Source organism: Rutidosis leptorrhynchoides, chromosome 11 (assembly GCF_046630445.1).
Source record: "Rutidosis leptorrhynchoides isolate AG116_Rl617_1_P2 chromosome 11, CSIRO_AGI_Rlap_v1, whole genome shotgun sequence".
NCBI classification, from domain to species: domain Eukaryota; kingdom Viridiplantae; phylum Streptophyta; class Magnoliopsida; order Asterales; family Asteraceae; genus Rutidosis; species Rutidosis leptorrhynchoides.
Window position 1 is genome coordinate 300,907,925 of NC_092343.1, and position 72,089 is coordinate 300,980,013.

At 34.8% G+C, this 72,089-nt stretch overlaps 2 protein-coding genes across 2 annotated transcripts; both read right to left on the minus strand.

Annotated features, from left to right (window-relative positions):
- Positions 1-12,894: 12,894 nt before the first annotated feature.
- LOC139875610 (uncharacterized) lies at positions 12,895-40,876 on the minus strand. The gene is made up of 9 exons (XM_071862936.1): positions 40,772-40,876; positions 39,515-40,522; positions 38,223-39,110; positions 37,857-38,117; positions 15,118-15,224; positions 14,088-14,498; positions 13,686-13,797; positions 13,462-13,574; positions 12,895-13,300 (listed from the first exon to the last, which is right to left on the minus strand). Exons 2-9 carry the CDS (start codon positions 40,511-40,513, stop codon positions 12,895-12,897), a joined length of 3,297 nt encoding a protein of 1,098 aa, XP_071719037.1. The 5' UTR covers positions 40,514-40,522; positions 40,772-40,876.
- Positions 40,877-41,640: 764 nt separating this feature from the next.
- On the minus strand, positions 41,641-54,822 carry LOC139877133 (uncharacterized). Its single transcript, XM_071864552.1, has 9 exons — positions 54,729-54,822; positions 53,657-53,782; positions 53,445-53,560; positions 53,199-53,287; positions 52,960-53,005; positions 43,846-44,676; positions 43,695-43,742; positions 41,875-42,417; positions 41,641-41,818 (listed from the first exon to the last, which is right to left on the minus strand). Exons 1-9 carry the CDS (start codon positions 54,736-54,738, stop codon positions 41,777-41,779), a joined length of 1,851 nt encoding a protein of 616 aa, XP_071720653.1. The 5' UTR covers positions 54,739-54,822; the 3' UTR covers positions 41,641-41,776.
- Positions 54,823-72,089: the final 17,267 nt, after the last annotated feature.

The window sequence follows — 72,089 nt, forward strand, 5'->3', positions numbered from 1 at the left end:
GCATGAGTTAGTATAATATAATGACGTCAGGCTAACGTGATTATATTACAGTAAGTCATGCTAAATTTTTAATGGAAGATGATGATTCATAGACTTTATAATCATGATTTGCCATGTTACACGACTCTTACATTCTATTTAAACTCTAAACATATCAAGAAAATATTTTTCTTGATGATTCGGTCTTTTTCGGATATTCTGGTAATTTGACAAATCAAATCGTGTTATTACCTTTCCTTCTGCTTTGTATATTATGTTCATTCGAAACTTCACACCTACGAATTCTGGACCGTTACTTGGTTTACAAAAGCATGAAGCTCCGACATATAAGAAAAAATATAAAGCCCGATAATGACACCGAAATTACAAATCGTGTATATCAATGCGTATAGCAATATAAAGACACGGGAGAACTAAAAACACAATAAATCCTAGAGCATAATAGAAGTAAACAGACTCCTCTGGTGGGAGTTGGAAAAGAAGGATGATTGTGGCGATAACCAATATAAGGTGAAGAACAAGAACTGGATTGAGCATATTAACAAAACTTTTGGAAGTATGAATTGAGAAAGAAAGTATAGAAGTGGTGAAGATAATGAAACGGAAGAAGCTAATTTATAGCAAAATTCCAGACACAGCAATCGAGGCAATTCACCGCATTTAATTAAAGAAAATCCTAATTTCCGTAATTACCGGAGAATCAAATCTTATAAAGATTTCGAAGATTTCTTTAATTCCTTGAAATCCGGAAATCAACTTTAACTATGTCAAAAAAAAAAAAGTTAAGGCAAACTGATATTTCCTTATTTCAACCTTTTACGATAGCTTCGTTTATACTCTTCCTATAATCGAAATATTTTATCCATATTACCCAATGTTGGTAAAACTCTATTTTTCAACTCATATTCATCATTCTTGTTGTAAAGAATGACGATCTCTATCAAATTTCATGATTATGATTTTCATGAACTCCTCTCTATTTTGTCTACCCTAATATTGTGGCATAAACACTCAAGGTTTAGATAAGCTCATTCATAACACATTTCATGTATATTGAAATGCCTACATAGTGTCATCATCTCTTTCTGAGAAAACCTAATCAATGACACTTTTGTTAAATCCTTTAGATAACCTCAGCATTAATAATAAAATGCACTTCATAAAATTTATGGATTCATATGATTTAAACTCTTGAAACAAAACAATATTCTATCCGTTGGAATTCACGAAAGGCCCCGAGCATACCAGGGAACGTGAAGACCAAATAAAACTTAAAAATCCTCGTCTATGTATGAACAACGCCGACTGATGGCAACAACTAAATTTCAGGACGAAATTTCTTTTAACGGGTAGGTACTATAACAATCCGAAAAATTTTCGACTATGTTTAAACCTAATTTTTATAATTTCGACACATTAAAGTGAGTCTTAAAAATGTTGAGCTGATTCATTTAAACTTCAATCAATTTCCGACGATTCGCGAACAAATATTTGTAAAGAATTACGTATTAGTATTATTATTAATATGGTTTAAAACAATATTATCATTTCTTATCTTTAACATATTATCATTATCATTATCAGTATTGTCATTACAATTAATATTATTATTATCAAAATTATTTATCATTATGATTAATATGAATAACATAATTTATATTATTATTATTATTATCATTATTATCATTTTTATAATTATTATTTTTATTATTATTATCATTATTAATTATTAATAAATTTATTACAATTATCATTATCAATAAGATTATTGTTATTATCTTTATTTATTAGGATTATTATTATTATTATTATTATTATTATTATTATTATTATTATTATTATTATTATTATTTATATTAATATAACCAATATTATTATTCTTATATCTAATACAATAATACAGATATATAAAATAAATAAAGACAGACAAATACCTAATTTTTCCTGGTTAATCACGATTGTATCTGTGTACCAACTGCTTTTCATTTTTTATTCATCTACTATCTATTATTTTTCTTGAAATTCTGATGTATCTAGTCGATTTCCATTACTACTATCAAACAAATTGATTAGATTAGGTTTTTCTGATTAATTTAGTGGTTTACTACAATATAAATACTGATTATAACTACTGTCAATATAAATCAAATCGAAATTTAAAAATAAAACTCAATATCTCTGTTTATTGATCAATTATTCAAAACCACGATTTCAAATTCCATTTCAAAATCAGTTAAAACAATCTTGTTAGGAAACGTCTGATTGTTCTTTCTGCAAAATCTCAACTCCTACTTCTTCCTATCGAATTCCAATTTTGAAGTCAAACCTTGATTTTAAAAAGTCAAACAAATTGTTCATGAAGAAATTCGAGTTTGTTTTTATGTTTCAGTTGAAATTGAAGATTCAAAGAATTTATAGGAGTGATTTAAAACCTTTTTCGTGTTATAATCTTTCTCTATAATGTTATAAAAATCGAAAATCAATTTTTTTTTATAGAAACAGCGACGCTACCAACAGGAGTGTTTTTAATTTTTTTTTTATTTAACTCAATCAATAATAAATCATTTCTGTATAAGTTTCAATTCCTAGAACGAAGTAATAAGTTAGTGGGTAGCTTGACTAGATCCTGGGTCGATTGATGTGGTGAAGAAGAAGAAGAAGGTGAAATAGATAGAAATATTGGATATATAGTTTTGAGTTGTGTTTTAATAAGAAATAAAAGGAACGGAGGGATGGTTAAGGGTGTTAGCGTGTGAGCGTGAGGTCACGGGTTCGAACCCGGTTCGTGGCAAAAAAAATTTAAAAGGGGCTCTTAAGGTAGTTACTCACTCCAATTATTATTATTGTTATTATTATAATTACTATTTTTATTATTAGTATTATTACTAAATATTATCATTAGTATTATTAATTATTGATAAAATTATTATTACTAATAAAAGTTACCATGTATTAAAATTATTATTGTTACTACTAAAATTATTATTACTAGTATTATTAGTAGTGTTATTATTGTATTATTATTATCATAAGTGAAATTATCATTATTAGTATTGTTATTATTAAAACTAATATCGTTATTTGTACAAAAAAAATTATCATTTTTACTATCATTAAAACTATACTATTATTAATATTATTTTTACCACTAGTATCATTATTATCAAAAATTATCATTTATCTTTTTATTAAAAATCTATCAATTTTAAAAGTATCATTTTATTTAAAATTTACATTATTTACAACATTATCATTATTTATATTATCATCATTTTTAGTGTCATTATCATTCTTTTTATGAATATTACTATCATCATTCTTACTAACAAAATGACTAATGATAATTATTTCCAACTTCATTGTTAAATCTAATTAATAGTATTATTATTGTTATTACAAAATAATACAACTCTTTATTCATTATCATTATTAAAAACATTTTATCAAACAAATGCTTATATATATATATATATATATATATATATATATATATATATATATATATATATATATATATATATATATATATATATATATATATATATATATATATATATATATATATATAGAAATATATAACAAGTGAAATAATATATATAAACTTATTCGATTACGAGTATATGTGTTAATATATAAACTTGATATAGGTTCGTGAATCCGAGGACAACTCCACACTTGTTCAGTACCATCATACACAAATTTACTACAAACTATCGTATCAGTATCGTGAGTTTATCTGCTCCCTTTTTATATATTTTTGGACTGAGAATACATGCGCAAATTTTATAACTGTTTTACACGTATCAACTATTAAACTGTGATATGTTGGGCAATGACCTGCAAGTCCCCAACCGACAAGTATAAACGATTACTTGTTACGCGGCAAAATTGAAAGTCTAGTCTAAATATTAGTACCAACTATTAAACTGTGATATGTTGGCCTATGACCAGGAAGTCCCCAACCGAAATGTATAAACGATAACTTGTTACGGGGCAAACTTGAAATTCTAGTCTAAATATCAGTACCAAACTGTTAAACTATGTTATACCCGGCTATGTCCGACTAAGTCCCTACAGTGATATTTTTAATTGTTGCGGCATTCTTAATTATTGGGGATAGGCCTATCGGAAGTAACGTCCCCGATACATTTGACTAAGTATTTGTATTACTTAATAATGAAATTAAAACGACAAGGACAGAACAACTTGTCACGGGGCAAACAACGTTTAGTCTAAATATCACGCACTGGCATAACTTTTTGATCCTGCGGGAGATCAACTTTTGGATCTTGCGAGATCTACTTTACAAACTAAATCTTGTGGTCTAACACTATTACTGAAATCATTATTTATGACAAACCTATGAACTCACTCAACCTCGTGTTGACTTTTTAAGCATGTTTATTCTCAGGTACTTAAATATTGCTTCCGCTGTATATCTACTGCTTTGATGATGATTGCTTGCTATGCTTGGAGTCTCCATTACATATCATATCAATTAAAGACATATTCATCTTCTGCTGCAAAACTCAACAAAACGTCTCATGTAGAGTCGTTCTCGTTTATACAACTGTGATTTGATATAATTAGACACAAATACCCCAGGCCCTATTTGGGGGTGTCACAGATTGGTATCAGAGCAGGTTGTTGTAGAGAACCAGGATTGCATTTTATGTGTGCCTTATACAATTAGGTACCTTAGCAATGTAGGACTACAACTTTCCTTGACCATAGTGCCTTTAATTGTTGCCTTTAACTGTTTAATGCTACACTATGCCTTAGAAACTATGCTTATTAAATTCTTTAATATTTCTTAGAATGCCGAGCCAATCCGAGAACTCTGTCTACTCTCCAATTATGCCACCACATTCAAATGCGACACCTGTTGATTCTGCTGACTCTGGCTCTAATCATTCACCGGTATATAAACCAACGAGTACTTCTGAATGGGAAGCTATTCAAAGCCTTCCTAACTACAATGGTGACTACTCAGGCTACGAGCCTGAAAAAGAGCCTATTGAGGAATCGTCTAAAAACTTATCTCTAAAGAGAAAGCAAACCGAAACCGCTACTGCTGATGAAACCGGTCCATCAAAAAGGGCTAGCTCACCATCTCGTGAAAATATCGCTCAGATAGAGGCGCGTCTAAATAACCTAGAGAAAGAAAACAAAATCTGGAAAGAAATCATAGAATCCTTCGAAACCCAAATCGAAAGGCTAGAAAAACTTGTAAAGTATAACACAGAAAAAGTGATGGAGAAGGTAATGAAAGTGAAGGATGATGAAGAACGCAATACCCGCTGGGGAAAGCAATCTCTTGCCTATTTAAGAGAAGATGTCGACCTTAGATTTAAGATGGAGGAAGACCACATGAATAGTCAACTTTCTATGAGGGATTACATGTACCATGTAATCAACAATGATGTTTCCAATCTTTATGATAACCTCGAGTATCTTTATGAGGAACAAAAGGAGAAGAACAAGAAAGTTGAAAAGTTTATGAAAAAGGTTGAGGACGAGAAAAAGAAATATGAAGACTACTTCAATCTTAATATTTCCTAGTTATTTTTTTTCCTATTTTCTATCCATGCAAAGGCTAGGCCTTAAACTATTTCTATCCCCGAATCGTGTAATAAGAAGGCTTGTTTAAAGCTTCGTTCTTAATAAAATAAAGTGTTTCGTTTATATCATATTCATCTTTATCCCACTTAATTTTTTTTTTCAAACTTATGACCTATCAGAATTATCAAACTTCTATACACCCTTATGTAGTGAAGATAATGGTTCGTCCACAAGCTCCTACTGCTACTCCAAATATTCACGTCTCTATATGCCTTATGCCTTTTTGCATCGGTTTGCGAACCAGAAAATGTCATTGGGTTATCACAGTATACGAATTGAAAGTCTTTAATCAAAAGTATATCTATCAATCCTTGTTGGAAAGCATTTGCTTAATAATTAAAGTCTCGACACGTCATACTGCAATTATTGCATAGATGATGTACAGACAAAATCACGGAAATCTTTTTGCTATAAATATGTATTCAAGGAGACGAATATATCATTCAGTGTTCAATACCCATTTCATATCAAACCCTATTCCAAACACATAATATGAATTTCTCGAACTCCTCGAGCTCCAACGACAGCGTAACCGGAACAAACGAACCAATCAGCCATCATCTGTTCTGGTTGAATTGGGGATGGGTTCGTAGCCGTCTCAATCAATGGAGGCAAGAAGAAGGTGATCCCTTCCACCAACCAAATTCACCTCTTGGCGAAGAACCTGAAGCACTTATCGGCGAACCAGTCCGAAACACCATTTTCTCTCTTCTTTCCAGGGTATCCTGTCATGAATATATAATATCGAAGATTCTAGATCTTATTCACCCCCTTGTTCCAACCGCCAATCATCCCGAAATAATAGAAGAAGTCAACGAGCTTCGCGCTCGAGTAGTGGCTCTGGAAAATCTGGTGCGAAACCTACGAACACCAGCAGCAGCACCTGCAGCATGACCAGTACCACCAGTACCATCATCACCATCAACAACAACATCCGCATCCCACGCCTCAACATCACACTCAGCACCTCAAACATCGACATCATACGCCCATAGATACCAAGGAATATTAGTAATAATGAGTTAAGATATATTGACTCATTCTTCATGAAGAATTATATATGTATACATTATATATATATGATTTGGAACAATAATAAATCTTGTCGTACTAAGCAATTACGTGTGAATCTCAACTAGTGTGTACTACTTGGTTAATTCATATCACTAATATGCTATGATGTACACCCTTCGTTAATGACTTAACAATTGTTAATCACTGCTTCAGCACAATAAACTCCATTTCATAATGAATCAAGTGTAACGATGAATGTATTAATTCATAACTTCATTAGCGAAATATTTCGCGACAATTATGAAATCTCTAAGGTTTTGGAGATTATTTACTCTCGTTCCAAACCGCAAATCAGATGAATTTAATATATATTAACTCATTAAATCCATGATTATATCTGAAGAATACATATATGAACGTATATCTTCATAAAGATTGTAAATTCTGTTGTACAAACTGTTAATTGTGAAAATATTTTAACGGGTAGGTAATACCCGAGAAATATTTACATCTCACATTAATACACTGTACATTCTTCAATTTCAATTTATAAATCATTAAATATACGCACTACCTTCACAATGATACACAATCATCTTCATACAAAATCAATTACACATTCTGAAATTAACATATCGGAATTCAAGTAAAGCTTTAGCAGGTGTTATCTTCCTAAAGATTACTACATTCATGAATTATATTCATTCGTATTCTGCAATGAATTATCACATCAAACCACCGAAATTATCATTCATTACTTTTGAAATCAAGAACGCCTATTCGTTAACCATTAGATCCGTTGACGATTACAATCAGCGTTTAATCATCTAAAAATAAAATTTCTTGAAACCATCTCGGATTGATAACCAATGATTCAAATATGGCTGCATTAAATGCAGAGGAAACAGAAGAATTTTCCTCGTCATTGGATCTTAAAAATTCTAAGATATCACCGTATCTTTCGTTATAAATATCCTCTATATTTCTGAAGATATCTTTATAATGATTCTTGACAGCAATTAACTGTCTCCTTACGATATCTTTATCACATCATAAAGGAAACTGTTTTAGTTTCTATATTCTGTAAAATTCAAGTTTAAATTATGAATGTTTTGAAGGAGTGTTGGGAATTGAAGCATGAGTTAGTATAATATAATGACGTCATGCCAACGTGATTATATTACAGTAAGTCATGCTAAATTTTTAATGGAAGATGATGATTTATAGACTTTATAATCATCATTTGCCATGTTACACGACTCTTACATACTATTTAAACTCTAAACATATCAAGAAAATATTTTTCTTGATGATTCGGTCTTTTTCGGATATTCTGGTAATTTGACAAATCAAATCGTGTTATTACCTTTCCTTCTGCTTTGTATATTATGATCATTCGAAACTTCACACCTACGAATTCTGGACCGTTACTTGCTTTACAAAAGCATGAAGCTCCGACATATAAGGGAAAATATAAAGCCCGATAACGACACCGAAATTACAAACCGTGTATATCAATGCGTATAGCAATATAAAGACACGGGAGAACTAAAAACACAATAAATCCTAGAGCATAATAGAAGTAAACAGACTCCTCTGGTGGGAGTTGGAAAAGAAGGATGATTGTGGCGATAACCAATATAAGATCAAGAACAAGAACTGGATTGAGCATATTAACAATACTTTTGGAAGTATGAATTGAGAAAGAAAGTATAGAAGTGGTGAAGATAATGAAACGGAAGAAGCTAATTTATAGCAAAATTCCAGACACAGCAGTCGAGGCAATTCACCGCATTTAATTAAAGAAAATCCTAATTTCCGTAATTACCGGAGAATCAAATCTTATAAAGATTTCGAAGATTTCTTTAATTCCTTGAAATCCGGAAATCAACTTTAACTATGTCAAAAAAAAAGTTAAGGCAAACAGATATTTCCTTATTTCAATCTTTTACGATAGCTTCGTTTATACTCTTCCTATAATCGAAATATTTTATCCATATTACCCAATGTTGATAAAACTCTATTTTTCAACTCATATTCATCATTATTGTTGTAAAGAATGACGATCTCTATCAAATTTCATGATTATGATTTTCATGAACTCCTCTCTATTTTGTCTACTCTAATATTGTGGCATAAACACTCAAGGTTTAGATATGCTCATTCATAACACATTTCATGTATATTGAAATGCCTACATAGTGTCATCATCTCTTTCTGAGAAAACCTAATCAATGACACTTTTGTTAAATCCTTTAGATAACCTCAGCATTAATAATAAAATGCACTTCGTAAAATTTATGGATTCATATGATTTAAACTCTTGAAACAAAATAATATTCTATCCGTTGGAATTTACGAAAGGCCCCGAGCATACCTGGGAACGTGAAGACCAAATAAAACGTAAAAATCCTCGTCTATGTACGAACAACGCCGACTGATGGCAACAACTAAATTTCAGGACGAAATTTCTTTTAACGGGTAGGTACTATAACAACCCGAAAAATTTTCGACTATGTTTAAACCTAATTTTTATAATTTCGACACATTAAAGTGAGTCTTAAAAATGTTGAGCTGATTCATTTAAACTTCAATCAATTTCTGACGATTCGCGAACAAATATTTTTAAAGAATTACGTATTAGTATTATTATTAATATGGTCTTAAAACAATATTATCATTTCTTATCTTTAACATATTATCATTATCATTATCAGTATTGTCATTACTATTAATATTATTATTATCAAAATTATTTATCATTATGATTAATATGAATAACATAATTTATATTATTATTATTATTATTATTATCATTATTATCATTTTTATTATTATTATCATTATTAATTATTAATAAATTTATTACAATTATCATTATCAATAAGTTTATTGTTATTATCTTTATTTATTAGGATTATTATTATTATTCTTATATCTAATAAAATAATACAGATATATAAAATAAATAAAGACAGACAAATACCTAATTTTTCCTGGTTAATCACGATTGTATCTGTGTACCATCTGCTTTTCATTTTTTATTCATCTACTATCTATTATTTTTCTTGAAATTCTGATGTATCTAGTCGATTTCCATTACTACTATCAAACAAATCGATTAGATTAGGTTTTTCTGATTAATTTAGTCATTTACTACAATATAAATATTGATTATAACTACTGTCAATATAAATCAAACAGAAAATTTAAAAATAAAACTCAATATCTCTGTTTATTGATCAATTATTCAAAACCACGATTTCAAATTCCATTTCAAAATCTGTTAAAACAATCTTGTTAGGAAACGTCTGAATGTTCTTTCTGCAAAATCTCAACTCCCACTTCTTCCTATCGAATTCCAATTTTGAAGTCAAACCTTGATTTTAAAAAGTCAAACAAATTGTTCATGAAGAAATTCGAGTTTGTTTTTATGTTTCAGTTGAAATTGAAGATTCAAAGAGTTTATAGGAGTGATTTAAAACCTTTTTCGTGTTATAATCTTTCTCTATAATGTTACAAAAATCGAAAATCAATTTTTTTTATAGAAACAGCGACGGTACCAGCAGGAGTGTTTTTAATTTTTTTTTTATTTAACTCAATCAATAATAAAGTCATTTCTGTATAAGTTTCAATTCCTAGAACAAAGTAATAAGTTAGTGGGTAGCTTGACTAGATCATGGGTCGATTGACGTGGTGAAGAAGAAGAAGAAGAAGGTGAAACAGATAGAAATATTGGATATATAGTTTTGAGTTGTGTTTTAATAAGAAATAAAAGGAACGGAGGGATGGTTAAGGGTGTTAGCGTGTGAGCGCGAGGTCACGGGTTCGAACCCGGTTCGTGGCAAAAAATTTTTAAAAGGGGCTCTTAAGGTAGTTACTCACTCCAATTATTATTATTGTTATTATTATAATTACTATTTTTATTATTAGTATTATTACTAAATATTATCATTAGTATTATTAATTATTGATAAAATTATTATTACTAATAAAAGTTACCATGTATTAAAATTATTATTACTAGTATTATTAGTAGTGTTATTATTGTATTATTATTATCATAAGTGAAATTATCATTATTAGTATTGTTATTATTAAAACTAATATCGTTATTTGTACAAAAAAAATTATCATTTTTACTATCATTAAAACTATACTATTATTAATATTATTTTTACCACTAGTATCATTATTATAAAAAATTATCATTTATCTTTTTATTAAAAATCTATCAATTTTAAAAGTATCATTTTATTTAAAATTTACATTATTTACAACATTATCATTATTTATATTATCATCATTTTTAGTATCATTATTATTCTTTTTATGAATATTACTATCATCATTCTTACTAACAAAATGACTAATGATAATTATTTCCAACTTCATTGTTAAATCTAATTAATAGTATTATTATTGTTATTACAAAATAATACAACTCTTTATTCATTATCATTATTAAAAACATTTTATCAAACAAATGCTTATACATAGTATATATATATAAGTATATATATATATATATATATATATATATATATATATATATATATATATAACAAGTGAAATAATATATATAAACTTATTCGATTACGAGTATATGTGTTAATATATAAACTTGATATAGGTTCGTGAATCCGAGGACAACTCCACACTTGTTCAGTACCATCATACACAAATTTACTACAAACTATCGTATCAGTATCGTGAGTTTATCTGCTCCCTTTTTATATATTTTTGAGCTGAGAATACATGCGCAACTTTTATAACTGTTTTACACGTATCAACTATAAAACTATGATATGTTGGGCTATGACCAGCAAGTCCCCAACCGATAAGTATAAACGATAACTAGTTACGGGGCAAACTTGAAAGTCTAGTCTAAATGTTAGTACCAACAATTAAACTGTGATATGTTGGGCTATGACCAGCAAGTCCCCAACCGACAAGTATAAACGATAACTTGTTACGGGGCAAACTTGAAAGTCTAGTCTAAATATCAGTACCAAACTGTTAAACTATGCTATACCCGGCTATGTCCGACTAAGTCCCTACAGTGATATTTTTAATTGCTGCGGCATTCTTAATTATTGGGGATAGGCCTATCGGGAGTAACGTCCCCGATACGTTTGACTAAGTATTTGTATTACTTAATAATGAAATTAAAACGACAAGGACAGAACAACTTGTCACGGGGCAAACAACGTTTAGTCTAAATATCACGCACTGGCATAACTTTTTGATCCTGCGGGAGATCAACTTTTGGATCTTGCGAGATCTACTTTACAAACTAAATCTTGTGGTCTAACACTATTACTGAAATCATTATTCTCAGGTACTTAAATATTGCTTCCGCTGTATATCTACTGCTTTGATGATTATTGCTTGCTATGCTTGGAGTCTTCATTACATATCATATCAATTAAAGACATATTTATCTTCCGCTGCAAAACTCAACAAAACGTCTCATGTAGAGTCGTTCTCGTTTATACAACTGTGATTTGATATAATTAGACACAAATACCCCAGGCCCTATTTGGGGGTGTCACAAGTGGTTTTCGAAGGAATGGCCTAATGTTTTGCGATAATCACCTCGGGAAAACAATTATGAACACGACCACACTCAAAACACATATTTTGAATGTAAGATACGATTTTTGGATCAAAAACACACTTTTCAAGAACAACCCGTAACAAATCTTGAAGATTTTGAATAAAAGCGATCAATTCGGCAACCTAAAGCTCTGATACCACTTTGTAGACACTATTACGGAACTTAGAACAAATTTGGACTCGATCTAGAGTCGGAAAACACTAGGACATGCTTTAATCGAATAAACACTAACTTTCAGGATCGAATAACAAACCCTACAAGAGATTATAATGACACCTAGAGTTGTTATTCATGTGAGGTTCAGGATCGATTATCAGACGAAACTAAATGGCTAGGGGAATGTGTAGGGTGAGTAACCTATCAAAGTTACCCGACACCCAAATATATACTATACACAGGTAGAGTCGGTCGACTGTCTTTCTCAGTCGATCGACTAACAACGTCAGTCGGTTAACTCTGATCATATAATTATTAATTAAACATTAAACATCACAACCAATCATTCAATAGTCATAATACGATTACAATGAATGAAACAACGTACATCGCAATAGAATTAGGGATTTACATTAATGCACTAACAAGGAGTACAAAAATCAAGCCACATAATATGGTGGAAATGATCGGATATATATACTCTATATTGGCCTGAAATTCAAGCCACATATAATAAGCCCTGCCATATTTTCCTCATAAGTTATCAGTTTCAGATTCATACGGATAACATTGTTTCCAAGCTTATACTTTGAATTGAATGTCCATATAATAACCTCCATCCATCCATCATTCCTCTGCTTTGGAATCCAATTAGCATCATGTAGATTTGATGCGGATGGGGATCTAAAATAAATTATTTTTCTCTCTTTGTTTCTACGGTTGAGTAGATCCTGTACTTTGATCGGACAATGCAGCCCGCGACAATTTTCTGAAAGCTTGAATACAAGGCAACACGCATATTCAGTGAATGGTGACAACATTCTACTTTCAATCCTGTACTTGATTCTAAATACTTGTTGTGGCAGAAGCTCAATCACATTTCGAAATCTGCACATATGTTTCTTGTAACTAAATACTTCTTTTAGACAAATATATTTCTTTTGAGAACAGAGAAAGCAAAATTGACAATTTTTTTTATTATTTTTTAGCAGTAGCAACATTGATACTTAGAATGAAGATACGTAATTAAACTTGTTCAACGAGCAAACCTCGACTCAGATGAGCGCTTCAAACTAAAAGGCTTCAGTTTAGGAGAATTGTACAAAACCTCCTCTGCAGAAAGCATAAGATATTTCTTTCCATTTATTTCGAGTAACCAAGCCTGTTTATTTAAACAACTAAAAATGTTTATTACCATGACAAATTGACCACAAGGATTACTACTATTATGATTCTTCAAAAGACAGAACATAATATAAAAACATAGGAGGACCTTTTCATCCTCTACATCATTGTTAGTTGGAATTTGATGCACCTGGTCTATCAAGTTTGACATTTGAATTTGTTGGACTTCCTTTTGATTCTCAATATCCCTCATGTTGCACCTGATGGTAAGATCTTGTTATTAACTTTGTAATTTTGAACATAAATTTATTGCACATTCAGTTACCTCTATTTCAAAATAATACAGAAACATAGGTAAAAGTATACGGATGAGGTTTTTCACTATTCAGCTACCCTACAGAGTAAGTATTTTACTCAGATGTACGCGGCCTAACCAAATTATCACGTGACCGTTTCCGACCGTTTCCCTGGCCACCTTAAGATATATTACTGGCAATGTTTAAACCTGAGACCTCTTGTGAGGATATCAGGACCCCTACCACTAGGCTACCTTGAGCTGGTTAATAACATAAACAAAGTCGAAGAGTAATTCAAACTTGCATTTTCAATGGCTCGAAACTCAATGCCTTGAACATAGATGGCAGAATTTCCACAATAGTATCGTGAAAAACTCTCAAGTAGAACCGCAAAATCAATATCGTCATTGTCATTCAAGAACCAAAACAATTCAGTCATCATCCACTCGTCGTCTCTCCAAGTTGCGAAATATGAATGCAAAGTTTCACTACCTTGTCTGAAGTTTAGGTTTACATATATAGGATTACTTGATACTTTTCTTGATTCACAAAATTTAAAGATCAAATATGCCCCATAAACGACACCAGGGGATAAAAATTGGTTGTTTGTTGTAATTTGGATCTTTAAATTTGATGTATCCGAAATCTTTGCCACTTTCCGAAACCTGTACATTAAGAACTAGTCTAAATCATTGACCACATAACCTAGATCCATACTTAAATTAAGTTCTTTAACTGATAGAGTTAAGTTTAGGAGATTTGTACAAACCTCCTCCTAGCATGTGTCATTCAATTTATTCAACAATTCATAGGATTAGTCTAAACTTTTTCAGGCTGTAACCAAAATATTTTAAATAAATTTGTTTATGGTTTTTGGTGGATAATCAAGAGCTTAAAATTACAGAAAATATGAAAAATTATACATGATGCATGATCAGCTATCCATGTAACCATCCTCTTAGCATGTCATTCAATTTATTGAGCAATTATTAACTAATATTGTTAGAGGGCGTTACCTTTTGGAAAACGACCTCGTTTCTATATGAGCCTTGTTTCTATATGAGTTTTATTATTTTTGCCCAAAAAAAAAAAAAAAAAAAAGAACTAATATAGGTTGATATTAAATCAGCAAAACTATGAAGAAAGAAAAAAAAAACATATGGATAAATCAGCAACTTACTGGATTCACTTTTCTCAAATGAAGAAAGCAAAAAATACACATGGCGTCCTGTGAGACAGTGATATGTATATATATAGAGACAGAGAGTGAGAGAGAGACCGGACCTTGCATTATGAACAGATCTCCACTTACGGGATTCACTTTTTTCATAAGAAAACATTGTTGCTGATATCATTTTATTTGTTATTCCACTATCACTCATTGTAAACCACTGATGCAAAAAATAAATAAATAAATAAATAAATAAATAAAAAAAGCCAAATCAAATAATGTAGCGACCCCGACAAATCGTCAAGTGACGGCGTCGACTACGTAGGTCCCATTACCTGGTCATAAGTCTTTAGAACAGACGTTTGACCCAAAATATGTCGCATCCATTCAAGTGTAAAGATTGTTTCAAAGTTTACAAAGGTAATTGACCACAAGTTAAGTTACAACGTTATAAGTACAAATGAAAACTATGCGACACAGTTTAAATAAGTTCAAAAGATGCTCCAAAATGCATGTATACTCGACATCCAAGCAAGTATCAAAAGAGTGCGGAAGCATGTATCACTAAGCATTCAAAACCTGAGAAAACATAGGAGAATCTGTCAACGAAAACGTTGGTGAAATCATAGGTTTAGTAAGTATTAAACGTTGTTTTTGTACCACAAGATTTTGTATTTCCATAACGTAGATTATCCAAATCATTTGCATTCCAAAAGTGTTGTTATACGCGAGCACTCAATTATCAAAACTTAACCAACATTACCCCATCACACAGTGCTAGAACCCACACTAAAACACAAAAATATATTTCATCCGCATAACGGTAGCGAACCGTCCGGATGAGGGTTTGTTAAACCCGTATGGCCACACAATATAAGTTCTCGCTTACACCCTGCAAGTGTAACTAATGATAATCGAATTGAGGCATTTTTGTTCTAACTCGCACGTGGAATGTTTGTTTTCACACTTGTGTTCAAAACATAAAAGTAAGTAGTACAAGATGTAACAAAGTATATGTTTTCTCAGCCCACGATTTAAAAGTATAAAAGTTGTTGAAAGGGTGGGACTATGATCTCACCTTGAGCGCAAGAGTTAATAAAGTACTTCAACGAGTAAACGCGTGCAAAGACAAAGCTAATCTCGACCTAAACAAGTAGGTTGTATCAATAACGATAGTCACGAAGGGTCAAAGTTGTTCAATTAGTCCTATGGCTCGACACGACTCGATTATGTAGCATGTGAAGAAAATTGTCAAGTTTCATGCAAGATACAAGTATAGAATCATGTTAGAAAGATTGCATAATTAATTGGTTAAGTTTGACAAAAAGTCAAACTTGGTCGGGTCAAAGTCAACGAAAAAGTCAACATGTTCGGGTCAGGTCCCGGACTATTTTTCTATGCTAATTATTCATATACAAGTGTATTAAAACAAGTTTCATGTGAATCGGAGGTCCGTAGGTCATCAAACATTTCACGTGAAATGGGACGAGGAGGTCAGAATCTGACCAGGTACATCTGCGCGCCGCGCGGGGATGGGGCGCGCCGCGCCACCATCTGTGCAGGTCTGTTTCTGTTTTTCCACAAGTATGCACGAGCCAAAATCAATTCTAACACAACAATTGACCCGCAAACACTTATAATGCCTATCATATATCGTTGGAAAGGTATTTTGACGAGGAATACAACTAAGCACTTATGGTCCAACAATAACATCATTTACAATAGCCGAAATCTCATCAAGCGAACAATAAAAGTCCATTTTCAAAGTTTCAAGTTCATCAATTGCATTTTGAGTTTCGGGAAACCAATTCACACATATGATATGCCGTTTTGAAGGTAATGAAGCATACATTACTACTAAACACTAACAATTAACATTCCATGACATTCAAGCATCCAAAAATTCATGTCAAGAACTATCAAACCCTAGTCAAACATCTCAAAATCAATAATCATGTTTTTGAAGTTTTCTTAATCAACCTACACATCAATTTGAAGCTAATGATGCTAGTAACACATTTAATACATGAACTTTAACAATTTAAACAACTTTTAATCATCCAAAATCAAAGATTAAGCAAGCAATTTTCATATTCAAGCTAGTTACACCAAAAACAACAAATCGAGTATACAAATTACATACACGACATCACAATGAGCCATAGACACTAATTAACACACTTTTAAGTCAAGAACACAAATTTAAAGAAATCTAGTGTTTTAGAAATGTTACCCAAACGAGATGAAGTTGGTACCAAAATGAAGAGGATGAAGAGAGGATCACGAATGTGTAATTTATTTTGTTGTAAGCCTCCTAGATCGAATTTAGATGATGATTGAATGAATTTGGAAATTGGGTGTGTTCTTGCTAGAGAGAAAGAGAGAGAGAGGGAGATGGTTGAATGGTGGTGATTGGGGTGGACTAGGTGACCTAGTCAACTAGTTTGCCCCGTGTCAATTTTAGTCCCTCGAGTTTGTAGTCGGGTGCGGAAAATACCTAAACGGAATATTTTAAAACGCGTATTAAAATCCGATAACGAGAATATTTAGAATGTTAGCTAACGGAGGTTACGAATCTAGATACGAGGAATATTATCTAAAAAGAAAAAGACGGCGTTAAAAAATAATTTAACGGAAAAATGCGGGATGTTACATTATCCACACCTCAAAAGAAATTTCATCCCGAAATTTAGTTGGAAGTAGTAGTCGATATCTCTTACTCGAGACTTAGAGTAGTAACTCTACGAATGAGTGAAGGTACTTTCTTGGACATTCCACGAATCCGGATAGTCGGGGTGTTACGTTGTATTAGGGCTTGGTTTTACGATCCACAAGTTCAGCCGGTTTTTCCTATGAGGAGGAGTTTGTCATCAATAGTTGGTGCATCTAGAAGGATTGCACGTTCCTGTTCCGCAGGACACGTTTCTAAGTTTGTTACACGAAATGTAGGGTAAACGGAAACTTAATTGAGTCGGAAGTTCTAAACGATAGGAAGCGGTTCCAATACGCCCCAAGGTTTCAAAAGGTTCGATATTGCGGATATAGCCTTTCTCGATTTCCCAAAATGGATTACACCTTTCCAAGGTGCGGTTTCTCAATATTACACGGTTACACACTGGGATTTGTGAGGTTTTCATCTAAGTTTGGTATGACTCTTTTGGGCGACTACGGGTCGTCTTGAGCCCTTCTCGGACTTGGATTATCTCAATTGTTGTTTCTTGGATGAGTTAAGATTCGGTGTTTTGTTTGCCACATGCTTTGGTCCAACGAATAGGGGTATGACATTAGCGGTCATATAGGGTTTCGGAAAGTGCGTGTGAACACACGAGTGGTAACTACTGTTGTAAGAGGGATCTACTAAAAGCGACCATGCAAGTTTGAAACATGTCTTTCGAAGACGTAAATCGTTCGTTTGTTCGGTTCGTCTGTTTGTGGGTGGTACGCGGTACTCATGTCTAAGCGGGTCTCCAAGGTTTCTTGTAAAACTAGAGGTGAAACGAGTATTTCGATACAGGATAAATGACGAAGATACACCGTGTTGGAATAGAATTTCTTAAGATATGTTTGAACAAGTCAGTTAGGGTTCGAAAAATGTTCGTTAGGACTATTCACCCTCGTGGCGAATACTAATGTAATATGAGGAGTTTCTCTATCCATGGAGAAATGTTACAAGGAGTTTCCTTAACGGAAATGCGAGCGATGAGGATAGGAGTGAAATGAGGACTTAGAATAGGATGAGCTTGCATCTCGAGGTTGCCATAACGTGCCTCTAGTTGTCAAAAGTTGAAGTCTGAAAGAGAAACGAGATAGTACACGTAGTTGTATAGTTCGGGGTTGAATAATAGTTGGCCGATTATCAGAAACACAAGGGCGTTAAGTCAAAGAAGAGTGAAGTATCGTTGGATTGTGTGTTATCTTAATTTCCAGTAATATCAGACGGTAACGGTGAAATAACAGAGGTATGTAGTGTGGTACGTGATGACGAGAATATTGATCGGATCTACAGTTTAGTATTCGAATTCTTCGTGCAAAATAACGAATTTTAGTTATGTTGATTTTTGAGTCGAGAGAGTATGCCTTTCGGCGTTCAAGTAGAAATATTTCCATGTTTGAGTTCCATCTGTTGCTATACGATTTTTAACTAGAAATGTTGGTGTGAAGAATCAGGCTCAAGGTTCGAACATGGAGAGGTTTAAAGTTTTCCTTAGTGAGTTAACGAGTTTAAAAGTCGTGTAACACGAGAAAAGTCAGAAATGAATCTTCGGTAAAAATAGACGAGATCTAAGATTTTACGAATACAAGTCTGAGTTGGGAGAGTTTCCTGATTACATGTGGCTTGATTTCGAGATTGATTGTAATGTCTTAACCATTAACATCATGGTCTAGAAAATTGGACTTCGTTCAACAGAAATTCTCACTCGGAGAATTTGGTATAGAGTTGCTCTTTTCTCAAAAGTTCGAGCTTAAGATGGTGATGTTGTTCGTTTTCCTTCTTTACTTAAATAAGTTAAGATGTCATCTATAATTACGATAACAGATTTGTCTAGATAAGTTGTATACGTGGTTTAGGAGGTTCATGAATACGGACGGAGTCCTAAATAAATCAAACGGTACTAAGAGAGATTTACAACTAACGTTGCGAGTTCGGAAAAAAAATGTAACATCCCGCGTTTTTCCGTTAAATTTATTTTTAACACCGTCTTTTTTTTTAAATAATATCTTTCGCTATTTAAATTCCCAATTTCCGTTGACTAACGTTTATAATATTCTCGTTATTTAATTATAACACCACTCGTCTACTCGAGCGTTTTTAAAATATTTCGTTTGGTTAATTCCCGCACCCGCTTTGAAACTTGAGGGACTAGTTCCGCCACTTGACCAAAGAGGTGGCTAGTAGTTGACTAGTCAACCACTCACCACCTCCACCCCTCATTCATCCATTTCTTCTTCTTTCTTTCTTTCTTTTTTCTCTCAAGAACACAAACATAAATCATCATCTAAATTCGGATCGGGAAGCAAACTTCAAAACAAATTACATATTTGGAATCCTCTCTTCATCCTCTTCGATTTGGTACCAAATTCATCAAGTTTGGGTAACATTTCTAAAACTCTAGATTTCTATAAATTCGTGTTTTTGACTTGAAATTGTGTTAGTTAGTGTCTATGGCTCGTAGGGATGTCGTGTATGTAATTTGTATGCTCGTTCTTCGTGTTTTGAAAATATGACATGAACACCCAAATGGGTCTAGCTTAATCTTGAGTTTTGGTTGCTCAAATGATGTTATAAGATAAAGTGTATGTGTTAAAAGTGTTAGATACTTCCTTAGCTTCGTTTTGATATGTTGGATGATGAAAAACTAGCTCAATAACATGAAATGTGTTTTTGGTGAATCGATTATCGTTTTGGTAGGAACTTGATGCGGTTGAATGCTAGTTGAGACACTTGTTTGAATGTATGCTAGTTAACTAGTTAAATTGTATGCGTAAATAGCTTCGAAATGGTGTGATGTATGCTAGCGTTTGATTAGTGAATCATAAGTCTCATTTGTGTCGAAATTGATTTTGAAACGATAACGTGGCTAGTGATTTTGACGTAGTAAATGTTTATTGAAACTTGGAATATGCGTCTAGTTGCAATGTATGCGTTATTACCTTCAAAACGGCATATCATTTGTATGTTAAAAGTTCCCGAATCATAAAATACGTTTTACGAACTTGAAACTTTGAAAATGGACTTTTAAATGATCACTTGACGAGAAATCGGTTATGGAAAATGTTGTTTTTGTTTGATGATACATGTTTAGTTGTGTTCCTTGTCAAAAGAGCTTTCCAACGGTATAAGATACGCCTTCTAGTTGTTTACGGTTTGCGTTTTGTGCTAAATTGAATTTTGGATCAAGACTTGAACTTTTGAAACTGACCAGGCACCAGACCACGTTATTTGTCGCGCCGCGGAGCTTTTTGTCGCGCCGTGGCCCAAAGGGTGATTTTAGAACATGTTTTTCAGGCTTTCTGACCTTCAAAATAGGCATTTGTCGCGCCGCGGAGCAATTTGTCGCGCCGCGACAATTGCCTGTTTCATCCGAACTTCAGCAAACTTGTTTTGGCCATAACTTTTTGACCGTAACTCCGTTTTCGATGAATCAAATATCGTTGGAAACGTAATAAGATTTCCTTTCTAATGGTAGGGTTTTGAAATGTCAACTCAAACTTTATTACAATCGTTCTAACATGCTTTTATACTTGTTTCTTGTATGAAACTTGACAACGTGATTCACATGCTATACTTAATCGAGTCGTAACGAGCCATAGGACTAATTGAACACATTTCACCCGACCTTGTGTCGTAACCGGTTAATTGATATAACTTACTTGTTTAGGTCAAGGCTAAGCAACTTTCATGCATACGTTACTTTGTGAAGTACTTTTATACTCGTGCACTCGAGGTGAGATCATAGTCCCACCTTTTCAACAACTTTTTATACTTTTAAATTGTGGGCTGAGAAACATATACTTTGTTACATTTTGTACTACTTACTTTTATACTTTGAACACAAGTACAAGGAAAACAAACATTCCACAGCGAGTTAGAACAAAAATCCTCAATTCGATTATCATTAGTTACACTTGCAGGGTGTAAGCGAGAACTTATATTGTGTGGCCATACGGGTTTGACAAACCCTCATTTCGGACGGTTCGCTACCGTCTACGGATGAAATATATTTTCGAGAATCAGTGTTTGTTCTAGCACTAAGTGATGGGGTATACAATGGGAGGAAACGTTAAGTCTTGATAATTGGGTGCTCGCGAACAATACTTTTGGAATGCAACTTTTGGATGATCAATTTATGGAAATACTAAATCTTGTGGTTCAAAATATAACATTTACTAATACACCTATGATTTCACCAACGTTTTTCGTTGACAGTTTTCTATATGTTTCTCAGGTTCATACATGGCTACTTGATACATGCTTCCGCGTACTTTCATACTTGCTTGGGGTCAAGCATACATGCATACACTCTGATTTCTTGCTTGGAGTCAAGCATACATACATGCATACGCTAGTGATAGCACCTTTGGATTCAAACATGTTGTTTACATACTTACGCTATTTATAGCAACTGTGTTTTTAAACTAATTATGTCGCAAGTTATTTCATTTATACTTTATGACTTTTGTAAACTTAGACTTGTTGTCGAACGGTTTTGTAAACTAAACTTGCAAGTCTTGTACCTTTCAAATGAATGCGACATAATTTTGGTCAAACGAGTCTCATATAGGGACTACGACCACGTAACGGGACCTAAGTTAGCGGCGCCGTCAATGACGATTTGGTCGGGTCGCTACAGATGGTATCAGAGCGTTGGTTGTAGGGAACTAGGACGTGCATTAGTGTGTCTAACAGAGTCGTTAGGACGCATTAGTGAGTCTAGACTACAACCGGATAGTTAGCATTTGCATTCTGGCATACATTTGCTATAGATAGCACTTACTTGACTACTTGTGCATTATACTTGAATCATTCTTAGGCAAACTTTTTAATGGTACCCAACCTTCATCCTACGAACTCGTATTCCGCCACTTTTTGGTAACACACGTGAATTCAAGATTCATACGCGTACGGATGACCGCGACTTCGTTACCTACTCTAGCTCGGGAACTCAAATTTTTTGGTTGTTATCCACCCCGTCTTAGCTTACTATCCATGAGTATTGTAAAGTCACTGTCACTACTCTAGGTGAGTATCGTCATCACTATTTATCGCTACGGTTGCGTACTACTCGCTATCATGACTCGTTACTCTTTTCATATCTAACCACTTTATTGTCTGATTCGAACCGCATTGACGTGAACAATCACTTATACACTTCCCTCGGGGAACGCATCTTTAGAGTTGCACTAATTCTTTCGATTCAATACGAATCATGTTTGAGACGTCGTTACATTTTGTTCATTTTAGATTTTCACGATGACACGAACTTGAACTCATGGAGTGATGTGGGAATGGAAGTATGATTTGGCGTAATATAACGACACTCGATCAACGTGGTTATATTACGGTAAGACATACCAAAGTTCTAGTGACGCGTGATGGTGGTTAGACTCGATCAACCTAAACACCACCATGTGCCATGTACATGACTTCATCTTTTCAGGTTTGGACATCCGAAAACTCCGAGAATATTTATAACAACCATACCGGGGACACACCTTCAATTATTGTCAAATTATATTTATGCTTCCGAATGAATTACCGATTCCATTCGACTTCAACCGTATGTCACACGGGTATACTAGCTCGTCCTCGCGCAGTCTTATTGACTAACTACAATTTACTCGTTATGCTCACATCGGGGAGGGAACTTCTTTTGCATCACCCTCGTACTTCCGGTTCAGGAGGTCCTTATTCTAAATTCCCAATGGAGAGAGACTCTCCACATTATACTAGTATTAACCTCGAGGGTGAATAGTTCCGACGAACGTTTTTCTTTCAGAAACCGAGGAGAACTTGCCCCGACGAACGTTTTTGGAAACCGATAAATCTTCCGCGACGCGAATTTTATTGAGAAACTTGTCCTAACAAACTTGTTCGATATGCCTTAAGGAAATGTACCTCGTTTCGGATCGAGATCCTCGTTTCATTTCTAGACTTACAAAAAGCCTCGGGACCGCGTTTAGACATGAGTACCGCGTACCATCCACAACCCGACGGACCGAACAAACATGCGATTTAAACCTTGGAAACCATAATACAAGTTTGTATTACCAACTTCAAACTTACTTGAGAAAAGTATTTTCCTTTAACCGAATCCTCGTACTACAATGATTTTCATTCGAGTTTTAACGTCACTCCTTTTGAAACCACGTGTGATCGGAAACGTCGTTCTCCTTTGTCGAACCAAGTAAACGATGATCAATTCACCGGGGCCGAGGTTATTCATGAGCAACCGAGAAAATTTGTTCATATTCAGGTAAAACCCTACGCGACTCGTACTCACCAAGAGCTACGCCGATGTTAGACGTAAACATTTCAAATTCCGCGTGGGAAACCGCGTCACGTTAAGAGTCGCACCTTGGAAAGGTGCAATCCGTTTCGGGAAACGTAGGAAGCTAAATCCGCGATATTTTGATCCTTTAAATTCTTGGGGTGTTTTGGACCCGTCGCTAGCCGTTTAGACTTTTCCGACCCATTTTGAGTCTCCGTTTATCCTACATTCGATGTATCAACTCAAAGACGTGTTTTGCGAAACAAGAACTTGTTATCTCCTTTGATGAACTCACTATCGACGATAACCCTCACTTCCTAGGAGGACCGGTTGAAACCATAAATCGTGAAGCCAAACCCTAAAACAACATATGATCCCGACAGTCAAAATTCGTTGAAATACTCAAGGACGTACCTTCACCTATTCGTAGAATTTACAACGCAAGATCTCGAGTAAGATTCAACAACTACTACTTCCAACTAAATTTCGGGACGAAATTTCTTTTGAGTTGTGGATAATGTAACATCCCGCGTTTTTCCGTTAAATTTATTTTTAACACCGTCTTTTTTTTTAAATAATATCTTTCGCTATTTAAATTCCCAATTTCCGTTGACTAACGTTTATAATATTCTCGTTATTTAATTATAACACCACTCGTCTACTCGAGCGTTTTTAAAATATTTCGTTTGGTTAATTCCCGCACCCGCTTTGAAACTTGAGGGACTAGTTCCGCCACTTGACCAAAGAGGTGGCTAGTAGTTGACTAGTCAACCACTCACCACCTCCACCCCTCATTCATCCATTTCTTCTTCTTTCTTTCTTTCTTTTTTCTCTCAAGAACACAAACATAAATCATCATCTAAATTCGGATCGGGAAGCAAACTTCAAAACAAATTACATATTTGGAATCCTCTCTTCATCCTCTTCGATTTGGTACCAAATTCATCAAGTTTGGGTAACATTTCTAAAACTCTAGATTTCTATAAATTCGTGTTTTTGACTTGAAATTGTGTTAGTTAGTGTCTATGGCTCGTAGGGATGTCGTGTATGTAATTTGTATGCTCGTTCTTCGTGTTTTGAAAATATGACATGAACACCCAAATGGGTCTAGCTTAATCTTGAGTTTTGGTTGCTCAAATGATGTTATAAGATAAAGTGTATGTGTTAAAAGTGTTAGATACTTCCTTAGCTTCGTTTTGATATGTTGGATGATGAAAAACTAGCTCAATAACATGAAATGTGTTTTTGGTGAATCGATTATCGTTTTGGTAGGAACTTGATGCGGTTGAATGCTAGTTGAGACACTTGTTTGAATGTATGCTAGTTAACTAGTTAAATTGTATGCGTAAATAGCTTCGAAATGGTGTGATGTATGCTAGCGTTTGATTAGTGAATCATAAGTCTCATTTGTGTCGAAATTGATTTTGAAACGATAACGTGGCTAGTGATTTTGACGTAGTAAATGTTTATTGAAACTTGGAATATGCGTCTAGTTGCAATGTATGCGTTATTACCTTCAAAACGGCATATCATTTGTATGTTAAAAGTTCCCGAATCATAAAATACGTTTTACGAACTTGAAACTTTGAAAATGGACTTTTAAATGATCACTTGACGAGAAATCGGTTATGGAAAATGTTGTTTTTGTTTGATGATACATGTTTAGTTGTGTTCCTTGTCAAAAGAGCTTTCCAACGGTATAAGATACGCCTTCTAGTTGTTTACGGTTTGCGTTTTGTGCTAAATTGAATTTTGGATCAAGACTTGAACTTTTGAAACTGACCAGGCACCAGACCACGTTATTTGTCGCGCCGCGGAGCTTTTTGTCGCGCCGTGGCCCAAAGGGTGATTTTAGAACATGTTTTTCAGGCTTTCTGACCTTCAAAATAGGCATTTGTCGCGCCGCGGAGCAATTTGTCGCGCCGCGACAATTGCCTGTTTCATCCGAACTTCAGCAAACTTGTTTTGGCCATAACTTTTTGACCGTAACTCCGTTTTCGATGAATCAAATATCGTTGGAAACGTAATAAGATTTCCTTTCTAATGGTAGGGTTTTGAAATGTCAACTCAAACTTTATTACAATCGTTCTAACATGCTTTTATACTTGTTTCTTGTATGAAACTTGACAACGTGATTCACATGCTATACTTAATCGAGTCGTAACGAGCCATAGGACTAATTGAACACATTTCACCCGACCTTGTGTCGTAACCGGTTAATTGATATAACTTACTTGTTTAGGTCAAGGCTAAGCAACTTTCATGCATACGTTACTTTGTGAAGTACTTTTATACTCGTGCACTCGAGGTGAGATCATAGTCCCACCTTTTCAACAACTTTTTATACTTTTAAATTGTGGGCTGAGAAACATATACTTTGTTACATTTTGTACTACTTACTTTTATACTTTGAACACAAGTACAAGGAAAACAAACATTCCACAGCGAGTTAGAACAAAAATCCTCAATTCGATTATCATTAGTTACACTTGCAGGGTGTAAGCGAGAACTTATATTGTGTGGCCATACGGGTTTGACAAACCCTCATTTCGGACGGTTCGCTACCGTCTACGGATGAAATATATTTTCGAGAATCAGTGTTTGTTCTAGCACTAAGTGATGGGGTATACAATGGGAGGAAACGTTAAGTCTTGATAATTGGGTGCTCGCGAACAATACTTTTGGAATGCAACTTTTGGATGATCAATTTATGGAAATACTAAATCTTGTGGTTCAAAATATAACATTTACTAATACACCTATGATTTCACCAACGTTTTTCGTTGACAGTTTTCTATATGTTTCTCAGGTTCATACATGGCTACTTGATACATGCTTCCGCGTACTTTCATACTTGCTTGGGGTCAAGCATACATGCATACACTCTGATTTCTTGCTTGGAGTCAAGCATACATACATGCATACGCTAGTGATAGCACCTTTGGATTCAAACATGTTGTTTACATACTTACGCTATTTATAGCAACTGTGTTTTTAAACTAATTATGTCGCAAGTTATTTCATTTATACTTTATGACTTTTGTAAACTTAGACTTGTTGTCGAACGGTTTTGTAAACTAAACTTGCAAGTCTTGTACCTTTCAAATGAATGCGACATAATTTTGGTCAAACGAGTCTCATATAGGGACTACGACCACGTAACGGGACCTAAGTTAGCGGCGCCGTCAATGACGATTTGGTCGGGTCGCTACAAAAAAATGGCTTAGGAGACATCGTCTCCCTTAACCCCCAATTGATGATAACCGGAACGGAGGTCGATTTGGAACATACGGGATTCGTGCAAATAATCATGAGGTCATGGATGCGAGGGAGAGGGTATCGGTTTCCAACCGAAAATTTCTTAGTTCACAATAATCTATACATAAATGTAGGGCAACAATTTCTCCTTAATGAATAGGTTTTGAGTTCCTTAGTTCTATTGGTGTCGAGTTCAATTTCTTAACGTATATCCTCCGATAATATTTATAGGCACACAATATTTTTCCGTTGGTCGCTTAAATCGTCTAAGTAGTATCTAGGGGAAAAAGTGGAATGTAAAGAGCACGAGTCAAAGACTTGGTTAATAAACATCTAGCGGTAATCGAATCGAATAAGTATGAAATATACAGTTTGTTGTGAAGAAACGTACCCGTGACTAGTCCATCATCGTCCCGGGCATCCTAGGTGTCGATGTTGTAAGTTCAACGGCGCGCGTTGGTTTTTGCTTTATTCTTTGGGCATTCATTCCTAAAATGACCCGATTGGCCACATTTGTAGCAAATACTCGGCTTTGGTGCGTCGGGCCCCTTTTGAGTGACGGGGGCGGTACTTCCACAATACTTGGCAATATGACCACTACCTTGGCACCGATGGCAAATTAGCTTGCCACATTCACCAAAATGATGCTTGTGGCATTTGTTGCAAAAAGGTCGTGTCCCGGCATAACTTTTCTTGCCGACGGGGGTGAGAGGTTCCTTGGCAAAGTTGTTGTTGTAGTTGCTCGATTGGGGGGCTTCCCATTTTCTTTTGTTGTCACCCGACTCATCCTCGGCTTTAGGTGCCGGCACTTCAATCTCGTCTACCGTTTCGATCAATTGACGGGCCATATTCAGGGCCTCTTGGTGATTACTGGGTTTGGATGACATTACTCCTTGTTTGATGCTCTTGGGAAGACCATCCATGTAAAGTTCAACCCTTAGAGGTTCGGGGGTCACGAGGTTTGGGCACATCAAGGATAGCTCAGAAAATCGTTGATTATATGCCTTTAGGTCATTCCCGACCGCTTTTAAAGTTCTTAGTTCGTGTTCGAGCTTACGGGTCTCTTCGCGCGGGAAGTATTCGGTGATCATCTTTTTCTTTAAGTCGGCCCATGAGAGAGTGTGAGCTTCATCGATACCCACCGACAGCACATACGTATTCCACCATGTGAGGGCGATACCGGCAAAAGTGTGGGTGGAATATTTGACTTTGTCTTGGTCCCGACAACCGCTTATGCTAAAAACGGCTTCTGTTTGCTCAAACCATCGGGTGAGCACAACCGGTCCTCCGGTCCCATCGAAGGTGTGAGGTTTGCACCCCATGAAAGTTTTGTAGGAGCAACCCTCGTTTGAATTACCGGTTCCATGGTTGTTGTGGTTGTGGTTGTTATTGATGTCAGAGGAGATACTAGCCATAGCCGCACCTATGGCGGTGGCTATTATACGTTGGAGGGCTTGTTCGGGAGTTTCGGGAGGAGCGCGTCGACGAGCCATTGTTCCTTCATGACACAAGAATATCGTTGGTTAGTATTCTAAATAATACTAACCGCGATATGGAATAAAGATAAAGAGAAAATTATCCTTGACTCGCCTTAAATTCTTTATGTCATAATGTCGGAACGTCCATGTGAATCACCGTAATATAATCCCGGAAATTATATTACCTTGATTCTCATGTGCATTTAACATTACTTCATAAAGTCAAGGTGGCGCGCCAACAAAATTTATTAACGTAAGATCAAGATCGAATACGAGTTAGATATGATAGAAGAGTTCGAGTATAAATGCACAAATAGTCAAGTAATTCCTACTTCAGTCTATATGCCGGTTGTAGTCTAGATTCACCTATGTACCCTATGACTCGGGGTGGACACAAATGAACTCTAAATCCCTACAACCAAAGCTCTGATACCACTTGTAGCGACCCCGACAAATCTTCAAGTGACGGCGTCGACTACGTAGGTCCCATTACCTGGTCATAAGTCTTTAGAACAGACGTTTGACCCAAAATATGTCGCATCCATTCAAGTGTAAAGATTGTTTCAAAGTTTACAAAGGTAATTGACCACAAGTTAAGTTACAACGTTATAAGTACAAATGAAAACTATGCGACACAGTTTAAATAAGTTCAAAAGATGCTCCAAAATGCATGTATACTCGACATCCAAGCAAGTATCAAAAGAGTGCGGAAGCATGTATCACTAAGCATTCAAAACCTGAGAAAACATAGAAGAATCTGTCAACGAAAACGTTGGTGAAATCATAGGTTTAGTAAGTATTAAACGTTGTTTTTGTACCACAAGATTTTGTATTTCCATAACGTAGATTATCCAAATCATTTGCATTCCAAAAGTGTTGTTATACGCGAGCACTCAATTATCAAAACTTAACCAACGTTACCCCATCACATAGTGCTAGAACCCACACTAAAACACAAAAATATATTTCATCCGCATAACGGTAGCGAACCGTCCGGATGAGGGTTTGTTAAACCCGTATGGCCACACAATATAAGTTCTCGCTTACACCCTGCAAGTGTAACTAATGATAATCGAATTGAGGCATTTTTGTTCTAACTCGCACGTGGAATGTTTGTTTTCACACTTGTGTTCAAAACATAAAAGTAAGTAGTACAAGATGTAACAAAGTATATGTTTTCTCAGCCCACGATTTAAAAGTATAAAAGTTGTTGAAAGGGTGGGACTATGATCTCACCTTGAGCGCAAGAGTTAATAAAGTACTTCAACGAGTAAACGCGTGCAAAGACAAAGCTAATCTCGACCTAAACAAGTAGGTTGTATCAATAACGATAGTCACGAAGGGTCAAAGTTGTTCAATTAGTCCTATGGCTCGACACGACTCGATTATGTAGCATGTGAAGAAAATTGTCAAGTTTCATGCAAGATACAAGTATAGAATCATGTTAGAAAGATTGCATAATTAATTGGTTAAGTTTGACAAAAAGTCAAACTTGGTCGGGTCAAAGTCAACGAAAAAGTCAACATGTTCGGGTCAGGTCCCGGACTATTTTTCTATGCTAATTATTCATATACAAGTGTATTAAAACAAGTTTCATGTGAATCGGAGGTCCGTAGGTCATCAAACATTTCACGTGAAATGGGACGAGGAGGTCAGAATCTGACCAGGTACATCTGCGCGCCGCGCGGGGATGGGGCGCGCCGCGCCACCATCTGTGCAGGTCTGTTTCTGTTTTTCCACAAGTATGCACGAGCCAAAATCAATTCTAACACAACAATTGACCCGCAAACACTTATAATGCCTATCATATATCGTTGGAAAGGTATTTTGACGAGGAATACAACTAAGCACTTATGGTCCAACAATAACATCATTTACAATAGCCGAAATCTCATCAAGCGAACAATAAAAGTCCATTTTCAAAGTTTCAAGTTCATCAATTGCATTTTGAGTTTCGGGAAACCAATTCACACATATGATATGCCGTTTTGAAGGTAATGAAGCATACATTACTACTAAACACTAACAATTAACATTCCATGACATTCAAGCATCCAAAAATTCATGTCAAGAACTATCAAACCCTAGTCAAACATCTCAAAATCAATAATCATGTTTTTGAAGTTTTCTTAATCAACCTACACATCAATTTGAAGCTAATGATGCTAGTAACACATTTAATACATGAACTTTAACAATTTAAACAACTTTTAATCATCCAAAATCAAAGATTAAGCAAGCAATTTTCATATTCAAGCTAGTTACACCAAAAACAACAAATCGAGTATACAAATTACATACACGACATCACAATGAGCCATAGACACTAATTAACACACTTTTAAGTCAAGAACACAAATTTAAAGAAATCTAGTGTTTTAGAAATGTTACCCAAACGAGATGAAGTTGGTACCAAAATGAAGAGGATGAAGAGAGGATCACGAATGTGTAATTTATTTTGTTGTAAGCCTCCTAGATCGAATTTAGATGATGATTGAATGAATTTGGAAATTGGGTGTGTTCTTGCTAGAGAGAAAGAGAGAGAGAGAGGGAGATGGTTGAATGGTGGTGATTGGGGTGGACTAGGTGACCTAGTCAACTAGTTTGCCCCGTGTCAATTTTAGTCCCTCGAGTTTGTAGTCGGGTGCGGAAAATACCTAAACGAAATATTTTAAAACGCGTATTAAAATCCGATAACGAGAATATTTAGAATGTTAGCTAACGGAGGTTACGAATCTAGATACGAGGAATATTATCTAAAAAGAAAAAGACGGCGTTAAAAAATAATTTAACGGAAAAATGCGGGATGTTACATTATCCACACCTCAAAAGAAATTTCGTCCCGAAATTTAGTTGGAAGTAGTAGTCGATATCTCTTACTCGAGACTTAGAGTAGTAACTCTACGAATGAGTGAAGGTACTTTCTTGGACATTCCACGAATCCGGATAGTCGGGGTGTTACGTTGTATTAGGGCTTGGTTTTACGATCCACAAGTTCAGCCGGTTTTTCCTATGAGGAGGAGTTTGTCATCAATAGTTGGTGCATCTAGAAGGATTGCACGTTCCTGTTCCGCAGGACACGTTTCTAAGTTTGTTACACGAAATGTAGGGTAAACGGAAACTTAATTGAGTCGGAAGTTCTAAACGATAGGAAGCGGTTCCAATACGCCCCAAGGTTTCAAAAGGTTCGATATTGCGGATATAGCCTTTCTCGATTTCCCAAAATGGATTACACCTTTCCAAGGTGCGGTTTCTCAATATTACACGGTTACACACTGGGATTTGTGAGGTTTTCATCTAAGTTTGGTATGACTCTTTTGGGCGACTACGGGTCGTCTCGAGCCCTTCTCGGACTTGGATTATCTCAATTGTTGTTTCTTGGATGAGTTAAGATTCGGTGTTTTGTTTGCCACATGCTTTGGTCCAACGAATAGGGGTATGACATTAGCGGTCATATAGGGTTTCGGAAAGTGCGTGTGAACACACGAGTGGTAACTACTGTTGTAAGAGGGATCTACTAAAAGCGACCATGCAAGTTTGAAACATGTCTTTCGAAGACGTAAATCGTTCGTTTGTTCGGTTCGTCTGTTTGTGGGTGGTACGCGGTACTCATGTCTAAGCGGGTCTCCAAGGTTTCTTGTAAAACTAGAGGTGAAACGAGTATTTCGATACAGGATAAATGACGAAGATACACCGTGTTGGAATAGAATTTCTTAAGATATGTTTGAACAAGTCAGTTAGGGTTCGAAAAATGTTCGTTAGGACTATTCACCCTCGTGGCGAATACTAATGTAATATGAGGAGTTTCTCTATCCATGGAGAAATGTTACAAGGAGTTTCCTTAACGGAAATGCGAGCGATGAGGATAGGAGTGAAATGAGGACTTAGAATAGGATGAGCTTGCATCTCGAGGTTGCCATAACGTGCCTCTAGTTGTCAAAAGTTGAAGTCTGAAAGAGAAACGAGATAGTACACGTAGTTGTATAGTTCGGGGTTGAATAATAGTTGGCCGATTATCAGAAACACAAGGGCGTTAAGTCAAAGAAGAGTGAAGTATCGTTGGATTGTGTGTTATCTTAATTTCCAGTAATATCAGACGGTAACGGTGAAATAACAGAGGTATGTAGTGTGGTACGTGATGACGAGAATATTGATCGGATCTACAGTTTAGTATTCGAATTCTTCGTGCAAAATAACGAATTTTAGTTATGTTGATTTTTGAGTCAAGAGAGTATGCCTTTCGGCGTTCAAGTAGAAATATTTCCATGTTTGAGTTCCATCTGTTGCTATACGATTTTTAACTAGAAATTTTGGTGTGAAGAATCAGGCTCAAGGTTCGAACACGGAGAGGTTTAAAGTTTTCCTTAGTGAGTTAACGAGTTTAAAAGTCGTGTAACACGAGAAAAGTCAGAAATGAATCTTCGGTAAAAATAGACGAGATCTAAGATTTTACGAATACAAGTCTGAGTTGGGAGAGTTTCCTGATTACATGTGGCTTGATTTCGAGATTGATTGTAATGTCTTAACCATTAACATCATGGTCTAGAAAATTGGACTTCGTTCAACAGAAATTCTCACTCGGAGAATTTGGTATAGAGTTGCTCTTTTCTCAAAAGTTCGAGCTTAAGATGGTGATGTTGTTCGTTTTCCTTCTTTACTTAAATAAGTTAAGATGTCATCTATAATTACGATAACAGATTTGTCTAGATAAGTTGTATACGTGGTTTAGGAGGTTCATGAATACGGACGGAGTCCTAAATAAATCAAACGGTACTAAGAGAGATTTACAACTAACGTTGCGAGTTCGGAAAAAAAAAATGGCTTAGGAGACATCGTCTCCCTTAACCCCCAATTGATGATAACCGGAACGGAGGTCGATTTGGAACATACGGGATTCGTGCAAATAATCATGAGGTCATGGATGCGAGGGAGAGGGTATCGGTTTCCAACCGAAAATTTCTTAGTTCACAATAATCTATACATAAATGTAGGGCAACAATTTCTCCTTAATGAATAGGTTTTGAGTTCCTTAGTTCTATTGGTGTCGAGTTCAATTTCTTAACGTATATCCTCCGATAATATTTATAGGCACACAATATTTTTCCGTTGGTCGCTTAAATCGTCTAAGTAGTATCTAGGGGAAAAAGTGGAATGTAAAGAGCACGAGTCAAAGACTTGGTTAATAAACATCTAGCGGTAATCGAATCGAATAAGTATGAAATATACGGTTTGTTGTGAAGAAACGTACCCGTGACTAGTCCATCATCGTCCCGGGCATCCTAGGTGTCGATGTTGTAAGTTCAACGGCGCGCGTTGGTTTTTGCTTTATTCTTTGGGCATTCATTCCTAAAATGACCCGATTGGCCACATTTGTAGCAAATACTCGGCTTTGGTGCGTCGGGCCCCTTTTGAGTGACGGGGGCGGTACTTCCACAATACTTGGCAATATGACCACTACCTTGGCACCGATGGCAAATTAGCTTGCCACATTCACCAAAATGATGCTTGTGGCATTTGTTGCAAAAAGGTCGTGTCCCGGCATAACTTTTCTTTCCGACGGGGGTGAGAGGTTCCTTGGCAAAGTTGTTGTTGTAGTTGCTCGATTGGGGGGCTTCCCATTTTCTTTTGTTGTCACCCGACTCATCCTCGGCTTTAGGTGCCGGCACTTCAATCTCGTCTACCGTTTCGATCAATTGACGGGCCATATTCAGGGCCTCTTGGTGATTACTGGGTTTGGATGACATTACTCCTTGTTTGATGCTCTTGGGAAGACCATCCATGTAAAGTTCAACCCTTAGAGGTTCGGGGGTCACGAGGTTTGGGCACATCAAGGATAGCTCAGAAAATCGTTGATTATATGCCTTTAGGTCATTCCCGACCGCTTTTAAAGTTCTTAGTTCGTGTTCGAGCTTACGGGTCTCTTCGCGCGGGAAGTATTCGGTGATCATCTTTTTCTTTAAGTCGGCCCATGAGAGAGTGTGAGCTTCATCGATACCCACCGACAGCACATACGTATTCCACCATGTGAGGGCGATACCGGCAAAAGTGTGGGTGGAATATTTGACTTTGTCTTGGTCCCGACAACCGCTTATGCTAAAAACGGCTTCTGTTTGCTCAAACCATCGGGTGAGCACAACCGGTCCTCCGGTCCCATCGAAGGTGTGAGGTTTGCACCCCATGAAAGTTTTGTAGGAGCAACCCTCGTTTGAATTACCGGTTCCATGGTTGTTGTGGTTGTGGTTGTTATTGATGTCGGAGGAGATACTAGCCATAGCCGCACCTATGGCGGTGGCTATTATACGTTGGAGGGCTTGTTCGGGAGTTTCGGGAGGAGCGCGTCGACGAGCCATTGTTCCTTCATGACACAAGAATATCGTTGGTTAGTATTCTAAATAATACTAACCGCGATATGGAATAAAGATAAAGAGAAAATTATCCTTGACTCGCCTTAAATTCTTTATGTCATAATGTCGGAACGTCCATGTGAATCACCGTAATATAATCCCGGAAATTATATTACCTTGATTCTCATGTGCATTTAACATTACTTCATAAAGTCAAGGTGGCGCGTCAACAAAATTTATTAACGTAAGATCAAGATCGAATACGAGTTAGATATGATAGAAGAGTTCGAGTATAAATGCACAAATAGTCAAGTAATTCCTACTTCAGTCTATATGCCGGTTGTAGTCTAGATTCACCTATGTACCCTATGACTCGGGGTGGACACAAATGAACTCTAAATCCCTACAACCAAAGCTCTGATACCACTTGTAGCGACCCCGACAAATCGTCAAGTGACGGCGTCGACTACGTAGGTCCCATTACCCGGTCATAAGTCTTTAGAACATACGTTTGACCCAAAATATGTCGCATCCATTCAAGTGTAAAGATTGTTTCAAAGTTTACAAAGGTAATTGACCACAAGTTAAGTTACAACGTTATAAGTACAAATGAAAACTATGCGACACAGTTTAAATAAGTTCAAAAGATGCTCCAAAATGCATGTATACTCGACATCCAAGCAAGTATCAAAAGAGTGCGGAAGCATGTATCACTAAGCATTCAAAACCTGAGAAAACATAGAAGAATCTGTCAACGAAAACGTTGGTGAAATCATAGGTTTAGTAAGTATTAAACGTTGTTTTTGTACCACAAGATTTTGTATTTCCATAACGTAGATTATCCAAATCATTTGCATTCCAAAAGTGTTGTTATACGCGAGCACTCAATTATCAAAACTTAACCAACGTTACCCCATCACACAGTGCTAGAACCCACACTAAAACACAAAAATATATTTCATCCGCATAACGGTAGCGAACCGTCCGGATGAGGGTTTGTTAAACCCGTATGGCCACACAATATAAGTTCTCGCTTACACCCTGCAAGTGTAACTAATGATAATCGAATTGAGGCATTTTTGTTCTAACTCGCACGTGGAATGTTTGTTTTCACACTTGTGTTCAAAACATAAAAGTAAGTAGTACAAGATGTAACAAAGTATATGTTTTCTCAGCCCACGATTTAAAAGTATAAAAGTTGTTGAAAGGGTGGGACTATGATCTCACCTTGAGCGCAAGAGTTAATAAAGTACTTCAACGAGTAAACGCGTGCAAAGACAAAGCTAATCTCGACCTAAACAAGTAGGTTGTATCAATAACGATAGTCACGAAGGGTCAAAGTTGTTCAATTAGTCCTATGGCTCGACACGACTCGATTATGTAGCATGTGAAGAAAATTGTCAAGTTTCATGCAAGATACAAGTATAGAATCATGTTAGAAAGATTGCATAATTAATTGGTTAAGTTTGACAAAAAGTCAAACTTGGTCGGGTCAAAGTCAACGAAAAAGTCAACATGTTCGGGTCAGGTCCCGGACTATTTTTCTATGCTAATTATTCATATACAAGTGTATTAAAACAAGTTTCATGTGAATCGGAGGTCCGTAGGTCATCAAACATTTCACGTGAAATGGGACGAGGAGGTCAGAATCTGACCAGGTACATCTGCGCGCCGCGCGGGGATGGGGCGCGCCGCGCCACCATCTGTGCAGGTCTGTTTCTGTTTTTCCACAAGTATGCACGAGCCAAAATCAATTCTAACACAACAATTGACCCGCAAACACTTATAATGCCTATCATATATCGTTGGAAAGGTATTTTGACGAGGAATACAACTAAGCACTTATGGTCCAACAATAACATCATTTACAATAGCCGAAATCTCATCAAGCGAACAATAAAAGTCCATTTTCAAAGTTTCAAGTTCATCAATTGCATTTTGAGTTTCGGGAAACCAATTCACACATATGATATGCCGTTTTGAAGGTAATGAAGCATACATTACTACTAAACACTAACAATTAACATTCCATGACATTCAAGCATCCAAAAATTCATGTCAAGAACTATCAAACCCTAGTCAAACATCTCAAAATCAATAATCATGTTTTTGAAGTTTTCTTAATCAACCTACACATCAATTTGAAGCTAATGATGCTAGTAACACATTTAATACATGAACTTTAACAATTTAAACAACTTTTAATCATCCAAAATCAAAGATTAAGCAAGCAATTTTCATATTCAAGCTAGTTACACCAAAAACAACAAATCGAGTATACAAATTACATACACGACATCACAATGAGCCATAGACACTAATTAACACACTTTTAAGTCAAGAACACAAATTTAAAGAAATCTAGTGTTTTAGAAATGTTACCCAAACGAGATGAAGTTGGTACCAAAATGAAGAGGATGAAGAGAGGATCACGAATGTGTAATTTATTTTGTTGTAAGCCTCCTAGATCGAATTTAGATGATGATTGAATGAATTTGGAAATTGGGTGTGTTCTTGCTAGAGAGAAAGAGAGAGAGAGGGAGATGGTTGAATGGTGGTGATTGGGGTGGACTAGGTGACCTAGTCAACTAGTTTGCCCCGTGTCAATTTTAGTCCCTCGAGTTTGTAGTCGGGTGCGGAAAATACCTAAACGGAATATTTTAAAACGCGTATTAAAATCCGATAACGAGAATATTTAGAATGTTAGCTAACGGAGGTTACGAATCTAGATACGAGGAATATTATCTAAAAAGAAAAAGACGGCGTTAAAAAATAATTTAACGGAAAAATGCGGGATGTTACAAATAAATTCTGAATAATTTTTTGTACAAAGATAGTAAATATACATGAAGTGAGAGGTACAAAAATTACTTGTAGATAACAAGCTAATTACCATATTCTCCTTTTGAAGAAGGATTCCATTAGTGAGTTTCTTATGAAGGTCCTTTTTCTTTTCAGTCATATAGTTTTCCGGCGTTTCAAAGGACCGGAATATTTCTTTGTAGTCCTTGGGTAGTTTGGGCTCCCATATTTCATAATCCTCCTATATATTTAGATTTAAAAATTAGATAAATAAATATTAATAGATTCATTTTCTGCTACACATTTTTGCAAAGAAGCCAACTTTTGTCTAAACATGTGAACTTACTTGAAATTCCAATGCTTTTTTAAGTTGTATGACCACCTCACTTGCCTTTGGCCGCTTATAGCCATCGTCATGCAAGCATTTATGCATAATCTCAACAAATGTATTCAATGATTTTGGATCGATTTGTTCCCTGATACACCTAAACACCATCTCATCAATATTTCCTTGCACAAAGTGGTGTTTAGCCAAAGAGGGTAAAGACCGACCGTCGTCCCCACATGCCAATCTTCCGCACAAGAGCTCAAGCAAAATCACACCGAACGAATATATATCCGATTTTTCCGTCAAAAAACCCCGTTTGTATTCAGGATCAAGGTAGCCGAGTGTACCATTAGCATTATCGGTGACATGTTCCATGTCCCGATCTAACGAATCTAATGAACAAAACTCCAAATTAGATATTTTTGCCTTCCAATCACCGGTTAGTAAAATGCTAGTGCTTTTGATGTCTCTATGTACTACTTTCTTTAGTGTTACAATACCTCCATGAAGGAACTCCAATCCACTTGCAACGTCGATGCATATCTTTAGCCGTATCATCCACGTAAGACTAGCATCGTCCAAATACATATCAAGACTTTTGTTAGTTGCATGCTCATAAATAATGATCTTTTCATTCATTTCGTTGCAATAGCCTACGAGACCAACGATATTCTCATGCTTAAGCTTGAAAAGAACGTCAAGTTCTGTCTGAAATCGTTTATCTCCTTTACCGGACTTACTATCCCACCGCTTTGCAACAATTGTGATATGCCTATTAGCATGTGAGAGCTCTCCTCTATACGCCTTCCAATATCTTCCACTTCCGACATAATTCTTTTTATTGAAGTTATTTGTGACCATTTCTATATCTTTAAGTGAAATTTGAAGACTTTCCAACAGGTTTTCCTGTCAGTTATGAGACATTCAATCAAATCCATTATTCATGTTAAATTTTGGCCCTACATTGAAGCATGTATGTTGAATGTACCAACAAGAAAGTAGTTAAAAAATACACAGATTTAGCAATCATAACTCAGTAGATCCATAAACTTATAAGTTATTAACATATGTAATTTATGCAATTCTATACATCTAAAGTTCTAGTTTCTGAAATAAAAAAGAAAAAACAATTAATAAAAAAAATTGAAACTAATATGGCAATAAATCCCATGTTAATATCATACTAATAAGACAATAAATCCAACATGTCCTTTATATCGTTAATCTCAGAGTTTATATATAATACTTACAATTGGTGATAACAAATATAAATAGAAGAAAGCAGTATTATTATGAAAATGTCAACTTACTTGAAAGTTTAATGCTATCTCAAGCTCCTTGATAACAATTGCCATTGTTGGGCGCTTTGCATGAACTTCTTCCAAACATTGATGGGCAATTTTTGTGAAAGTGTCCAAAGAATCTTGATTAGGTCCTTTATTTGAAGAACAAATGTCGTCATAAGTTTCTTCCTTTAGCTTAGGATCTATCATTTTTTGTAATGTTCCATCATTGAAGCATTGGAGCACAATATGTGCAAGCCCTTTATCGTTTTCGACTAGGTAAACCGGATCATATGCCACTCTCCCACAAAAGATCTCAAAAAGAACCACTCCAAAAGAATAGATATCTGATTCGATTTTGAGTTTGCCCGTCTTTTCATATTCCGGGCCCAGATACACTTTCGTGCATGCGCTCTTATCTGTAACGTGAGTGTTTGCACCGTGGTTTGTTGACAATAATTTCGAGATCCCAAAGTAACTGATCTTCGTCTCCCGATTATCGCCTATCAGAATGTTAGCACTCTTTATGTCACCATGCACTATCTTTCGTTGGTCGCCCATCTTGGTGTGAAGGTGATCGAGCCCGCGCGCGATCTCAAGGCACATGTGCAAACGTTCTGTCCATGTAAATGTTTTCAAGTTATCAACTCTTGTCAAATAATCGTCAAGGGTTTTATGAAAAGCGTGCTCGTAAATGAGGATCATTTCATCACCTTCGTCACAAAATCCAAGAAGAGAGACAATGTTGGGATGCTTATAACTACTACGCATTTCAATTTCTTTATAATACTTTTCTTTTCCTTTCCCATTTTCTCTACCTGACATACGTTTTATAGCTACGGTGTTCTGTGTATCGGTGAATTCACCCGTGTTCTTCCCTTCAAATGGCAACAAACTTCTAATGTGAAAATCAACTAATTCAGCTATGTACACCACACCATTTGCATCTGACTCTATGCAGTATGTTTCAGAAAAGTTGTCGGTAGCCGATACCACGTCACTTAGCTGAAACCTTGAGAGTATCATCGTTTCCCCCTGAAACATTGTGTGTTTAATAAAGGAGAATTTCAGCTTCTATCCATAACCATGTCATAAAGGATGATATTGAAAAGGGATTAGTGTTATGTGTGTTCAACTTCATTTTGGCCTATTGTATATGGTATGTAACCTACAGCCAGGGACGGAATATAGTGAAGACGAGTAGGGGTACCCGCCCCATCTGAATTTAAAAAAAGTGATACACGAAAAAAATTATTAAAAAATAAGGTTTCTATTAGTCTTTACCCTCTGTCAATGAAAAATTTATTAGGTTTGGGCAACCACCCCATCTATAGTCGGGTTCTAGTTCCGCCACTACCGAGAGCTTATTCATCCAGTAGCCGGTATTATAGATGACTTGGTATCCATATGAGTCGCCAAGTCAGCTAACATGTCATTGTCATGTCATGAAAAAGGGTGTCACGTCATCCAAAAATAAGAGATCAGATACATACAATAGGCAATACAAGTTCAGTAACACTATACAATAATAGAATTGTCTTAAAATATACACATTGTTCTTGGAAATTGGAATGATAAAATAAGATAAATTCTTCACTACAAATAATAAGCTTTATGTAAAAAAGGTAGAAGCTTTTCCTGTTCGGGCTACAGGGGAGAGCGAGTAAGCCGACCCCATACTCTGATGTATGCTGCCCAACAGGATTACTCCCCGACTATTTCCAACCCATCACTAGCCAGCACTAAATATTCATCCTAGACAGGATTCAAACCTGAGACCTCTTGCAAGGAACCCAGGGCCACAACCACTGGGTTATCTGGTGAACTATTATTATCATAACTCCATTTCTTGTGCAGTGTTAATGCTAGTGAGTGGTGACGCTCTTTTCTACAGTAAAATAGATGGAGATTTGAGTAAAGCTATTGTAACTTACGTAAAATATTGACTTACTTGCAATTTTAATGCATTTTGAAGTTCCTTGATAACATTTTCCATTGTTGGGCGTTTGGCTTGCGTTTCTGCTAAACATTGATATGCGATTCTTGCAAATTTGTCAAAAGAATCTTCAGTGGGTCCCCTATTTAATGTAAAAATGGGTTCGCTATCTTCTTCTATCATCTTAGGATCTATGAGTTCCTTTAGAGTTCCCTCATTGAAGCGTCGTCTCGCGATTGGTGCAAGCCCCTTGTCATTGTCCATCATGTAGATCGAATCATATGCTAGTGTTCCAGATAAAATCTCAAATAAAACGACACCAAATGAGTAAATATCCGATTCTTTTTTATACTTTAATGTGGTGAGATATTCTGGATCCATATACACCTCTGTGCCTGCAATATTTTTTGTATGAATAGTGCTTTTATGTTGAGAGCCCAAAGTCACCAACCTTTGCTTTTAAATTTTCATCCAATAGAATGTTCTCGCTCTTAATATCTCGATGTATTATCCTTGGTTTTCCATCCATGTTGGTGTGAAGATAATCAATTCCATGTGCAACGTCAAGGCAAATTTGTAGTCGTTGCACCCAAGTAAGATTAATCGTATTAGAATTGTTTCCCAAATAATCATCGAGGCTTCCTTTAAAAGCGTACTCATAGACGAGAATCATTTCACGATTCTCTCTAGAAAAACCAAGAAGAGTGACTATGTTTGGATGCTTACAACTTGTTAGCAATTCAATTTCCGTAAAAAACCCTTGTTTACCTTGCTCGTCAGGTCTACTAAAGATGCGTTTTATAGCTACAGTTTGACTTCTTTTGGGTAATGCATCTTTACGTATCCCTTCGATCAATGATAAACTTTGAACATCTAAAACTTCAAGTTGTGCTTTGTAAACCATACCGAACCCGCCGAACCCAATAGAGTATGAGTCATCGAAATTATTTGTGGCCTCCCTTATTTTTCTAAGCGGAATCTTCAACCATTCCATCTACAAAAATTATGTGACAAGTGAGAAAGGGGTGATTTAGCTTTTGCATACTAGCAGGCTACTTAAATATAAAAGAATACATTTATATTATATTCATCATCATAAGTAATTTATTGTTGTCACCAATAAACAACAAAAAGAACTAAAATATAGGTTACAATCTTAAGATGCATTTAAGTCTCCCAATTTGTATCATATAACCTTGAAGCATCAAAATTGACAAATTTACAAGTTTATGGTTTTGCATCTGATCTGCCATTTTATTGACTTTTCTCACTTCAAATGTTTATAACAATATCTGCATATTTATATTAAATAACTGACATATTGCGTTAATAAATCAAATGAGATATGACTAACTAAAAGTATCAACATAGAAAGAGGATGTTATACATTTTTCATATTTACACCGCTTTGGTTAGATATTACTATATATGTGTCTTTAGGCAAGGGAGCCTTCCCATGAGCAACATCGGCAATGGCCGAGGGCACCATGATGGTAGTGGACACCATTTATTTTTAACCAATTTAGAATAGGTTTTAATTAAGTCCAAAATCCCAATGCAATATTAGCCCAACACAAAATCAACAATCGGCCATCCACAAACCTTTTATTTGGAGAAAATTTGGCCTACTAATATATAATATGCAAAATGTTAGCCCAACGGACACCACAAATGCAATTTCATGTATTCATGCAGACTAAGATTTAGTTTTCATGCATGATTTTGTTAAACGTACAAGTTACGGTAACATCCGCGGGAAAAAGTTTTTCAAAATCAAAGTTATTAGAGTCCTATTTACGGTGTACAATGAGTCAAGAGAGGTTGAACGGATTAGCACTTTGAGTATGATAACAAGTTTTTAGCATTCTGAACTACGATAAAATAATTAATAATTTTGCTTCAAAAAATGCACAAAGACATCGTTTTAGGTTATATATGAACTCGTAATTCAAAGTTTATCTCCTATATTGTAAAATTTTCTTTTAATAAAAAGAAATTAACATGGGATGAGCCTTCCAGCTTAACTAGGTTTCAAACCTCTAAAACATAATGTGTTTTTTGTTTATGAGAGAGGAGTTGTTTTCCCAACTCGCTCATAGCATTAGATTGCACACCACCGGCACAAATTATAGGTGCTTTCATTCATTATTAATAGAATATTGTGCACTTTTAGGGACATATAAAAGGTTCTATGAATATGAGTTTTATGGTAAACGGCCAATAGTATTTGCATAGTCACCTCAAACCAAAAACATATATAACAATGATTACCTTCAAATTGTTGGATGATGGAGCTTCATATGCAGTTGTTGGATGTTCCTTTAAATGAAAAGTACCACAACGAAATATGAATTAGCAAACATAAAAAGTTATAATTTTATGGAAGAAAGAAGAAAAACACAAATTAAAGGGATGGTCTTACAAGATTTTCATGTTTCCACTGATGTTCCAATGCATCCTCAAGTTCTTTAACAACCTGATCCATAGTTGGACGTTGCAGAAGTTGTTGATTGAAACAATTATAAGCTGTTCTTGAGAAGACATTCAATGATTGTAAGTCCATTTGTTTCCTAAGATCAGGATCAATTATCTCATCTAATTCTTCCCTTGTACCATCATTTTTCACCATTGGTTTCCTCCCGCAAAGGACGTCAAACAACAACAAGCCAAAAGAGTAAACATCATATTTAGGTGTCATACTTTTGGTTTCAAAGTAGCGAGAGAAAAGAAGGCGATGCCGCCAACTTTGAGGATATTTTGTGGAAAGTTCAAAGCCCGATATCTTAGGTTCCCAATCTTTATCTAAAAATATGTTAGAGCTGTTAATGTTACAATGTATGATATCATAATGAATGTAACTCAACGCGCGTGCAACACTTAAACATATTTGCAGTCTTTGTAACCATGTTAGAGTTGGGTAACTTAGATGTTGGTTGAGATTTCCGTTAACCGCAAGATCGTAAACGATAATCTTCTCATCTTTATCATCACAAAACCCAATAATAGAGATGATATTTTTATGCTTGAGACTAGATAGCACTGATATCTCGTTCCAGAACTCAACGTCTACTTGCCCATGCTTATTGCTTAATCTTTGTGCAGCAATATCAATCAAGTGTCCAGATTGCAAAAATTTTCCTTTGTAATACTTTCCTAATCTACCTTCCGTGATGAGATTTTCATCAACAAAGTTGTTGGTGGCGGATAATATCTCTTCAAGTTGGATTTCTAGTTGAGCAAACTCTCCGTATCTCTAGGTAAAAAAAGAGAGAAAAACAGGGGCATAAAAGCAAATAAGAAAAAAGATCATTATTTAAGGTTCTTATTTGAACCTTTCTATTAGACAAGTATAATTGTATAAGGTTATGTTCTATTTATAGTTTAGGGATACTTAGTGTAATTACACCTTCTATATATAGAAGGCACAATACTCCGAATAACACACACAGAACTTACAAGTTCAATATCTCTCTTCCTCTATTCTATCATCTATTATGGTATCAAGAGCTGTAAAGGCCCAATTCCGGCAGCTACTATTCCGGCAGCAGTTCCGGAACAAAAAAAAAAAAAAAAAAAAAAAAAAACTGACCTTTAAAACTCAAGTATGCTCTGTGAATGCAGCGTTGTCGGAACGTTCACATCAAAAACAAGCTTTTTCAGGTCATAACAACTAAATCCGGTAACCCACAAAATCACCGCAACTCAATACAACCCTAATCAGCCAAATTACCAACACAACTACATGCGGAATTAAATTCCGAACACACGCACAAGTATTTCAGCCGCAACTGCCACCACACGCGCCACCACGCGCCACCACAGCCGCCAGAAATTTTCGAATTTCTTTTTCGATCTACATCAATCCGGCCAAAATCAGAGAAAACCGCCAACACCAATACGCTCGGAATCAAATTCCGACCGAACGCTGAAATTTTCAGCTTTTTCCGGCAACTATTCACCGCCGGCCGCCACTGTACATGGCCTGTCCTATTTTTTGTGTCTGGAACGAGAGTAAAAAAAAAAGAGAGAGAATGAAGTTTTAAACCCTTTATCTTCTTTTTATATCTCTCCTACCTACTCTAGATACTATTTACTTTTACTTTTACTTTTACCTTTTTATCTTCTTTTAAGTTAAAAAAAAAAAAAAAAAAACAGAATAAAAAAGAACAAAAAAATATTATTACCTTATCTTTTTTTTTTTTTTTCTATATCTGAAAATGGCAATGCTAGCTTCCTTTACTCCAACAGAGAAAGCCGCACACAACTCTCACAAATTTGGTTTCACCTTATCTTCCACGAACTATGGTTACTGGAAGACCATGGTTGAACCGTTCTTCGTCACCAACAAATTATTTGACTACATTGATGGCACAATCCCTTGTCCACCTACAAATGTACCATCATCAGAAAAAGATGAAGAAACACAGTCTCAACCACCAAACCCCAATTACATTAATTGGGTTTCTAATGATGCTCATATAAGAATGCTCCTCCTTTCTACCATATCCGAAGCATCATTCCAACATGTTCAAGGAGTAACGTCTCGTGATCTCTGGTTGTCCCTTGAACGTGCCTACGCTCCTCACACTTCCTCAGAAGAATACACTTTGAAAACCCAGCTTCTCAGACTACAGATGAAGCCAGATGAAACAACCGCAGATTACCTAACTAGGACTCAAGAATACGATGTTGCGCTCGCTAACATAGGTGAAAAGATGAAAGAAAAAGATTTGGTGATGCTAGTTATATCAGGACTACGAGAGGAATACAACGGTTTAAAATCAAGCCTTATGGGCCGCGAAAAGCCCCCTACCTTTGTAGACCTTCATGGTCTGCTATCAGACCACGACTACATGATCAAGAAATCTGTACCCGACATTCCTTCGGCTCAAGCATTCACGACTAGCACACAAAGTCGCAGTTCACCAGCTCCTAATAATGTCTTGCCCGCTTCACAAACAGATCAGCTTCAAGCCATACAATTGCTTTTATCTCAACTTGGATTCCAAGCTCAACCTGCCCATACACCGGCTGCACAAGCCATGTACACTAACCGATTTGGCAATAACCGTGGTCGTGGACGTGATTACGGACGTGGACGAGGCAACTATAACAACAGAAATCAAGCAGGTAATCGAAATTCATTTAACTGGGCTTCTAATCAAAACACAGTTTTTGGCACATGCAACAGGTGTGGGATTGGGCACATCCCATCTCAATGTCCTAATCGTAACCCTGCTACTATGAGACGACAGTCACCTTCAGCCAACTTTACAGAATATCGCTCCCAAGCGTCAACCTCTTGGATCCCAGACACAGGCTCTAGTCACCATGTTGCACCAGACCTATCCAACTTTGGCAACTCCGAGGTCTACTACGGTGAGGACAATCTTCATGTTGGCAATGGTAAGGGTTTACCCATTCTACACGTTGGTTCCTCACATTTTTCGTCTCCAAACAAAACCTTTTCCCTCAAAGACATACTTCATGTTCCTGAAATAAAACATAAACTACTTTCTGTACAAAAGTTTTGTCTTGATAACAATGTGTATTTTGAATTTCACTCAACTTTCTTTGCTGTGAAGGACAAGATTACACACACTACCCTCCTCACGGGTCCAAGTAATGGTGGTCTTTACTCCTTCCATCTTCCTCAGTCTTCACCAGTTCACAAAGTAGCATTCTCCACTACCCGTGCATCTTCAATTACATGGCATCAAAGACTCGGACATCCACATCCACAACTTTTGAAGTCCATGTTATCTAAATATCATTTGCCTTTACAAAATAAGTTTACAACCACCTTTTGTGATTCATGTAATGTTGGAAAATCCTCTAAACTTCGTCTATTACCATCTACTTATAAAAGTTCGCACATTTTGGATTTAGTCTTTTGTGATGTATGGGGACCTGCGCCTGTTACCTCCTTTGATGGTCACAAATACTTTTTGTTGTGTGTTGATCACTTTTCACGATTTATGTGGTTTTTCCGATTAAAACTCAAATCTGATGTTTACGCCACCTTTAAGCAATTTGTGGCAATGGTTGAACGACAATTTCAGACCAAACTCAAATCTGTCCAAACTGATTGGGGAGGTGAATTTAGAAATCTCCATCAATTCTTTTCTCCACTAGGCATCAATCATCGTCTTTCCTGTCCTCATACAAGTGAACAAAATGGTTTGGTTGAAAGACGACATCGCCATGTTGTTGAAACCGGTCTTACTCTACTCGCTCAATCACATGTACCACAACGTTTTTGGCATTTTGCTTTTGGAACTACAGTGTATCTTATCAATCGAATGCCATCCAGAACAAACTCAGCAACCTCACCCTTTGAACATGTGTTCAAACATAAACCTGATTTTTCATTTCTTCGAGTTTTTGGGTGCCAATGCTACCCTCATCTTCGTTCATACAACAACCACAAAATGGATTTTCGATCTACACCTTGTGTATTTCTTGGTTACAGTACTGCCCATCATGGCTATCGATGTTTCGACCCAAAGTCGGATCATATTTATATAGCCCGTCATGTTCGATTCAATGAGCAATCTTTTCCTTTTAAACAATCTGATACAACCATTTCTACACATCCAGTCAATCCCTACATCTCTAAATATCCAAATCCTACCTCACAAACTAAAGATTCACCTTCTACAGTTCCTAAAACTCATTCTGTCCCACCAGAACCACAAAATACCACCACTACACCGCTTGTACACGGCACGATCGAACCACCTATCATTCACACATATCATCGTCGCTCAAAAACCTCCTCATCACCACCTAAACAAAGTCACAACCAACTACCTCAGACTACTGCTACTACTACCACCACTTCCACAAACACTGAGCCACCTCCTCGTTCTCGACCAGCCAATCTTCGCCCCAATCCAAAACAAATCCACCAACATAAGGCCACCTCCTATCATACAAGAGGTCCCTCGTCCGGCACTGAACCAGCAAACTTTAGCATTGCTAACAAAGATTCTCACTGGCGTAAAGCCATGACTGAAGAGTATTCAGCGTTGGTGCGGAATGGTACTTGGTCACTAGTACCTCGTGTTCCAAATTCTAATGTGGTTGATTGCAAGTGGGTATACAAATTAAAAAGAGATCAAACAGGGGCAGTACAACGCTACAAAGCACGTTTAGTTGCTAAAGGGTTTCGACAACAACCAGGCATCGACTATCAGGAAACATTTAGCCCCGTTGTAAAATCAACAACCATTCGTGTTGTTCTCTCCTTGGCTGTGTCTCAGAAATGGTCCCTCAGGCAACTTGATGTACAAAATGCCTTTTTACATGGTGATCTTCACGAAACAGTTTATCTACAATAACCACCAGGATTCGTCAATTCAGCTACACCAAATCATGTGTGCCTCCTTCACAAAGCCCTATATGGATTAAAGCAAGCACCTAGAGCATGGTTTCATCGACTCTCTACAGCACTTCATTCTCTTGGATTTCATGGGTCGAAAATGGATACTTCCTTATTCATCTACTCTAATGGGAACACTCTTCTATATATGCTTGTGTATGTTGATGACATTATTTTAACAGGGAACGATACAAAGAAAATAGATAGGGTGGTACAAAGTCTCAGCCGCTCATTCGCTATTAAAGACATGGGTAACTTGTCTTATTTTCTCGGAATTGAAGTCACAAGGAATGGTAACGACATGATCCTATCACAACGCAAATACATACATGAACTTTTGGAACGCGCCGACTTATCTAATGCTAAACCGGTTTCATCTCCCATGACAACCAATGCAAACCTTGCTCTTGGTGATAGTGCAACATTTGACAACCCCGTTCAATACCGTCAAATTGTAGGTGCCCTTCAGTATGTTACATTGTCTCGACCGGACATCACTTTCGCAGTCAACAAAGTCTGTCAGTACATGCATTGTCCCACGATAAATCATTGGTTAGCAGTTAAACGAATTCTCCGTTACTTACAGGGCACTGCCAATTATGGGTTACGATTTTTACACGGCTCCGGAACAGTGCTTCATGCCTACACTGATTCCACATACAACTGACTAGCTTCTCTGATGCTGACTGGGCAGGTTGTCCAGATGATCGTCGATCCACGGGAGGATATGCTATATATCTAGGTTCAAACCTAGTATCATGGTCTGCACGAAAACAAAAGACTGTCTCTCGATCTTCAACAGAATCTGAATACAAGGCCCTAGCTGACACAGTTGCAGAACTAACATGGCTTCAAGATTTATTACGTGAACTTCGTGTGCCTGTTAAATCAATTCCTACCTTATGGTGTGATAACCTTGGCGCTACGTATCTCTCAGCTAACCCAGTCTTTCATGCACGTACAAAACATGTAGAAGTTGATTTTCACTTTGTTCGAGAAAGAGTTGCTCAACAAAAACTTTCAGTTCAGTTTATAACTACTGACGATCAGATTGCTGATATCTTCACCAAGCCGTTGTCCTCACCAAGATTTCTTCTATTACGATCCAAGCTACAAGTCGTATCCCGCCCTTAGCTTGCGGGGGAATATTAGACAACTATAATTGTATAAGGTTACGTTCTATTTATAGTTTAGGGATACTTAGTGTAATTACACCTTCTATATATAGAAGGCACAATACTCCGAATAACACACACAGAACTTACAAGTTCAATATCTCTCTTCCTCTATTCTATCATCTATTACTTTCTATGTGTGTGCGAGTCCGTGTAAAGGTTCTAAAATAAAACAAGCAAAAGTTGAGAACAGTGAGAACCACAAGATTACTGGTTAGTTCACATTTAGTTAAGTCCAAATACTCATGTAGGTTCAATTAGACCAGTTTTAACGGTGCGTTAGACTCCATCCGTCAAGTTATGTGACAAAACTGACGAAAACTGACGGATTATAGGGGGCCTGATGCAAAAAAAAAAAAAAAAATCGTCACTTCCACATTCAACCATTTCTGAACATAGCCCTAAAGGCTATACTTAAGCCTTTAGGACATGCATTGAATGATTGTAACCTGTTGAAAACTACCCCACTAATTTGCTAGTAACCACCTTTCTACACTTTTTGTACTACCAATTATGCACACACCTTTTTCTTAAGCATAGCCCTTAGGGCTATGTTTAGAAAAATCATTTTTTGTAATTAATTTATTTTTTCCAACCCAATTTCCAATCAAATTTTACCACATTATCCTACTCAATATTTGACACAAAAAACTTACACAACGGTTAAAAAATGTCGGAAACTGACATTACCTAGTTAATTGCACTTTTTGGCCAAAAAGTGCATAAACTGCCCGTGATATTACAGGCACCATTAGAAACTGTCTTAGGTGCCTACTAAAAATTAAAAACAATAAAAGTACTTATTAAATAGAATTATAAGGTTGCTCCCAAAGTTGCCGTCCAGCACCACGTCCAGGCCGCTGCCGTCCTGGGCGCCGATGCCAGGGGGCCGCTCAGCACCACGTCCAGCTCATCGTCCACCAAATCGTGCTTTTTAGTCATAATTGAGGACGGGTGAAATAGCCGTTTGAGGCTCCAACGGTCCATTTTTTGGCCGTTGGAAATTTTCTTTTATTTTCTCACCGCTATATATACATACATATACATTTTACACTCATACATCTCAAACACATACACATTTCATATACATTTCTACACTTTCTACTCCAAAAATGAGTTCCAAAAAAAATTCAAATAAAGGAAAATCAAAACAATGCCCTCAAGTTCAAGAACGGAGTTCGGTCGATAACGATATGTTTTAATCTTTAATTGATTCTACGCAACAAACACCCGGGTTTTCTCAATTTGCAAACTCGAATCAATTTGCGCCTATGTTTACAAACATTCTCAACCCGAACTAACCACTTAATCAACACTACTCACACTACCCGAATCAACCTCAATCTCAAGTTTATACACACTACCCGAACCAACCACAAACTCAAGTTTATACACACTACCCGAACCAATCACAATCTCAACAACAAACACCTTATTATCCTAGGCTACGTGACGAGTCGGACGAGGAAGAAGTTCCCGAAACTCCACGCCAACCCGAGCCCGAACCCGTAGCCGATCCAAAAGGAAAAAAAGTGAAGTGTCCGAAAGTGCCTTGGTCCGACTTGAAAACTCGAATTTTAGCCGAGTGTTATGTGTACGTTTTCGAACATCCGGATGCGGGAAACGATCAAAATTTTAATTCATTTTGGGGTGAGGTGCGGAACAATATAATTCGATCGTTCCTGAGAAAAGACGTGCGGATCAAATTAGTGAAAAATGGGCTAAAATTCAAAGGGATGTGAAGATATTTATTGGAATTTATTCAAAGCTCGAGAAGATGTGGCAAAGTGGAGCCGCGGGGGAAGACATTATGAACGCGGCCCGAAAACAATTCAAAATTCAAACAAAGGGTCGAAAATTCGCTTTTGAAGAAGCGTGGCAAGTTTTAAGGAATTACCCGAAGTTTTTAGAAGGTGAAGGTGTAGCGGCTATGAACAAACGAAAACAAGCCGATGATATATCGATAAATGTTTAAACCGAGGCAAGTTCCCACCCGAACACAAGCTCGAACCCCGACCCAACCCAATTTGAAAATTTACTCAAGGATCACGACCCAATCCGACGTCCTCCAAGTCGAGCTAAAAGTCAAATTAAGGGATTCGTACTCATCCGATGTCGCGAGTCGTATATCTTCCGATGAAGTACGTTTAAAATAGCTCAATCGACCGAAGCTTCTCAACTAGCGGCGACTCGAACCATGGAAAAGCTTTGTGAAGAAAGCCAGACGAGAACAATGTTAAAAAGTTTAAAGCTACTTTCAAACCGGTTTCACGTGACTTGCCTCCCGACGAATATGAAATGATGATGAATTATCGAGCGAGACTTAAGAAGAAATATGCCAAGGAATTGGCACGTCCCGACGACGACAAGTAGTTCGTTTAGTTTTCAAGTGTTTTATTTTAATATATGTCGAATTTTAATTATCGTCGTAATGTTTTAAATTTTAATTATTGTATTTTTTTAAAATTATCAATGAAATTTTAGTTTTATGTTATTAAATATTTATTATTTATAATATATATAACTAAATTTATATTATTTTTGAAAAAATAAAAATTAAAAAAATTAAAAAAAAAAAGGAAGGAAGGAGTGTCATGTTTTAGAGTGTTTAGTCATGAGTTTAGTCCTGAGAAAGAAGTGGGAAGAAAGTGCTGATGTAGCGCTGAGGACTAAGATGGAGAAGTGTCTCCATTGAGAGCACTCTAATTGTAATATATTTGTTCACGTATGAACTATGCAACAATTCACACGTGAACAAATGGGTCTTTACAAGTCAATTTATTGTTTTCAGCCTTCTCTTTGCTTCTCATTTGAACCTTCACCAATATCACACTTGAATGAAATTAATCACATAAACTAGTGTAAATATATATTATGTATTTGCATATATTTATGTATAGATTTCTGTTAGACATATTTTGGATCAGAAATCTATTAGGGAATGTCATGTCTGTTTTGTTATGAAATCAAGACTTACTTTGCTTATGTCTCTGTAATGTACAAGTACAATGTGATCCACTGCCCTGTCATCATAAGATTGTGAAACGAAAATCAGCAGAAAATAACATTCAGATCTGAATAATTTTTCAATTTTTATTTAATATATGGCGTTCGGTACCAAATTGTTCAGAACATTTATTTAGCAGCTGTGTAAAGCCTAAAGTATGTGTCCAATTGAGACAAGCTAACTGAAAAAGACATATAAAAGGTACTCACGGATCCAACATCCAATAACACCGCCTCTGAAAGTTTGGATCCGGATCACCATGTGCATAATAACAAATTAAAGCTTCAATTTTTCCAACCTATAAAAGAAAATATATATATATATATATATATATATATATATATATATATATATATATATAAAACGGGTAGATAATTAAACCTAACATAAAATCACATTTGACACCTAGGCAAATGAATAGTAATCGTGCATCTAAAGAAAAAAACGAGAAAAACCTTAAGACGTTCATGTGCTTCCCCAACAGAACGTCCGTCCTTTTTTCTCCTCCAATTATGACCGTCTTTACGAAAAAATCTAATAACCCTCCTGTTAAACAGAAACAGAGAACCATCTGTGGAAGCAATAAATCAACAATGTAAGAGAATAATTTCAGCAATTATCATTTTAACCCAATTGAAAATCGTAATATGACAATGCAAAGCAGTACTGGGTGGCTTTTGAGTAGGCTCAGGGGAAAGCTGTTTTTCCTCGAAATTTTGCAGTATGAACACCACCTCCTCTGGATTTAACCACCGGAATTGTGCTTTTGAAACAAGATCTGTGAAGTTATAACCTGAAAATTTGAATTTGAATATATATGAAAATAAAAGCATTTGTAACATGCATTTGTAACGGTTCTACACTGTACATATATGACTACGTATCATTTTCCATAAGCTACTTCAAAGTATGTAGCTAGCTGCTACATATGAAACTTATGCTAATGATTCTTCTACAGACCGACTGCTAGGGAGCTGAGTTAATAGTTTAATAGGAGTATTCATGGGTTCGGTTTCGGTTTCTTCTGTTTCCTCAGTTTTAAAAATTTTGAGACCAAAACCGAAAACCGAAAGTTTGGGTTCAGTTTATTCGGTTTGGTTTCTTTGGTTTTAAATTGACTTTGATTTCCAGTTTTGGGATTTTAAATTGATTTTTTGTCTATATAAATTAATTATTTAATATATTATTAGTAAAATTTGGTTTTCGGCTAAACCAAATTCAAAAAACTTAAACCGAGTTCATATTTGTTTCGGCTTTTTTTTGGTTTGGGTTCGGTTTGGTTTTCGATTTTTACGATTTGAAACCAAAACCGAATTCAAATTTGAAAACCGAACCCAATTCAAATTCGACTTGATTTTTTTAGTTTTCAGGTTTGGTTTTAATCGGCTTGTACCAATAAAGAAAAATCCTAAAAGTAATAAAATCCATTCCAACAATAGTATCATTTGAAGATTTCAGAGTACATATGTAATATATGTATTGATATATAAACATACAGGTTCCCTATAAGCTCGAAAACTTCCACTTTATAAGATAACTTTCAACTCGAACACTGCTACAATCAATCCATTTTAGTAGTATTAACTTAAATCTTGCAACTTACAATCAATGAATCAAGAAAGCTTTATAGTTGTTCTCACTCAACGTGATTAAGAGATATATTTTCTACTTGAGCTTTTATTGAAACTAATAAAAAACAGACAACTGAATTAACTTATTAGAGAAACTGAAATTTTCACCTGACGTCATCAGATGTATACTCTGCAAGACTGAAACGACGGAACTTTGAAATGAGTTGTTGGGTTAAACACCGGATGCGTTAAACGTGTGTTCGTTCTGCGAGTGCGATTGGTTCAATAAACAAACATATACGAGTAATATAAAAGGAATCATTCATAAGAAAGGAACAGGAAAAGTGGAGGGCCCACTTTGTAATCATGACAGAGAGGGATTTGGATTATTTGTTTGTAATACTCATTTTCTTCACTAAACGCATAGATGCGTCTTTGAATATTAGTGCTAATGCTAATTGTTATTGTTATTTAATCAAAAGTTTAATAATTGATGATGGATAGACGAACATATGAATCTATTATTATGACTAAATAATAAAACTAAATTAAAGTTTTTTAATAAACTAAATAGTGTCATAACATATAACATAACATATATATGGAAAAGCAGAAACCAAAGAGTTTTTGGCAACAATCCTTGGGGTACTTCTAACATCATAAGCGAAATCTAAGTTAAAGCGTTCAAATGGACCAATAACCAATCGAAAAGCTAACAGTTCTAACGTTTAGCTTTTAGTTTCTCGCTTTATGTCATTTTACTCTTTATTTTAACAGTTTCGGCTACTCTGCTAAACAAAAAATACATATTAAAATCTAACAGCTATTAGCTATAAGGTATCAGCTAACAGCTAAAAGCTATCAGTTATCACCTACCAGCTACCAGCTATTTTGCCAATCATATCGCTGTATTTGTTTCATTCGTGTATATTGGTGTGTATACAACCATTCTATCTCGTTTGGCTTTCGGTTTACTTGAGTTGACTTTTTAAATAATGAAACTTTCTAAATAAGGCAACTTTCTAAAAACTAGAAACAACTTACTATAAATAGAAAAATAGAAAGTATACTTAATGTTTTCATTAGAGATGAGTGTGGTACTGTACCAGCACTGAACCGTACCAACCCGTTGGTACCGCATTACTTTTTACCCTTAAAGTGAGTACCGAATACCGTACCGATATAATCGGCTCGGTATCGGTACGATAAAAAGAGGTACTATACCCGTCGGTACTGAATTGAGTAAAACAGTATTTCGTACTGAATTAAAAATATATTTTAACTAAGTTAAATTAAACACAATCATACACTTAATTATATATATAGTCTAATAAACCTCTAAAGTGATGATGTCATCATTTAGTTAATTACTCTACATTTTAATTTCATAAATGATGATGTCATTAATATTTTATATATTAATTCTATTAAATCCTACTTAATTAATTAAATATTAAAAAACACGATAATACCATAAAAACATATAAAATAAAAACAAATTTTACGATTATTATGGAAAGAAAATAAAACACCCTCATGACTCTATGTACAATATTTGAAACATTATGTACAATCTTATGGTAAAACATTACATGATCATATGTACAATGTTTGAAACATTATGTACAATCTTATGATAAAACACCCACATAATCATATTTACAAATTTACAACAAATTGTACAATCTTCTACAAAACACCCAATGAACACATTTACAAATTTTAAAGCATATTGTACAACTTTATATAATAATTGTATTTTAATTTTCTAAAAAAATTTCAAAAAATATTTATTATTACTAATAATTATTATTAAAAATATAAATACTCAACTTTGAGCAAACTTTATTATTATTATTTATTTTTATTATAATAATTATAATTATAATTATAATTATCATATTATCAATATTCAAATATGAATTCTATTTACGACATTAACAACATTACATACGTATGAGAAAATACATGTCTCTATATATTTGTAAAAACAACGATAAGTTTCTTAGTCGACTTCATGGTTCCACGGGCCATTAAAATAAATGACTTTACCATTTACATTCACTTAATACCTAAAACATGTCATTAAATTGTTTCGTTTAAACAAACACGTGATTGCACAGGTCATTTCACTACTATAAGTATATACACAAAACTGAAAATATATTCCTGAGTTTGATATTATGAAAATGCATATGTACATATCTTGTAAAGGTAACTAGTGTATGGAATGCTAGTTATAATAGTGATGTAGTTACTGTTCTTCAAAACTAATTATACGTGGCCTTAAAAGGATAAGATAGGTATAGTATAATATAATAGAACGTTAATGATACACTATTCGATTAGCATAAAGAAAATGCATTTTTAAAGAAGAACCGAACACCATAAATGTGAATAAAGGCATAAAAATTAACCAAGTGTAAAAGCATAATCGGATTGTAGAGTAAAGATGCGGACAACGAATAAAGACGATATTTATATACGATTTGACTGGCCAAACATTCCGAAGAATAAGGGTTGACCCACCAATCAGAACCTGACACGTCAAAGAACCTCTAACTTTTTTGCCTATAAATAGGCCACCTGGATTTCATTGATAGGTAGATCAGATCACTTTGTCAGAGAAGAACTTTCTCTCTTTACAAAAGAACTTTCTCTCTCTAAGTGTTTGACCGAGTTTGACCTTGTCTGGATTTGCAGCTTGACTCTGGATCCAGTAATCATTGTTGATTCGGAGAGCTTTCAAGGACTTAAACCGCTAACCAATAACGTGATTGAGATTTGCACTCGTATCATATCCGCTATTCGTATTTAGTACGATCATTTGGCGCCATCCGTTTTTTAAATAGTTTTGAGCTTTCTTCTACAAATAGAAAAAGAACATTATAAGAAGATAGGAGGAGATCAGGGCAAGACAATAACTCAAGAATCTTCAAAAATAATACAAGGAGAAAACAACAAGGAGATTACAGGAAAAACAAACAGAAGCATACAACAAGTAAAATTTTCACCAATACAACCTTTGCAGTTATTTGGTAGTTCGCAAAGAAAAGAACAAAGTGAAACGTTTGATGAAACAACCAAAAATGATGAACAAGAAATTTGAAGAATCAGGCAATGCAATTGTGGAAGTAATCATGGATAAAATAAGAAGGGAATGAGATGAAAGAATGCCAAAGAGATTAGGGGAGATAGGTGATGGATTGAAAAGAAAAACGATAACAGAATATCTTGGCAATGAAGGAGAAATAACTAAAGAATCAGCTAATAAATTCTTAGCCAATATTCTTTTGCGAGCAGCACCAGAAAAGTACAGACATTCTTTAGCACAACCAGAGACAAGAGAAACAGCTATTGATAATTTGTTCGCACTAATCACAGGGGAAGAAGCAAAACAACCAATGGCCATGTCTACAACAACACAAAGATTTTGTGAGCGAATCGCGAATTGTCAATTGCCAAAAAATTTGAACATCCCATCTACACTAGGAACATATGACGGGTCATCGGATGAAGAAGATTTTTGCAGTTATTTGAAGGTGCTATTCGAACTCAACATTGGGAAGATGAAGTCTCATGTCATATGTTTCCTATGGTGCTACAAAAAATGGAACGGGAGTGGTTCACAGGTTTACAACCAAGGAGCATCACAAGCTTTCAAAACTTAATGAGGTACACGTTGACTCATTTGGATGCGCATGAAATTAAACAACATCCGACAGAACCACTAAAGGATTTTATGAATCGATACACCATAGAAGGTCAAAAGATTCTAGATTTACCGGAAATTCAGCAAATTTTCGGCTTCATATTGTGTTTGGACCATCGAAGAAACATGTCACTTGTAAGACAATTAAGATGGAAAATTCCAAAGACATATTCGCAAGCTATGAAAATTGCAAGGGTATATCTGCGGTCAGGGGATGATATAAAAAGTCACCAAGGAGAATAGTATCGGTCACGAGATGATAATGGATCGCGAGGCTATAACTCTAGAAGGAATGATCAAACGTGAAAGATGATCTATAGCTAGGTTTTCTACTCTTTTTTATCTATAACTTCCATGTAAAATTCTTGCAAGAGAAGAACCCAACGTAAAATCTAGCATTAGAGTCCGGTTTATTGAAAAAAATTTGAGAGTTGAATGATCAGTGTATAGTTTGACTTTATTCATAACTAAATATGGCCTAAATTTATCAAAATCAAACACTACAGCTAATAGTTCTTTTTCTGTGGTTGTATAATTTAATTATGCACCAGATAATGTTTTGATTGCATAATAGATAAGACGGAAATGATTGTCTTTTCGTTGACCTAACACGCCTCCTATGGCATAATCATTAGCATCACACATAAGTTCAAATGGTTTAGACCAATCAGGTGATATAATAATAGGTGTGTTAGTGAATTTATCTCTTAAGAATGGGTAAAGATGTATTACAATCGTCATTAAAATCGAAATGAGTATCTTTTTCTAGGAGTTTAGTTATAAGTCTCGCAATTTTTGAGAAGTCTTTTATAAAGCATCTATAAAAGTGTGCATGACCTAGGAAACTTTGAATAGATTTTATATTAGTTGGTTAAGGTAGATTGTCAATGACATTGATTATTGCTTTATCAACTTGAATCCCGAGATCTTGTGACCAAGAACAACTCCTACATTTACCATAAAATGGAATTTTTCCCAATTAAGAACAAGGTTTGTCTTTTCACATCGACCAAGCATTTTGCAAGATTAGATAGGTACGAATCGAATGAAGTTTCAAAGACAGAGAAATCATCTGTGTAGACTTCCATTAAATCTTCCACCATGTCATGAAAGATTGTTGTCATACATCTTTGAAAAGTACCTGGAGCATTACATAATCCAAATGTCATTCTACTATAGGCAAAATTGCCAAAAGGACTAGTAAAAGTGGTTTTTTCCTGATCCTTTGGGTCTATTGAAATTCAAAATTTTCCATAAAATCCTTCCATGAAGCAATAATATTCCTTTCCGGCTAATCTTTCGATCATTTGATCTATAAATGAAAGAGGTAAATGATCTTTCTTGGTAGCTTTGTTTACACGACGATAATCTGTACAAACCCGCCATCCCATAATGGTTCGAGTGGGTATTAATTAGTTATTTTCATTAAGAATAACAGTAGTGCCCCGCTTTTTGGGTACACATTGGACTAGGCTTACTGATATAGCCAAAACGGACGGTTTTATTCGTGCGGTGTCGTTGGGTCGCAGGGCGTCAGATTCAGTATAGCATGCAGAGATTTTCGTTTAATTTATATTTTGCGTACTTTTACTTTCTAAGGTGTAGAAGGTGTAAGTTAACCTAGTGTCGTTTTTTATGCTGATTAACAAATTGAAGATCAAGTGGATATCTGTCTTTTAGTTAAATTACCTAGATAAAAGATAGTAGTTGATTTTAGCTAAAAGGTCCCAAATGCAGAAAAGTAAATAAAGTGGAAGGATATCCGGAGTATGCAGATTAGGAAAATGTTGACCAAGATATCAGAGTTGGGTTAGGAAAAGGTAATTATGCTTATTTTAAGACTATGCTTGGAATGATGTAGATCTGGTTGGATGAGCCAATTACACAGACCTACTTAACTCTGAACTCTCGGAGTTCTCTTTGAGCAGTGAGAAGTATGTCACTTGGTCGTATAACTGAAGTGTAACAATACCTCGGAGGTTATCCTCAGTAGAGTACTAGGTTTATTAGTGAGTTAAGCTCTAATCCTAAACCTCGTTATCAATTTAGGTAACTGAATAACAACGTTCCGTGTTGATTGAACACTGATCACAAACGAAAGGAGTCCATCAGTTTAAGTTGGAAAAACCTTAAATGAAAACTAACAACCATTCCATCATACTAATGAGATCACAACAAATCAAACATTATACAGCATTACAGTTAACATACTGATAGTAAAGCAGATAAAAACCTAACGAATACATAAACAGTTGATATGACTAAGACCTAGGGCAACAATCAGACAAGAACATGCAATAGGCTTGGGTCATATAGTAAAGGCACTAACTAGATCTTAACAGCTCCTAAGAGGTCTCTTCAGAACAGTCAATAGGCATACTAGGTCATTCATGTCTCAATTCCTAAGTTTCGTGTCCTAAAAGTGCACTAGATGCCTCTCGGGAACTCCGGCCATACCGAGTTCATAGAATCTTCAGATACAGTATAACCAGGGGTCTTAATCCTATGAAGTAGCTAATTTCATATAGGTGGACAAGTCCTGATCACAACCTAGGTTGGTCAATCCTTAAGATGCTAGCATACAAATCTATCAGACTTCCTAGTTCAGTAATGTAACAGTAATCGTACTAAATTAACATAATTACGCTAACCCAAACTTCTATCATGGAAACATACAGATAAATTAAGCTATCATGGCAATATCAGAATGCATTATTAAACATAAAAGGTAAGAATACATGTTTAATACAAAAGACAAGCGTTTCGGATAAAAACCTGAAAAGGCCGAACAAATCTGCCCGAGATCGTAGGGACTCGCCGGGATATCCTTTGGAAAATAAAAGCTAAGCTAACTACTACTAAAAGCTAACTAAAAGATTGAAAATATAAAATGAATTGCAAGTTGAGGGTGTGTTGGAATGGATAGAGAAGGCCCTTTAAATAGACTTGGTTTTTTCCAGAATACGGTTGGCAGGCCGTATGGCAGCCGGTTTGGTGGCCCGTATTTGGTAGCCCGTTTTTATGGCAACCCGTTTGGCAGCCCGTTTGGTGAGCCGTATTTGGCAGGCCGTTTACATACTGGCAGGCCGTATGGTAGGCCGTTTGGCAGGCTGTTTTTGGTGCCTGGTCAGTCTGATTCACTGGATCGTAACTTGATTTCTTGTTTTTCACCATTTTCGCTCTAGAATCTTCGTTTTAGCTCCGTTTTACTTGATTTTTTTTGCATCGCCTTTGTAATTACTTGATCTACAAAATCAACCAAAAAAGCGATAATTTTGCCGACAAATTTTTAATCTTTATTGTTTTGGGGCTCAATTTAGGGGGTAAAAACGTGACTTTTTCCTCGATATCAAATACCCCACACTTAGCTTTGCTTGTCCTCAAGCAAGAAAGCGGGAATATAAGGATCTTTCTAATAGATTCTCCCCTACCCTACCCGTAGATCTTTTTATTATGCCTTCATCAGAAGTCAGCACATCTTTCGAAAGTATTAGAAAAAGTTTCAAGCTTCGATGATTCGGTCGCCAGATTTCAATCGCGTCCATAGTGGAAAAGGCGTACTTTTCAACTCTCGGATGTAGAGTATACATGATCAGGCTCCTCACTAGCGGATCACTCATATCACTCAAGTGTTTGGGGTGTCCTATTCTAATTGTATTGTCGCTCAGAAGCCAGTCGTGTAACAGTTCTCATCATAGACTTGGTAAAGCATCGATATCTCCACCGGTTAAGTAAGGACGACACTGATCTTCTTCCTAGGCATTCTTTCAAGAGGAAGACGGGTTATAGGGTTTGGTTGAAAATTTATGGATTCGGTGAAAGGTATCCAGATCTTTTGATTTCTGAGAGAATTGATAGACTTTGATTCTTCAGAGTATTCATTTTTGGATAGAGAATGGCTTATATTCCTGTAAAGGTTTTCTTTGGAAGAGGCGGATTTCGCTAAGGCTTTGTCTAGAATTTTCTTTTGCTCTTCCAGGTTTCTTCTTCAGGGCATCTCCTTGGATTTTCTTTTTGCCTTATTTAGAGACTTTGCTCTTTCATAATCAATTTTTTTTGGCATACCCTTTCTTCATAACTTTTGTCTTTCGTTCCTGGTGCCCAGAGAGGAAGTGATAATCCACTGAAATAGGTCTTTTACCTATCAAAAACAATAAGGGGTTGGGAATCTTTCAACAATGCTTTTGAAGCGAATTTGATCGATCTATCTCTTCATTAATCTCTAGATCTTTTGGTAAAATGGAAAGGGAAGTGAATGGTAAATGGTGTATTTTGGGGGTGAATATTTCTGATTCATCAACTCTTTGTGTGAGTTGGTCGGTTTAAATTGTGTGGAGTGGAAACGAAAACAGATGGCCTTTTGTCTTCTCTATTCAGAATGATTTCGGAAGGAGCACCATGTATTGTGACATCCTCCAGATAGGTCCTGGAAGAATAACGTCACTAAATATATCAAATCACAATTGTATAAACGAGAACGACTCTATATGAGACGTTTTATTGAGTTTTGCAGCGGAAGATAAATAGATTACATTGTATTTAATGAACAATGCATTAAATGTCTTTAATTGGTATGATATGTAATGGAGACTCCAAGCATGGCAAACAATCATCATCAAAACAGCAGATATACAGCGGAAGCAATATTTAAGTACCTGAGAATAAACATGCTTTAAAGTGTCAACACGAGGTTGAGTGAGTTCATAGGTTTGTCATAAATAATGATTTCAGTAATAGTGTTAGACCACAAGATTTTTGTTCATAAACTTGGTCTCGTAGGGACCAATTAGTAGATCTCGCAGATCCAAAAGTTGTTCATAAAGTTGGTCTCGCAGGGACCAAAAAGTAGATCACGCAGATCCAAAAGTTATTCATAAGCTTGGTCTCACATGGACTAATTAGTAGATCACGTAGATCCAAAAGTTATTCATAAGCTTGGTCTCGCAGGGACCAATTAGTAGATCTAGCAGATCTAAAAGTTGTTCATAAAGTTGGTCTCGCAGGGACCAAAAAGTAGATCACGCAGATCCAAAAGTTATTCATAAGCTTGGTCTCACATGGACCAATTAGTAGATCACGTAGATTCAAAAGTTGTTCATAAGCTTGGTCTCGCAGGGACCAATTAGTAGATCATACAGATCCAAAAGTTGTTCAAAGTTTGCCCCAAAGACAAGTTGTGTTTATACTTGTTGGTTAGGGACTTAGTCGGACATAGCCGGGTATAGCATAGTTTAAAGTTGGTACTTGTGTCTAGCGTATAAAATAGTTATAAAAGTTGTGCATTTATTCTCAGCCCAAAAATGTAATGAGTAAAAGGGAATCAAATAAACTCACGAAAAATCAGTTTTAGTATTTGTATTCATTTCATAAAAACAGTTATAAAAGTAGCGCATGTATTCTCAGTCCAAAAATGTAAAGATTAAAAGGGAATCAAATAAACTCACGATACGATATGATAGTTTGTAGTAAATATGTATATGATGGCACTGAACAAGTGCAGAGTTGTCCTCGGATTCACGAACCTATATCAAGTTTATATATTAAAATCTATAATTGTAATTGAACAATTATATTATTAATGGTGTAATTGTTGTTTCAATAAATTATATGTCTTATTAAACTATTTTAATTAACTAATTTATTGATAATTGATATATATAATAAGTATAATATATATGACTTTATACTTATTTAGTAAAATAATAATAATAGTGAAAATGAAAGTTCTTATAATACTGATAATTAAAATGTTATATGTTTACAATAGTAATGATATTAATAATTTTTGTAATATCTACAATAGTAATAGTAATAATAATAATGATATTAGTAGTAAAAATGATAACAATAATAACGATATTTTTGTAAAAATGATAATAATTTTTAATAATAATAATACTACTAGTGATACTAGTAATAATAATAATTTTAGTAGTAACAATAATAATAGTAATTAAAATTTTAATTTTAATTATGTCAATAATAATACATGGTAACTTTTATTAGTAATAATAATTATTATAATAGTTAGGATACTAATAATAATAATAATTAAAATCATAATAATAATAATTATAATTCTAATAATAATAACAATAATAATAATAATAAAAATTTTGGTAAAGAAAGCTACCTTTAAGTCTTTTTCTAAAAAAAAATATGACCCAAACCGGGCTCGAACCCGCGACCTCTCGTTCACATCAAACAGCCTTAACCATCCCTCCATTAGTTTCTTTCTGATTTAAACCCAACTGTATAATTTATAACTCATTTATTTTTATAGTTTTTTCAACTCCTTCTTCCTCACTTGAATCTAGTCGACCAGAGTATCAAATTAACAAACTTAATAACTAATTTAAGGTTTGAATCAATTCATAATTGAAGCATTAGTAATCGATTATGGGTGTTTGTATATGGAAAACAAAACAAAAATAAAAAAAATAAAAAAAAAGAAAAAGAAACTGCTGTTCGAAGTTTTTAAAAAAAAAAAGAAAATCGTTTTTCAATTTTAAGCTTGTTTTAGGACTTGCTTTCTTCACGAAATAGTTTTCAAATCATGTATATAAACTATTGGAATCGTCAATCGATCAAAAATCTTTAAAACGAATTCGAATTTCATGAAGAACACTTCCTTTGACTTTTTGAAAATAAAGTTTGACTTGAAAATTTGAATTCGATAATGGAAATTGGAACCTAGGATTTTGCAGAGAGTATGAATGAAGGATTCCTAACAAGATTGCATTAATACATTTTGAAATTTCATTCGTTTTTGAAGCTTTTGAAAAATGAAACATGAACAGAGCTACGAAACTGGTTTTCATTATTTTATGTTTTTGATTCAACAATTGCAGTAGGATATAATGTGTGATCAACTAACAATACTTTGTTTGTGTTATACTCATTGTCAACAATGAATCACAATCAAGAATAAAAAAAAAATAAAGGCAGTCCTTGATAAAATAAAAAATAAAATAAAAATGGCGACAGGTTTTGAGAAAAATATATAAAGATATACTGATGGTTTATAAAAAATTTAAAAGTAGATTTTTGGATCAATAATGCAGATTTAGTTTTTTTTTTTTAAATCAAAAGCTGTTAGTACATGATTTTTGACTTTTTATTTTTAATTGATATTAGTAATTAATATTAATAATAATAATACTAATAATAATAATTATATTAATAATAATAATAATACTTTTAATATTATTAATAACATTAAAAATTAATAATATTAATATTATTATGACAATATTAATAAAAATGATAATTTTAATTATAATTAATAATGATAATAATAATTATAAAATGTTGATAATAGTGATAATAATAATAATAAATGGTCTTATTTTTATAATAATAAGGATAATGATAATTATTAATAATATTAATAATAATGACAATACTGATAATGATAATTGCAAATGATAATAATTAATGGTAATATTGTTAATTATTATATTAATAATAAATTAATACTAATGCATTCTTATTTTACAATAATTGTTCGTGAATCATCGAAATTAGTCGAAAGATAATTGAATTTTTGAAAACAGTTCAAAAATTTTGAGATTCAGTTTAACTGACTTTGATTATCGTGTCAGAATTATATAAGGATTAAGTTTAAATTTAATCGGAAATTTTTGGGTTGTCATAGTACCTACCCGTTAAAAGAAATTTCGTCCCAAAATTTAGTTGTTGCCATTAATCGACGTTGTTCGTACATAGACGAGGATATTTACGTTTTATTTGGTCTTCACGTTCCCAAGTATGCTTGGGGCCTTTCGTGAATTCCAACGGATAGAATATTGTTTTGTTTCAAGCGTTTAAGTCATACGAACCATAATTTCTACAGGTTCTTCTACAAAGTGCATTTTATCATTAATGCATATGTTATCTAAAGGATTTAACAAAAGTGTTATTTGACTAGGTTATCCTCAAAAGGGATGATGGTGCTATACGAGTATTTCAGTAAACTGAACACATGAAATGTGTTATGAATAGTATTGAGCTAATTTAAAACTTTGAGCGTTTATGCCAAAATATTAGGGCAGACAAAACAGAGAGGAGTTCGTGAAAATCATAGTTATGAAGTTTGATAGAGATTGTCATTGTTTACAACAAGAATATTGTAATGATGAATATAAGTTGAAAAATAAAGTTTTATCACTATTGAATAATATGAATAAAATGATTCGATTATAGGAAGCATATAAACGAAGCTATCGTAAAAGTGTGAATGAGAAATTTAAATGTTCGCCTTAACTTTTGACGTAGTCACGATTGATTTCTGGAATTCAAGGGATTAAAGGAAATCCTCGTAATCTATAAGATTTGATTCTTCGGTATTTACGGAATTTTGGGATTTCTTTGATTAAATGCGGTGAATTGCCTCGATTGCTGTGTTTAGAATTTTGCTATAATTTAGCTTCTTCCGTTTCATTATCTTCACCACTTCTATACTTTCTTCTTAAATTCATACTTTCAAAGATTGTGAAAATGCTCCATCCAGTTCTCATCCTGGATATTTTTTTCTGACTATCGTTTCTGTCATTCTTCTTTTTCATTTACCCGTAGAGGAATCTGTTTACTTCTACAATTACCTTGGGGTTATAGTGTTTTTAATTCTCCCGTGTCTTTACGTTGCAATACGTATTGATATACACAGTTTGTAATTTCGGTGTTGTTATCGGGCTTTGTATTTTCCTTTATATGTCGGAGCTCTTTGCCTTTTTATTCTCCTCTCGACTCTAAGTAAAGCGAGTAATGGTCCAGAATTTGTAGATATGAAGTTTTGAATGAACTTAATGTTCTAAGTAGAAAGGAACATAATATTATGATTTGATTTGTTAAATTACTAGAATTACGGAGAATAGAACTATGGAGAATATATTTTCTTAATATGTTCAGAGATTAAATAGAATGTAAGAGTCGTGTAACATGGTAAATGATGATTATAAAGTCTATGAATCATCATCTTCCATTAAAAATTTAGCATGACTTACTGTAATATAAATACGTTGGCCCGACTTCATTATATTTTACTAACTCATGCTTCAATCCCCAACATTACTTCATATCATTCAAAACTTGTATGTTACAGAAATATAGAAACTAAAACAGTTTCCTTTATGATGTGATAAAGATCTCAAAGAGATAATTAATTGCGCACAAGAATCGTTAGGAAGATATCTTCAGAAATATAGAGGATATTTATAACGAAAGATACGATGATATCTTAGAATTTCTAAGGTCAAATGATAATGAGGAAAATTCTTCTGTAAGGATTTAGAATGCGTAAGGAGATTATATGTCTTCTGTAATTTCCATCAGAAATTGAATCATCTGGATTCCTTGAGTATAGGTTTAGTCCTTGTGATTTGTCCACAGCCTCCTTCATAGTTTGCTCAATCCGTTTTTCAGTTCTAAATCTGAGCTTTTTCAATTCGTCATCCTTTATCATCAAACTTTTGACCATTAAGACCATTTATAGCTTTTGCTGCTTCGTCAGCATTCTCAAGGTTAACGAATCTGAATCATTGATTATCAATCCGAGATGGTTTCAAGAAATTTTATTTTTAGATGATTAAACGCTGATTGTAATCATCATCGGATCTAATGGTTGACGAATAGGCATTGTTGATTTTGAAGTAATGAATGATAATTTTGGTGGTTTGATGTGATAATTTATCATAGAATATGAATGAATATAATTCATGAATGTAGTGATCTTTAGGAAGATAACACTTGCTAAAGCTTTACTTGAATTCTGATATGTCAAAATCAGAATATGTAATTTGATTTGTATGAAAATGGTTGTTCTTTAGTGAACAAATACATATATCTTGTGAATGTAAGTAGGATAGCTACTGATTATTGAATCAGAATTTGTACAATGTAAGATATTAATGTGAGATATGAATATTTCTCGAGTATTACCTACCCGTTAAAATATTTTCACAATTAATAGTTTGTACAAAAGAGAAGATATACGTAAGTTACCTTTCTCTTTCCCATTGGGTATATATGTATTCTTCAGATATAATATAGATTTAATGAGTTATTAAACTCATTTGATTTGCGGTTGAAACAAGAATAAATAATCTCCAAAACCTTAGAAATTTCATAATTGTCGCAAAATATTTCTCTAATGAAGTTATGAATCAATACTTCATCGTTTGTTGTTATTGATATACCTCGGTATATGATGTTGGTGCTCGTGGAATTCTTGTGAAATTTACAAGGCACGAATAATATTTTCTAAAAAGTTTCGAGTACTTCGATAATGAAAGTGTAAAATCAAACGTATTGGAATAACACACTTGATTTATTATGAAATGGAGTTCATGGTGCTGAAGTAGTGATTTGCGATTGTTAAGTTATTAACGAAGGGTGTACATCATAGCATTAGTGATATGAATTAACCAAGTAGTACATACTAGTTAAGATTCACACGTAATAGCTTAGTACGAAAAGATTTATTATTGTTCCAATCCATATATATATATATATATATATATATATATATATATATATATATCAAGTATACATATATAATTCTTCAGGAAGAATGAGTCAATACATCTTAACTCATTATTACTAATATTCCTTGGTATCTATGGGGCGTATGATGTTGATATCCGAGGTACCGAGTTTGATGTTGAGGCGTGGGATGCGGATGTTGTTGTTGATGAAGCTGGTGCTGTTGGTGGTGATGCTGATGGCACTGGTGGTGCTGGTTATGCTGCTGATGCTGCTGATGCTCTTAGATTTCGCACCATATTCTCCAGAGCCACTACTCGATCGCGAAGCTCGTTGACTTCTTCTATTATACCGAGATGATTGGCCGTTCGGACAAGCGGATGAATAAGATCTAGAATTCTAGATAATATATACTCGTGACAGGATATCGTGGAAATGAGAGTGAAAATAGTGTTTCGGACTGGTTCGCCGGTAAGTGCTTCAGGTTCTTCGCCAGTAGGGCAATGTAGTGGGTGAAAAGGATTACCTTCTTCACTTCTCCATTGATTAAGTAGACTACGAACCCACCCCCAATTCATCCAAAATAGATGATGGCTAATTGGTTGGTTCATTCCGGTTACGCTGCCATTGGAGCTCAAGGAGTTCGAGGAATCAAGTGAGAAATCCATATTATGTGCTTGGAATAGGGTTTGATATGAAATGGGTGTTGAATATTGAATGATATATTCGTCTCCTTGAATACATATATATAGCAAAAGATTTCCGTAATTTACGGAGGAAATTTAGAAAAAAAGTGTTAGACAAAGTCTATTGGGATAGATATGATAAGATATAATAAGATATGATGTGTCTATACTCCAATAATGGCAGTATGACCTGTCGAGATCATAAAATGATAAGTATGTAATCTAATAATCTTTCGATTAAAGACTTTATACTGTGATAACCCAATGACATTTTTCGGTTCGCAAACCGATGCATAAAGGCATAAGGCATATAGGTACGTGATATATAACAGGGAGTTATATACGTTTGAGTATGAATAGTAACAATTATAGGAGTTTTAAAAATCATGGATAATATTTCATGTAATACATATGTAATACACAAAACCATGATAAATGACATAGGAATGTCAAGAATTTCTGAAATCATGGTGTTGCATTTAAATGCGGTGACAGAATTGGATAGTACTTAGGACAGTGAGTAGAGTTCTTATATTGGCTTGGCATTCTAAGATAAGTAAAGTTTCTAAAGTATAGTGTAGCATTTATCAGTTAAAAGCAACAAGTAAAGGCACTATGGTCAAGGAAAGTTGTAGTCCTACATTGCTAAGGTACCTAATTGTATAAGGCACACATAAAATGCAATCCTGGTTCTCTACAACAACACTGCTCTGATACCAATATGTGACGTCCTCCAGATAGGGCCTGGAAGAATAACGTCACTAAATATATCAAATCACAATTGTATAAACGAGAACGACTCTATATGAGACATTTTATTAAGTTTTGCAGCGGAAGATAAATAGATTACATTGTATTTAATGAACAATGCATTAAATGTCTTTAATTGGTACGATATGTAATGAAGACTCTAAGCATGGCAAGCAATCATCATCAAAACAGCAGATATACAGCGGAAGCAATATTTAAGTACCTGAGAATAAACATGCTTTAAAGTGTCAATACGAGGTTGAGTGAGTTCATAGGTTTGTCATAAATAATGATTTCAGTAATAGTGTTAGACCACAAGATTTTTGTTCATAAGCTTGGTCTCATAGGGACCAATTAGTAGATCTCGCAGATCCAAAAGTTGTTCATAAAGTTGGTCTCGCAAGGACCAAAAAGTAGATCACGCAGATCCAAAAGTTATTCATAAGCTTGGTCTCACATGGACCAATTGGTAGATCACGTAGATCCAAAAGTTGTTCATAAGCTTGGTCTCGCAGGGACCAATTAGTAGATCTCGCAGATCCAAAAGTTATTCATAAAGTTGGTCTCGCAGGGACCAAAAAGTAGATCACGCAGATTCAAAAGTTATTCATAAGCTTGGTCTCACATGGACCAATTAGTAGATCACGTAGATCCAAAAGTTGTTCATAAGCATGGTCTCACAGGGACCAATTAGTAGATCACCCAGATCCAAAAGTTGTTCAAAGTTTGCCCCAAAGACAAGTTGTGTTTATACTTGTTGGTTAGGGACTTAGTCGGACATAACCGGGTATAGCATAGTTTAAAGTTGGTACTTGTGTCTAGCGTATAAAACAGTTATAAAAGTTGTGCATTTATTCTCAGCCCAAAAATGTAAAGAGTAAAAGGGAATCAAATAAACTCACGAAAAATCAATTTTAGTATTTGTATTCATTTCATAAAAACAGTTATAAAAGTAGCGCATGTATTCTCAGCCCAAAAATGTAAAGAGTAAAAGGGAATCAAATAAACTCACGATACGATACGATTGTTTGTAGTAAATATGTATATGATGGCACTGAACAAGTACAGATTGTCCTCGGATTCACGAACCTATAACAAGTTTATATATTAAAATCTATAATTGTAATTGAACAATTATATTATTAATGGTGTAATTGTTGTTTCAATAAATTATATGTCTTATTAAACTATTATAATTAACTAATTTATTGATAATTGATATATATAATAAGTATAATATATATGACTTTATACTTATTTAGTAAAATAATAATAATAATAATAATAATAATAGTAAAAATGAAAGTTCTTATAATACTGATAATTAAAATGTTATATGTTTACAATAATAATGATATTAATAATTTTTGTAATATCTACAATAGTAATAGTAATAATAATAATGATATTAGTAGTAAAAATGATAACAATAATAACGATATTTTTGTAAAAATGATAATAATTTTTAATAATAATAATAATACTACTAATGATACTAGTAATAATAATAATTTTAGTAGTAACAATAATAGTAATTAAAATTTTAATTTTAATTATGTTAATAATAATACATGGTAACTTTTATTAGTAATAATAATAATTATAATAGTTATGATACTAATAATAATAATAATTAAAATCATAATAATAATAATAATGATAATAATTATAAATCTAATAATAATAACAATAATAATAATAATAATAATAATAATAATAATAATAATAATAATAATAATAATAATAATAATAATAATAATAATAATAATAATAATAATAAAAATTTTGGTAAAGAAAGCTACCTTTAAAGGTTTTTCTAAAAAAAAATATGACCCAAACCGGGCTCGAACCCGCGACCTCTCGTTCACATCAAACAGCCTTAACCATCCCTCCATTAGT

Excerpts from the sequence above, each read along its gene's own strand:
- LOC139875610 (XM_071862936.1), bottom strand. The coding sequence starts at position 40,513 with ATGATACTCTCAAGGTTTCAGCTAAGTGACGTGGTATCGGCTACCGAC. Across the intron at positions 38,118-38,222 it reads AAAAAGCATTGGAATTTCAA|GAGGATTATGAAATATGGGA; the intron begins GTAAGTTCACAT and ends CTAAATATATAG. Across the intron at positions 13,798-14,087 it reads ATGTTATTAACCAGCTCAAG|GTGCAACATGAGGGATATTG; the intron begins GTAGCCTAGTGG and ends TCTTACCATCAG.
- LOC139877133 (XM_071864552.1), bottom strand. Across the intron at positions 44,677-52,959 it reads ATTACAGAGACATAAGCAAA|AGATACGGAGAGTTTGCTCA; the intron begins GTAAGTCTTGAT and ends TTTTTTACCTAG. Across the intron at positions 43,743-43,845 it reads AGTGGAAACATGAAAATCTT|GAACATCCAACAACTGCATA; the intron begins GTAAGACCATCC and ends TTTCATTTAAAG.